The 71926-nt window shown below is 40.0% G+C and overlaps 1 protein-coding gene across 1 annotated transcript; it reads left to right on the plus strand.

The window, feature by feature from the left end:
• Positions 1-1646: 1646 nt before the first annotated feature.
• Positions 1647-41485, plus strand: ISM1 (isthmin 1). Its single transcript, XM_039320482.1, has 6 exons — positions 1647-3559; positions 22461-22700; positions 28237-28510; positions 29088-29231; positions 36548-36637; positions 40066-41485. The coding sequence occupies exons 1-6, from the start codon at positions 3437-3439 to the stop codon at positions 40347-40349; spliced, it is 1155 nt and encodes a 384-aa protein (XP_039176416.1). The 5' UTR covers positions 1647-3436; the 3' UTR covers positions 40350-41485.
• Positions 41486-71926: the final 30441 nt, after the last annotated feature.

Consider the following 71926-nt stretch of genomic DNA (forward strand, 5'->3'; position numbering starts at 1 on the left):
TAAGTACTTGCATATATTGGATATTCACCTCTTAAGTCTGGGTCATTGCTCCCTTAATGGGAAATGACTTTTAATTGCAATGCCATTTTTTTTTTCAGTTCTCCCTGACATTTTAACCTATTGCTTGCTGCCCTTAAAAGCAGCAGGAATATCTTGTAACATTCCAGGGAAAATGGAAAGATTTCATCTGATTCAGTTATAAAATGTACCCAGTTCTGCTTGACCGTAGTTCACTGTCAACAATGTTCACTATTGCTAGTTCACAAATATACATCTGTGGTGTTGCATTACATATTAGCCATGAAATAGATTTTTTAAATTACTCTTATCAAAGCTCTCAAAAGCATTCATATATGCTGTTGGCAAGGTTTATAGATTTTAAGTAGCATGGTACATTATGTTTTACTGCGGGCTAGGAATCTTGTTCATATTTGCTCAGAATTAAAATCTGCTGATTTAAATGGTATTTGTTTTCAGATAGGTGGGCTGCTCCCATTTCTCAGCTGTACAGCAGGGAAAAATGTATGGGACACTCTGCAGGAAGATTAAATCAGGGAATATTGTAAAAATTATTGGACTCATTCTTCCTTTTTACATAAATGAAAACAACAGGCAATCAGCACAACTCATCCCTGCCTATTGCACCTAAGATTGCTGTTTGGAAATGTGCATATTAGGAGGGCTCAGTACTCAGCATGCATACTTCAGGCCCCATAAATGTTATTCAGCACTGTGGCCCTTTTGCAATCTGTGGATTTCAACACCCAGAATTCTTGAGCCAGCATGGCGGGCTAGGGAATTCTGGGAGTTGAAGTCCACAGGTCATAAAGGGAGCCATAGCTGCCCACTCCTGACTGAGGGTCTTCAGTTAAAAGTGTGGGAGAAGCTCTAGAGCAGTGGTGGCAAACCTATGGCACACAGGTGCCAGAGGCAGCACTCAGAGCCCTCTCTGTGGGCACGCGCACCGTTGCCCCAGTCCTAGGCCTTCAGCTGGGTTTTATAAAACGTTTTCGCTTTAGGGCTCTGCCGCTGTGTAGAAAAAAAAAAAAGGTTCAGTCAATCAGTCAATTTCAACTTCTTGCAGGGAAAAAAAGATCTTGCAAAGTTGGAATTGATTGATTGAACTTTTTAGTTCCATCCAGTCTGCTGTTACCACCGCAGCCACACCCACCCAATGGGCCACACCCACCCGGCACCTGACGATGCATAAGTGGGTTTTGGGTTGCAGTTTGGGCACTCGGTCTCTAAAAGGTTCGTCATCACTGCTCTAGAGCAGGGGTAGGCAACCTTGTCCACGAGTCATAAAAGAGCCAAGGTTGCCTACTCCTGCTCTAGAGAATCAATCCAAGTACCAATTTTACTTGGTAAAGATAACTTGTAACCTGCCCATTCCCCAAAATCTTGTACTGTGGAATGAGCAGAAAACATAAAGAGCTAGATAGATGAAAGGCCTAGCTAGTTCATCCTTGTTTTCACCGCAGCCATTCAGGTGGTAATCAGAAATCTACAGATTATGGACCTCTGATTCTTTCACGGAACCTACATACATGATGTATCTCTGATTCGTATTTTAAACAAATCCGTAACGGACTTTCTGCTGATAACATCATCTATATACTGAATGGAAACAATATGGGATTTATTTAGAAAATAAGAGTCTGTCTTCAACGGTGCTGAGCAAAAATGGATGGAAAACTCAATTAAAGAATTAACCTGGGGAAGGAATTGTCTTTTCCTTTGGAGTGGGAAGAATTTCCTTCCCTTAAGGAGGGAAAAAAAATCTGTTGAGTGTCTAATGGCAAGTGTTGGCTCCATTCAGGAACGCCTACCCCGGGGCCACAAGTGACCGTATATGCGAGGGAACTCGGAGCGGTGGTTCCTGCTGATGTCCTCGCTTGTAACTCTCCAGATTGGCAGTGAGGGACAAATAAGAAGTTAGCCACATGGAATAAAACACGAAGGGAGGGGAGAAAAGAGCTGCTGTGATGAGATCAGAAGAAAGAAAAGTTTAAAAGGGAGGGGAGGGAGAGGGGGGACAACAGCTCAGCAGAGAAGGGAAAGAGCCTCATATAAAAGCATGAGACACACGCAACGAGAAAGCCAGGCTGGACGGAGAAGGGGAGCCCGCCCTTCGGTGCGGGCACCAGCATTGCTCTCTCTCTTCGCCACCCCAGCACCAGCGGGTCAGGGAACAGGCTGGGCTCCAGTTTCCCCCAGGCTCTCACCCGAAGATTTCGACCGTCCCGTCAGACTGGACTTCCCTCTCGGCGGCGGATCATCCCCGGAGACTAAGAGGCTGAGAGGAGCCGCGGCCGCTGCCTGGGAAATAGCCCCGGACTGGCCGCGGCCGTTAGTAGCAGCAGGGAAGGGAAGACCAGGAGACCCGAGGGGGTGAAAGTAGGTCCGGGAGCATTAAAAGGAGGCTCGGGACTCGCCCTCAAGCGGAGCGGAGACAAGGCGGGAAAAACTTTGCGCGGGGCTCCTAACATGACACGAGCTCAGCCTGCACTGACAGCCAGCCGCTCTCAGGGCTAATGGGCTGAGGAGAAAAGCGGCCCGCGACTGAAAGCGCAACCTGGAAAGTGCGAGCAAGAGCAGCGCAGCGCAAAGGCTTCCGAAGGCTGCGAGCGGGGGGGGGGCTCTCTGAAAGGACCCTGGTGGCGGGTCTGGCTCTCCTGAGAGACAGTGGGGCGAATTCATCCGGGAGGCGAGGCGGGGAAAGAGCAGAAATAAACCTTCCTGGCGCGGACTTCGCGGGAAGGGGACCGACTCCTCCAAGCGGGGTTCTCCCGCTCGCCGCCAGCAGGGGCGGACGCCGCCCGCCCCTTTCACGGTGCCTCTGCAGACAGGCCGAGCATCTATAACCCCCAGCGCCCCAATTTCTCCCTAAGTGCCGGCCCAGCGGGCCTCTGCTGCTCCCCCCCCCCACACACACACAACCCGAGGGCTGCCCGGCCACGTCTCTTGGCTCGCGGGGCGCGCTCGGAGGCGGGGGAGAGAGAGAGAGAAGTCCGCGGCAGCCCCCCCCCCTTCCCCAGCGTGCGGCCGCTTTTGCAGGCGGGCAAGACCCCATGCGAGCGCCGGGCTGCAAGCGCAGCAGCAGCGACCCCTGCAGCCCGACCCGTCGGACGAGCGTCCTCAGTGCTCCTTCGCCGCCGTCTCGGAGACCTCCTCCCATCCCGAAGTGGCTCCGCCGTGGTGGTGGCGGTGGCGCGGCGGCGGCGCTGCCTGCGACAACGCTTCCTCTCCTGCTGGCCCAGTCGATCCCGAGAGCGGCGCTCCTGGCGCAGGAACTCCTGCTCTCGACTCCTTAGCGGCTGGGCCGGCGGCGGCGGCGGCGGCTGCTCCTGCTCTCCTTCCTCCTCTTCTTCCTGCTGCTCAATTGCCGCCGCCGCCGCCGCCGCCGCGGAGCCCTAAAGCCGTCCTCTGCAGGAGGATGGTGCGTCTAGCGGCCGAGCTGCTGCTGCTGCTGGGGCTCCTCCTGCTTACCTTGCACATCACGGTGCTGCGAAGCAGCGATCCCGAAGCGCCGCCGGGCAACCACAGCCAGCGTCAGCAGGTGAGAGCGCGCAGCGAGGCTGTGCTGTAAAAGCCACGGGCTCTTGAGCTTCCCCCCCCCCCCGGTCCTTCATTTCCCTTGGAGCCATCCCGCCACCGGCAAAAAAAAAAAAAAAAAAAACCCTCAGGGCTTCCAGCTGGCGAAAGCATTCGTAAAGCGCGCCTTCGAGGGAAGCCGCCTTTGACCCACTTCGTACAATTCCTCCAGCGAGCTCGCCTGGAGCGGCTGGCTCACTTTAGGATACTTCTCAGCTTAAGCACCCACAATTCCCAACCATGGAGGGCTGTGTTGGGAAATCTGGAAGCTAGACCCAACTCTCTCTAAGAGTTTTTCCCATTACCTCTTAACGGCTCTGTTGAATTGGAATTTGCCAAGAATTGAAGGCAAGGTTCCCCCCTCCCCCCAATGTTTGTGCAGGTTGGAAAGAATTGAGGTTGAAGTCCTGTAGAATCTTGCCCATCTTCTTTTGTGCCATTAAACTGCAATTCTTAAGGATTGTACCTTACACCAGGCCTGTGTACAAAACCTTACTAATTTTCTGTCCTGTATATTTCTCTTTTCCTACATTAGTTTGTCAGGTATATTTCAATTTGTTCACCCTTGCATTGAATGCTCAAAGAGCTTTTGTTTCTTGGTCCTGTATCTGACCTCCACATGCTCATTTCAAAGTCTGGATATGGACCTTTCTTGGGGTGGAGAATTGGCACTTCTCACATGCTGTTGGCTCCTATGGAGTAGCCTTCAAATTTTCCTGATTTTAAAACCTATTTGCCTGAGATTTCTTTCACTCATTGAAGGCTGTATTCACAACTTTCCTAGTCTTCTTGAAGTAAATTCTTTCCCTGTCCTGCTGCCCCATAACTCGTCACTGAATGAATGAAAAGGACCCAGTATATTTTTTTAAAGCACTTTTTGATTAATGCTTTTTACTCATTGCAATGTAAACAAATTACATACTTTATGAATAAATGGCATTAGTAATCCAGTATAGACCAAAGGATCTAATGAAATAATGGCCAAATTCACATTTAACAATAAGCCAAAAAGAGTATTTATATTAGGACACGAACGAGCATGGAGATTATTTCCACCATTCTTTGTACCATCAAAATGAGGAAACCAGGCAGGCGTAACTTTGCATGATGCACAAATGTGAGGTCATGATTTATTATGGTTAGTTGAGCTACTATTTATGGATCAAGAATATACCCTGGTTTGAAGTTGTGATTGCGGATTGTTTGGGCAAATAAGAGACTATAAATTTAGATGTCCTATCATGCCATATTATACTTGTCTAATTGTTTACTTGCTTCCTTGTTTACATTAGTGTTCTCAAAGCTTCCAAGTTGTTGGGGTTAAAGGTCACAGAATTCCCAAGGAGACCTGTTTTGACCCCTTCTGTTTGGAATTCTGGGAACTGTGGTTCCAGTCAATCATTTATTTTTATTTTTTTTATGATTGTAAGCCACCGAGAGTATAGGTGGCCAATACATTTTATACATAATATATATTTATTCTATGCCTATACTACCCACCCCAAATATCCCCTGGTCTCTTCTACACCATAAAAACATTTGGGGAAATATTAAGTAAGAATACATTTTTGCTGCGAAAGTATTTCTTCTGAAAGGAATTAACTTCAGATTAAAAATCTGAAGGGAATTAACTTTAGATAATGTGCTTGGTTAGGAAAAGCTTCCTCTCAAAGACACAATCCCTGGACAAAATAACTTTCTATTTTCTTTCATAGACATTTACCCTTGTCATCTCTGCTAAGCACAGAGCAGGTGGATAGTTGATATCGGTCTTTGTTCTAGTTAGAACACATTCAAAAATCACACATTTAATTTGGTGACATTATAAATATATTTGAGAAGAGAAAAGGAGCTTTTCCAGATTTCAGATTGCAGTAGTTCTATGTTTTTGACTTATGGCCAAGAAATGAACCCAGAAGACAGTGTCCAAGTTCAGCTATAATATAAAATTGAGAAAAGCAAAAGTGGTAGAAAATATCCATTATGCAGTGAACATGAGTTCCTTCTTAGTTGTTCAGTATCTCTTGAGCTGTTCGGCAGTTTGGATTTAAAGTCCAATAGCTACTTCAGAGCATGCAGGAGTTCAGAGGGCAGCTACACAATCAAAGGAAAAGACATAACTCTTGAAAGAGTTGCAAATATGTCAGAATGTCAGGCACTCTGGAACATCTTTGTGCCTCTGATTGCAAAGTGCAGCATTGCAGGAACATCCATGGATGATAGATGGGCAACAAGCAGTGGCATCTGTGGGTGGGACAGGGTCGAGGATGTCAAAATGTCTACAGTTATGACTGTTAACTGTTGTAGAGCCCTCTCTCTCTGTGTGTGTGACGATGCATGTACAAAATGGATGAGGCTTTGGTCATATAGGTGGGATCACTATGATTTTTTAAAACCTATTCTTCCATGGATGCATAGAGCACTGAACACTTACGGATATAACAGGTATCTCCTCAACCTTCCCACATTCATTAGGACAAGGGTTCCCAACCCCCGGGCTGTGGACCAGTACCGGGCCACGGCATGCCAGCACCTGGTCCACACAAACAAGCAAAGGCCCATCCATGAGATGCAGGCAGCACACAAAACCACGCACCCTCCGGTCCGCGGAAAAACCTCTCTCCATAGAACCGGTTCCTGGTGCCCAAAAGGTTGGGGACCTCTGCATTAGGACATCCATTGAATACCCCTTATGCATACAGCTACATGTCTGCAAACCACTTCTTCCCTTGACATGCATTGTTTTCTCATGACGTACTGAACAATTCAACGATTGATAGAATTGATCATTTGTATATGCAAAGAATTCTTATACCAATCCAACTTAAGTTGCATCCTGCATCAAATTCTCTAGATAATTGGTATTATTGGTGGATAAAATGTGTAAGAGGCCTGTGATAGTGACTGAAATGTTGGGGGACTGAGCTTAAGAGGCCCAACACTTAGGAAATTCCTAAGCTACTGTTGCCCACCATAATTCAAGCCACAAAGGCAAGCTTGCTGACCTTCATGGAGGTTTTAATTTTTGTGATGTAAAAGGAATGTAGGGGTGCCTTTTCTGTGCATCAGTACAACAGAACATCTCTCCCCCTGAGTAAACTGTGTAGCCAGAAAATGTTATCTGCACATTTACGACAGATCTTTGGCTATTGAAACACATGGACAAATTTAAGGCTGCAAATTAATATGAATGAGAATAAGTTACTTTTTTCCTAGCTTGTTCCAGATAATCTTACAGTGTGTTTCCATAACAGAAACAAAGGTACAAGGAGTATGAACTGCCAGGGTTTATTGCCAGGGTTTTTCAAGCTGTGACTTTCCAGGTGTCTTGTTGAAAGCTTCCATAATTTCAAACCACTGACCATGATGGGTGAGTGTGTGAAATTAGTAAACCCAAAATTCTAAAGGAAACAAGATTGGAGAACACTTTTTCAACACTCTTTGTTGTATATAAAAGATGATGAGCAGAGGAAAGGGAATCTACCAATCAGGTGCTTCCATAAGAGGCAAAGAAACCTGTAAAAATCCACTCCCAACAAATTGTTTAAGCAGATTGAAGAAAGTAGTTGGAAAGTTTTTAATTATTAAATATATTTGTATCCACCAGAATCAAAAACATATTTCAGTAACTCATGTGGAAAAATACAATATAAAACAAACCCCATACAAAATTAAAAGTAAATCTTATTTTTGATTGATTTAAGAGAAATTCTTCATACACGCTTATATAATTACTGCAATTTTCTTTATGGAGACTAGGCTATTGAACAAAGTTTGTCATATTCTTAGCAGACCAGGCATTTGTTTCATATATTATATAAAGAAAGGGCATTTATGGAGAAAATCTGAGAAACACCTGTATTTGGAGTGACTTTATCAGATTTACCTCTTGCAAAATCTGGAGCCGCTCCATTATGTATGATCTTCTGATTCAGAAATAGAATTTTCTGTCCTCTTAATGGCCTAGAATATTTCCTTTTACCCCATGATTGTGTTTTAAGATGTGTTTACTTCAGGGATAGGAAAATTGAGCAACAACCATTTGAAGGACTTCTTGCCATTGTGTAGCATCGAGTATTCCTGATTTAAGAATTTTCTTCCTATGATGCACAGCATTTGTTTATTATATTTATGAATGTTTATAAAAGAGTGAACTAAAGATGATTGTGCATTGTTTTAATTTGGGATATTTCTGAATTTACCTTTCTTAATAGAGAGAAGCAGCTGAGCTAATGAAAAGTCCAAATGAAGTTACTTCCTGAAGGAATTGCTTTATAAGTATCAACCAGGGAAGTTTAGGAAAACTGACTATCTAGTTCTAAAGGCAGGTTCTGTTTAACACAAGGATGTATACACAAATTTCTGACTTCATGAAATCTCTCCACTTTCTCATAACAGTTTCTATTAAATTGACCTCCTGCCCTTAAACAGCTTTGAACATCTGATCCAGTGTATATATTTCATATATTCTGCCATGTGTAGCAATTCAGAGTTACAGGCTTTCTAACTTAATTGATTTCACAGCTCTGAATTTTGGAAAAGCCAAAACTTGAAAACATTAAGGACAAAAAATATATTGGATGTCACAATAAGCAGTTAAACAGATGGAAGTGTAAGGGCAAAGTTGTTTAGCCAAAAAAAAAAAAAAAAAATACAGTAACCTGTATCCAATCTATATTTTACAGTGCAAAATAAAATGATTTCTGAAAAAAAAAAAGTTAATTGAGTTGTTTAGATATTGCCCTAATGAATTTTACTCTTTCTTAAATTTTTCCTTCTACCTTCTTGTTCCATGCCGTAACAATGTGCTCATCTGGAATGTTTCTTTAAAAATGTCTGTAGAAAGAAACATTTTTGATCTTGCAGACAGTAAGTCAAATGAGTAATGGTTTTAGCTGGCTGGCAAATGTTCCACCTGAAATGGTATTCAATTTGATTTACATAGTATTGGGAAATGAATGTATCTTACAGTCCTTTTGAAGGGGTTACTCAACATGGAGGAAGTGTTTGGGAAAACGGCAGACCTTGCTCTCCCTTCCTTTTTTAAGTTGATGCATCTGAATGAAGCAGTTTGGGCTTTAATTAACCTTAAAATAAAATTAAAAGGTTGTCTAATTCTTAGTACATCTAATTAAAGGAGAAGCTCCAGTGATAGCTTCATAATTCTAATATCTTCCTGCAGGACCGAGCAACCTTCAAAGGTTATACAGTTATGACTGATGATACAATTAGTAATTAGTCAATTAAAGTGGAGACTATACATTTCAACTCTATGCTCCCCATTCTTTGTGATTATTTTATTCAAATAATGATAGGTTTTAAATTCAGAGTTCTAAAAAAGGCTCAAAAACCAGCACTCGTTTATTTAATTCAGGAGACAGTAATTATGTTACTATCTATTATTTTCTTTAGACCTTCCAAAACAGATATCGTAGTTTATGTTGCTATCTGTCTAATAAAATACGAATGCAGAATTCTGTGGGCAGGCTTAGAACACTGACCTAGCTCTTTTTGCATAGCATGAGTGCATGGCAAATAACTACATTTTGCACACACACACACACACACACACACACACAGCCAGAGTGAGAGAGAGTTCCTGTATTTTAACTTTATTAGAAGTAAGATGGAAAGGAGAGCCGTTTTGGTGTAGCAGTTAAGGCACTAGTCTAGAAACACAATAGGCTACGAGTTCTAGTTCAGCCTGAATCACAAAGCGCGCTGTCTGACCTTGGACTAGTCACTCTCCCTTAGCCCTCAGAGGGAGCCACTTCTGAAAAAGCTTGCCAAGAAAAATGCAGCCACTTATCTCGCCAGTTGCCAGGAGTCAAAACTGATTGAAAGATACAGAAAAAAAAATCAGAAACACAAAATTAGCATTCTTCAAGTATTCAAGATACTGTAAGTTTCTGCCTCTAAGATACTTCATGTTTTATTATAGAAGAGGAATTCATTCACTAAATTGTCATCACTTTTTATCACCCTGGTTATCTGAGAATACCTATGCCAGTGGTGGCAAACCTATGGCACGCATGCCAGAGGTGGCACTCAGAGCCCTCTCTGTGGGCTCATGTGCCATCACCCCAGCCCCACCTCCCCCCCTTGGCTCCCTCCTTATCAGCAGCACCCCCAGAGGAGAATCGCCCCCGAGCATGGCCCCCATGGAACAGCACAGCCAAGGACATGGCAGCCAGGCAGCGGAAACAAGACTCCACCCTCACGCCCCATCATGCACAGATGCTGCTGCGGGGTACAGGCGGAAAGCATGACCGCCATGGTGCTGGGCCGCCTGGGTGATCTGCAGTGGGACGTTGAGACAGTGGGTGGCCCTGCAGGTGGGCGGGGGGCGGAGTGGAGCGGGGGCAGTTTTTGGGCACTCGATCTCTAAAAGGTTCGGCATCACTGACCTATGCCAACATTCCTATTATTAATCATCTTGGCTAAACACTTGGGACTTGTAATCTGGAAAACCATAAGTTCCTGCAAGTGCTGTATATATCTCTTCTAATTTTTTCACAATCACTATTCAACTGCTTTTATTAACAGATTCACAGTAGTCTTGAGATTTCTGCTATCCTAAGTCAGTATCTTTTCTTCAGGCAATACTGTTTAAGTGTTGAATTTCTCCAATTCTTATGCATTTTGATGAACTTAGTGCTAGAATTAGTCAGCTGAAATATATTGTATTTAAAGGGTATTTTTGAACAAGTTGCATATCTTGGGTCTAAAACTAGATTCTGACCCTTAGTAATAAACTAGGTAGTAAATATCAATTCTGACCTAGTTCAGGTGCCATCTGAAATTCTCACAGTGCACCAATAGCCAACAGTCTTGAGTGTCTCATCCCATTAATATTAATTAAGAGTCACTGTGAGTGAGTGGCCATTCCATTTTAATAAACAAATAAATAAATAAATAAATATATTTTTTTTTAAAAAAAGGAATACCTGGCAGACTTAATTTGCACTGGCATAAATTTTAGTGAATATAATGTAGGCATGCATACACATACACACTTATTTTGGAATTCTGAAAAAAAATGCATTCTGCCATAAGTGGCAGATAAATATTCTCTTTGGAAGTTCTTAAAACAAAACCCTAAAGCCTATATTTTAACCATAGAGATAGTAGGTAGTATGGAGCCTTTCTATATATATTTTTTCTTTTTTAAAAGAAATGGTTTTTTAAAAAACATTTTTTAAAAAAACATTTCACAAGTATAGAGATACAGTAGGAAAGTTCCAAGTCCAGAATGAATTCTGGTAACATCAATATTTATTTAGATATCTAACCACTTTAGCTTTCCTGACAGTAAATACATTATAAAAAGGGGTCCTTGGTGCTCTCTGAGCTTGTTTTTTTTTTTTTGCAGACGTTTCATTACCCAAACTAAATAACCAATAACATGCTGCCATTTGTGTCACCCCAAACCGCCTGCTTGATATATTCACCTTATTCTACTCACACTAATAAAGGAGATTATGATAACAATTATATTTGTTTATACAGAATTGACTATGTTAACAAGTAATACATGTAAACTAAACCATGGCAAGGTGGTGGGGTTCTTGGCACTCTCTAAGTTTGGTTTTTCTTGCAAATGTTTCATTACCAAACTAGGCAATACCAGGCCTCATGCACATAAGCTGAAGTATTCAGTATCATTGGTGCATGTATGTCCTTGAACTTTTTTTCTTTCCACTTATTCTTCAGAAACACAGTGAAATATATGTATGTGTGTGTGTGTGTGTGTGTGTGTGTGTGTGTGTGTGTGTGTGTGTATGTATGTATGTAGCACTTATGTATGTACTGGCTAATATATCACTGAAACAAGGTGATTCCCAGCAGTTTACAATCACAAATAGTTTAGCAATAGTGGTGAATATCTGTAGCTCGGGTATAGGATGAGGGTGAAGGTTTGTTCTCCAAGTTTGTGAGTTGGTTTCCGAACGTTTCGTTACCAGCCTAGGTAACATCTTCATCTTCAGGTAACATGCAGGTAATTCTTGGCTTGCAAACACAATTGGGACCTGAACATCCACTGTGAAGTGATGCAATCGTTCAATGAGCCACACCTGATTTTATGCCACAGTCGTTAAGCGAATAGTACAATCATTAAGTGAATCCAGCTTCCCCCATTGACTTATCTTGTGTGAAGCCCCCTGGGAAGGTCACAAATCATGACCATAGGAACCCAAAACACTGCAAGCATTGTATGTGCGCACCGGTTGCAAAGCGCCCAGATTTTGATCATGCAACCATGAGGATGTTGTGATGGTTGTACATACCAGGGCCAGTCACAAGTTACTTTTTTTCAGTACCATTGTAACTTTGAATAGCCGCTAAATGGATTGTATGTTGAGGATTACCTGTAGTCTTAAAACGATCACAATTATAAAACCAAAACCAAATTCACAACAGAAACATTAAACCAGAAAATAAATAAAAATAAAGCAAGCTTTTAACACCTACCCATCTAAACAAGGTAAGCAAAGCTTGATCACCCTTACAAAATAATATCAGGATGGGCATGAGCTGGATCTTTGCAGGGATGTAGGAGCAAATAATTAATTAATTAATTTGGTTTCTGGGCAATTTGAGAGAATAAATGTCATGGCACTCACAGCCATTATGTCCCAATCAACGTATGAATCTTAGATAATGGTTTAAAAACTGTAATGGCTAATATATATAATTTTAAACTCAAATGAAACAAATCACATTATAAATCCACAGTGTTAAAATATTGGCTTACCAGTCCAATAAGATGTTTTTTCTTCTGGCAGCAACTTCCCAAGTTCATAGAATCAAAACATTATAAGGGGCTGTTGAGGCCCCCTAACCCTTTTCTCAGGGTAGGAATCCAAATTAAAGCCCTCCACCCAAAGAACAGAATAATGTTACAGAGATTTATATACAAAGATGCTAGAAACGAAGCAGATATATAAACCAGTCTTCTGTCTGATGGTTGGGAATTCTTGAAATTGTAATCCCAACACACCTGAAGGATACCAGACCTGAGAAAGTTTTTTACAAACAAGTAAGTTCTCGTTCACTATTTTTTTTAAATTATGAAGCCCAGATCCAAATGAGTGAACATTCCCAATTATGTTGTTGGTCTCTGTCATTAGTTTGGAATTCTGCTTTTGGATTATAAATGGAATGGGAGAGTATATCTAATTCCCTTCCCTTTCTTGGCTTGCCGCTCTTACGTTTAAAAAAATAAGCATATTTATATATGTATTATATAAATTATAAATGCGACTCATGGCTTGTTACTTGTTCATATTATCATGGCTCGTGGCTTGTGATATGTTCATATTGTTGCAGAGTTCATGCCACAGTACCAGACCTAATTTGGGGACTTAATTGCTTCTTCTTCCAAAGCTGCTATTTGTATCACCTAACCTAAGAAAGAGTACTGGAAAGCATGCATACTTTTTTGGTATCATTTTTGTTGGTTCAACTGAAGATAATTCCCAACAATGAATTTGTTTTCAGATGAGTACCGCTATCTTTGTGTGTGTTTGGGGAAGGAAAGGATTACAAGATTTTCCTGCCTCTTGCAAAGAATATCATTTATCTTATTTGGTAATATGTATACAAAAGGGTTATTTTAATGCCATAATGGAAGGCTAAAGTCTTATTAAAGCCTAAAGTCTTATTTAAAGTATGTTGTTAAATATAGAATAAATATAAATAGTTATAATGCGACATGGGTGGTACTGAAAAGTCCATAACGTGGGAAAGTTGAAGGAAAGAGAGAAAAAAATGGTATCCAGCAACAAGAAGACAAGAGGCTTCAGTGCTTGACACTATGGACATCTGAGGGCCTGAGCAATCTAGGCCAGGGGTCCCTAACCCCCGGTCTGTGGAGCAGTACCGGGCCATGGCATGCCAGCAATCGGTCCGCACAAACAAGCAAAGCCCCATCTGTGGGATGCAAGCAACAAACAAAATCACGCACCCTCCGGTCCGTGGAAAAATCTCTCTCCACGGAACCAGTCCCTGGTGCCCAAAAGGTTGGGGACCTCTGATCTAGGCAATGTTCTCTTACTCCTCTAGCCTCTTGCCTTTTCTTGCTCTATCAATGATGAATTGGGCCAAAATTAATGGTTCGTTTTTTAAAACAGAACTCAGCTCTTTTCTGATCCAAGCCAGTGAGTTGTACTTTACCGAAAGGTACTGACCTTTAATTAAAGCTGAAATCATGCCAGTTTTCATGACAGCGTTTGAACTTCCTTAAAACAATCTACTACATGCATTTAAAGAGGGTATGTTGATATGTGTTCTGGACTACTTTCAGGTATTTAGAGCAGGGTCTAAATATTAAGTATTTACGAGGTATTACTTAGGTATTATGCAACAACTGAAAAAGAAAAAGAAGTGGTGGCCAGAGATATATTATCTACTGTAATTCCATTTTACAGTTATCGTAGATGGATAGTTTCAGAAGTGGGTACTTCTGAAGTCTGGCACAGTAACCACTGGTGCAATACGGCACCCTTTTGAATTTTTACAAAGTCCCTCATAGTATTTATCGCACTTATGAAACTGCTACAGGCACTGTTGGGTTCAATGGCACCCATATTTGAGATGAAAGCTCTTCCTTTCATCTCACTCCTCTGGGAGCTAATCAAGCTGTAAACAGAGTCTAGTAAGGGACTGGAGGAAGGCACGGAAAGCTGAATTTATGTAAGAGAAACAACAGAAAACTGAATTCATGTTATTGAAACCACAGATCAGATGATAGGAATGCTACCTGTGTTGAAATGAGCTTATGCTTCCTTCGGAATAGGCAGGTTTGCAGCGTGGGCATCAGCCTGAACCTGAAATTGAGAATATATGCACGGAGAAGTCTAATGGCCAAATCCACATATTCCTAGGAATGCGTGATATCGCTGTAGCAACCTTTGCCGTAGCTATATCCCATTTTAGCTGTTATAACATTCTGTATGCAGGTCTGTCTTTCAAAACTGTTTGGAATCTTCAATTAGTTCAAAATGATACGGCCACACTATTCACCAGGGCAGGTAATTATGAACTATGTGATTCACTTGCATAGCAACTGGGCTGCTCCCAATGTTTTTGGGCCCAATGCAAACTGTTCATTATAAAATCCAGCAGTGTGTGTGTGTGTGTGTGTGTGTGTGTGTGTGTGTGTGTGTGTGTGTTTCTGCATGCCTGTGCACATGAAGTTTCCATCTTGTGCCTTGCTAAGGGGCCCGATGGTATATAAAGCAACTGAACATCTTCTGCCTTTGAACTCTCTTGCTATATTTTATTATAATATGGTGCTGGAAAAATATAAATAGAATATGCCCATCAGGTTGAAAAAAAAACCAAAGAATAGTGAAACTGTGTGCAACATATAACATTTATGGGATAAGTGCTTTAAGATCAGAAGTGTACTGATCAAGAAATGTTTGAAGCCGAGTACTTGGGATGGTAGAATTAAATCACCTGGAAGTTCACTTAAAGAATCCTGGTATAGGGAGTAAAAAGGTTTCTTGTATCTCTTCAAGAATTAAGCCATCAATGTCAGAAAATTTAAGTAACATGCTACAATTTGTTCCTATCAGGACTTCTTAAGATTGCAACAGCTGATTTTTTTAAAAAATAAATTTTTGTTTGTTGCTGTGATATTTAGTCAGCATGTTCCTAGCAATACTAATTATTTTGGAACAGCTGTCCCAAAACCCTTCTCTTGTGTTGCAGTGGCAGCTCTCATGAAAGCTGGCACATCTGAAGCACCTTTAAGTTGTTCTAAGGGTATCTCTGCATCATTTTGCATCATATGTACATCTCCTCCTTGCTGTATTCATTCTCCAACAGAACTAACCAGCGCTCTAGTGGGGCAATGGGAGGGCACAAAAAACTCTAACCCTTCCGTTTTTCCTTTACCACATTTGTTCTGTCCTTCAAATTAAGGGGAATAAAAGGGAAAAATAACTATCATTCCCCATTTTGTGATGGGAGAAGCAAAGCTGTCTTCTGAGAAATAAAGATTGTAACAACTTTTGGGTAACATGAGAAAAGAAGAAATTGCAGAACATTATGGGAATTCCTGCCAATGGGAAGCCTACTTTTAACTCCAGAGGATATGTTGCAAAAAATCGTGCTTTTTGTCTGGGAAGCAGAAACTTGAGTCAGGTGTTCTGGTTGAAGTACCAGGCAAGACTCAGTCTTAGTGGGGACATAGGGACACATGTGTGGAAATGATTCCAGATGTTTGCTGGTTCTTTGCAAAGTTGATTCAAGTCCAGCCATACTATTCATGGAAGGTTTAATTCAGGTTCCTCTAAGAGATATTTGGAAATCACATAGTTTTTCTTCATTTTTTCTCTTATTGCAGCCCTCATATACTCAGAATACTGTACCAATGCTACGTGAGACAACTTTCTCTCTGTAGAAAGTTGCTAACTTGAGACCAGCATATTTCAAAGTACATTTATAAGCTTCTAAATATTGCGTGGTGGGTATGTAGTGAAGTTATTACATATGATAGAAGAAACGTCACCATCATTTATTCGATTTAAAGTTGTTTTTTTCCAAAGCAAGCACTCTATATCCAAACTATTTCTGATGTATTTTACATTCATATTTTAACTCTTAGAATGTTACACTTGTCCTCCTACTTACATCATATCCATCCAGTGTTCCCCATGTTTTGCTTGACATCCTGAATAAATACTTTCTGGAAAACATGGAGATGTTTTCACTATTGATAGATATTTTGGTTGATTTTGGACTTAATTATTTAGTTTACTGTGATTAAAAAAAACATCAAGACTATTATGTCTTTTCTGACTCTGGGGATGTGGTTTTCATCCATCTAGTATTGTGCTTCCTATATGGTGCTACAGTCCCATTTTAAACATACCTGTAGCATCTGCAAACATTAAAATAGCTCAATAGTAAGGATGGATTAAATTTCTTGTAGTGAATTAAAAAGGAGACTCTGGAGGCTTTATGTGTAACCGATCTTAAGCTTTACTTGAACCAAGTATTTTTCAAAACATTCATTGCTCAGATTGGAAACAAAACAGTTTAATAGGGGGTAAGTTTTTTTGCTTTCTACTTTATCGGTCAGAAATATATCATGATTAAAATTATTTAAAGATAAAAATAGTAACATTGGAGAATGATTTTTTTAAATATAATTTGATGTTTTCAGTGAGTAAAATGTATGGAAATGCCTAAGTAAATGATTCTAAGATTTAAATATTCCAAGTCTGCCTGGTATTAAAAAACAGTTCAGAATATCAAACATGGAAATGCACACCGAGCTAAATTATAATTCAGTTATTTCTTTTGGGCATAATAAATTTAAAGATGGAAAAACAACTCCAACATATCATTATACACATATTGACTGCAGCTCGTATAGCATATGCTCAATGCTGGAAGAGTGAAAATATTCCCACAAATGATACGATTATGTACAAAATCTTGGAATGCGCAGAAATGAATAAACTTATGTTAGAATTAAAAGACAAGGAGGCGACAGAATTTTATGAAATTTGGAATAAATGTTATAATTGGCTAGAACAGAGAAAGAAAAGACATAATTATTGATGTACATAAAATGTAAATAAGATGTAAAGAATGCTTAAAATGTATAGTACTGTTCTGTTAAAAGAAAAGATTTATGTTTATGTATTTTAAGTTTGTTTGGGTGTATGGTGTATGGTGAAAAATAAAAAAAAATAAATTATAATTCAGATTTTAAAAAAACAGATAAAACGGTTAAATAATGCCATTGATAAACTTTGAACCATGGGTGGAATACGCCAAAGATTTTACAAACTGGTAGCCGCAGTGATTTTTTTTTTAAATTGAAAGTTCACCTCATGGGGAGTCTTTAAAGGTGCTTCACATTGTTTGTTGTTGGGTTGGGTTGTTGGGTGGTTTTTCTTTTTTTGTTTTTTTTTGCATTTTGTAAAGTTATAGCTTTATTTTATTGTACATGATGTCCTATAAAGATGATCTATGTCTGGGATACCTCCTTTGAAAAAGGACCGGGGTGCCATCCGTTTAAAGAGAATGCAGTCAAGCAGTAAATTTAAGGGGCCTTCTGCTCTTTTCATATTGACTATATCTGAGCCAGCAGTTGGTCTTTGATGTTGTAACAATAGAGCATCGGCAGAGAGGAGGGTTAGGGCTTGAACAATGTTGAAACGAGGCTGCATTCATTAATTTTCAAGCCAGAGACTCCTAATGTGTAGCAGAGCTTTATTCCTCTATGCTTTGTTGCTTACAGGAAGGAACCGTGTACTGTGGGTATTACAGTTCTTACAGACTTTCATCTGAAGCCTCTGTGTTAAATATTTTTAATTATAAACCAGGTGTTCTGGAAACCTGGACTATCACTTAGTCCATTATTAGCTTCAAAAAAGGCCAAGTCTACTGTTTCTCTTCTCAATGGTCCAATAGTCTGCTATACAAGGCATAAGAGCAATCCAGGTGCACTTGTAACAAAATTTCAAAGCTAGACCTATTTGTTTCACTAGCTGGCTTCTTTGGGAGTTTAAATTAATTGATATGTTATTAAAAATAATAATATAGGTTTACCCTCAGAAATTATGCTAAGGGGTCATAAGCATTCTTGATGGTTCTTATATATTTTATATATTCCAGAAAGCAGCATAGTTATCATTCTTACAAACGTTATTGAATATAGAGAATTACTATCTTAACGTATTTTGAATTTGTAGCATGAACTGTAGCATTTAGTTTGATGCAAAGGCTAGAAAGATTTTAAAAAAAGAGAGTTAAAAAGAATTAAGAGTTAAAAAGAGTTGAAAAGCTCTGAACAGCAAGAGGAGAGACCACTTTATGAAAATCCTGCAACCATATGAAATAGTGGTAATTTTTTTCTTGTTTCTTTCATTAGATTTATATCCAACTTTTGCACTAAACATGACAGTCAATGCAACCTACTGATAAATAAATAAATAAAATACAAAGAAAATTAAAACAAAACCTGAATGACATTGTACAATAACAAGCATAAAGTCTAACCAGCAGAAGGGCTACTAATTCTGTCTCTCTAATTGTCTTCTAATGTCATCTGGAGTTTTGCAACCCAACTATGTTATGCCTATGCAAATCAACAAAATGAATTGGCCTCAGTGTGTTTTTTTTATAAAGGGTTTGGAAGGGAGGGGAATGTATTTTCATATTGTATATAGTTATGATTATCACTATTACTTGTATGTACACTGAGAGCTTATGCACCGGAGACAAATTCCTTGTGTGTCCAAACACACTTGGCCAATAAAAGAATTCTATTCTATTCTATTCTATTCTATTCTATTCTATTCTATTCTATTCTATTCTATTCTATTCTATTCTATTCTATTCTATTCTATTCTATTCCATTCCATTCCATTCTATTCTATTCTAATTATCTACCTACCTACCTACCTATCTGCCTCTGCCTTTATCTCTAGCTATCTAAACAACCATTTCATTCCAACACCATGATGGGTTGTTGTTTTCTCTTAATGTGCCATTTTCATAAACATGAAAAGTGGAACATTTTCTCTGGCTTAGATCTTAATTAGAGTTCTTGGAAACAAACTTTATTTTACTTTAGTTTGCTTCCAGGCTCAACTACGTCAAACTTTAAATGAAGAATACCACCAATGAGACTTCCTTGTCAGGCAAAGTATCTTTTGCTCAAATAGGTTGTTTGTCCCAGGATCGTCTGGTTTCCTTTTTCTTTTTTGTAAATGTAGCTTTTTTCCTATTGCATACTTACGTTGTTTTTAACTTCTAAATGAATAGTGATTTCTTGTTTTTTGTGACCCATATAAACAAAATGTTTTTTTTTTTTTACAAAATATTATTTGGCAGATGATAATTCCAGAAATAAATTTGGAAGAAGATGTTGAAAATTTTAAGAGATAGGCAGGAAAAGTGAAAATGATTACAGAACATCTGTCTGCTGGAAACCTGAAACAGCTGTGTGAAATCTTTGAAATAGGCCACACAGATTTAAAGCAAATTGTTAACTTTCATGCCCATCATTAAAAGCCCAACTGAAATCAACATGGGGAAGGACCTTCTAGATCTTCAAAAAAACCCCCAACCCTGCCTTCCTCATTAATTAAATTATAACTCTCATTCTCCCTAATCAGAGTAGCCAACGTGGATTATAGTGCATATCTGGAGAGCACCGGATTGGAAAAGACTTTTCTAGACAGTCACGATATACTTGAGCAGGACAGCAAAACTCATAGAGAACAAAGTGCCACATTGCTACATGATCGATAATTACAGGGTACAAAGGAATAGCTGGCCTGCCGATCAACTGTTGGGTGGCTAGCAATGCTGGCAGCAATAAAGCAGGCCTGGAGATGTGACAAACATTCAGTAGCATGTCTTTAGGGAGGAGGTGGCTGTGAAAAATGATCTAGCAGCAGATCTTTCCTGGGAGCAGCAATATTTAGTCTGAGTTTTCAAAAAACATCTGTAGGCTGCATAAGGATGCTTGGTGGGTCACAAAGCAAGGACAGAAAACTTTGTGACCTGTAGTTTCTATAGCCAATGGCCAGGAGTTCTAGTCCAAAATATATAAGAAGTTTAGAGATACAGTATGGTTGAGATTAAATTTACTAGTACATGTGAGATCCAAGTTCAACCTTATTCAATCAAAAAAGACCTTTGCAGATCTTGAGCCAGCCATCTTTTTATTAGACAACCCACTTTATCATGTCTGTCTATAGATATCTAGGGGAAAGAACCTTGCCATTCTGAGACTTCTAGAAGTAAGCTAAGATGTAAACATACGAATACACACTTTTATTTGATAGTGAGCCAAAATTTATCACTATGACCATGTCTATCACACAACAGATATGTATGGATTTTTGTTCATCCCTGTTCATGTGCTGCTCTTCAGTCTAATTAGAAATATTTTTAAAACATAACACAAACTTGTTGCCCTTCTAGATTTAGGTCCATCTCTGTAATTCTACTGGTCTCCTGAGATTTCTGAGTATGTTTAAAGTCCCAGCTTTTACCCAAACACAGAATTTAGAAGAGGGCAATTGTCCCCAAAATGGTGCTACTCCCTGGAGCATGGAAAGTGTTTTCTTGCCTGCTTTTCAGCTCCAAATTGTGGAGAAGGGGAACAATGCAACATGTTTATTAGAAATGATGGGACATTGCCTATTGTGATTGTTATGTTTGTGCCTATGAAACATAACTTTTTTTAAAAAAAAGAAAGAATATTGACAACGAGTTTGAAGCTTCGGATTTTCTTGTTTCCTTTTCTGCACCCCATTATAGTTGTGTTCATCTCCAATGAGCAACCCATAGTTTCTTAGGCAAGCACTAAGACTTTCAAAGCTTCTTAATAACACCTGGCATTCTGTTCTCCTTTCTGCATCGGTCTCAATTTAACCATAATTTCAAGAATGTAGCTCTCATATTAGATGGCAACTGAAAACATCTGGGCCCAGCTGTTAAAAACTCCAACTTTTACATCAGCAAACTAGCAAGAGTCAAAATTCCCTTGCAGAATATCCATGACCCACTTTCTATTATTTCCTTGCCCTGCAAATGCAAAAGTCATATAGATGTATTGCCAATTTCTTTCTTGTACTGCTAGACATCAAGTGAGGAGACAGGATTGGAATATACTGAAGAACAGCACAGACTATGTAGTATGGAACAAGAGGTACGTATCTGCAGAGATTTCATCAAAATGATATGTGTGTTGTGATGCCTCAATAAGACTGCAAGTTTGGCACCTTACACATTTGTAAGCGACATAATAAATCAATTATAATAGGAAGGTTATTCCATCAACATCACAATGCATATTTTATTTCTCCTCTCTTGCTTCTTCCAGACCATGTATGTGATAGGGAAGCTTGTTGTACTGTTTGACATGTAGTTTGTAGTTTTATTTTTCCATCACTGCTAAAGTTTTAATGACCTCTGTGCTATAGAATAGGTGTGTCAAATTGCCAGCCCGTGGGCCGGATGCATCACGGCAAAACCGCGCCCACCCCGTTGCTGGCAATGGCTAAAAAAGTCACGATACGTCGCAACACGTCACGTGATGTTGCGAGTTTGACACCGCTGCTGTAGAGGATAGAGGACTGAAGTATATAAAACTGAAACATGTAGTACCTTTGAATATATACTGTAAATGTTATGGACTTGTTTTCTTGATTGTAGGCATGGCATTGCAAAGGCCATGAGCTTGGTTTTTTCTGCATGTGTCTTTTCATTTCACCAGCACAAAGGTTTTGATAGCTTTAATATAAGCCACTCTGGAAGATGGATCCACTGGTGCCCTTCTTCTTTGAATGGAGGATTCTTTGGTGTTCAGAAAGATCTTTTCCAACTTAACACCAGAATTTTGTATCCTAAAAGAGCTGAAATCCATATGAAGTGTCCTATTCAAGGTCACAAAGCATTCCACAAGGCATGAGATCTTCCATTGTACAACATCTCAGAAGTTTTTTTTTTTTTTTTGCAGAAATATACATAAAGTACCACTGCCAGAATCAGTAGGGTGGGTAGCAAGCCACAATGAGTTCCAGATAATGACTTAGATATCATGATGTCATACAAATGGTGCAGTGATCTTTCATACTGTGTCATTTGTGTTATAAACTATCACACAGAAATTGTCATTTCGCTTTTTGCCTTCATACAAATGGTGCAGTGATTTTTCATATTGTGTCATTTGCGTTATAAACTATCACACAGAAGTTGTCATTTCCCCTTTTGCCTTCTTCTACCACAACAGAGTCACTTCTGCTAAACCTCGCTGTATCAAGCCTAATATCTTTCTTGGATCTACAAAAATTGAATTACTTTCCTTTTTTTCTTTGTCGTCCTAGGAAATCCTTCATACAGAGAGCCTTTCATCTCTTGAAAGCAGCTTCACATTAGACCCAGAAGATCGACAGAATTATCCTGGTCATCAGGCAGCACATCGGTCATTGGCCAAGCAGCGATTCAGGCAGCAGAACAGACATACATCCTTGCAAAAAGATGGGCCCAGATCTTCCCTTTTCGACCTTCCAAATTTTCCCGACTTCTCAAAAGCAGATATCAATGGGCAAAACCCTAACATCCAGGTAAAGGTCTTCTGGTTTTATTCTTTAAATTTTATTTTAAAGTGATCATGGACTTAACGTGTACCTTTTTAAAAAAGCACTTTCAAATACAGGAACAAAGGGGGAAAAAGCAAGATAATAATTGGACATTTCATATTACAAAGGAAATAAATAATATTGCATGAATCCTATTAAATATTTGGGCTCTATGTGAAAAAATATGACAATAGCAGGTGCAAGAAAAGGGTGCTTTGTTAAATTCCTGTATTTTTGCTCTAGGGTTAAATTTTTGTGGTGTAGTTGAAATGATTATTGAATTAAATAATGCATCTTATTGAAATCTCATTATTAGCTGTGGTGTAATATCAGATGTTCCACAGACTTAGCTTGTAATGTGAAGAGCAGAAAAGGAAAGTGGAAATTAATGTCAGAGTGGTTAACTTTGCCTTGGATGATTTTTTTGTAACACTAGAGAAATCTCACCACCGCATCTATATGATAAAATGTATGCAGTTAAAGGCATAGTTTTAATTTTAATTTAAATAGATTAACTTCCCCTGAGGAGTTTTGGACCACAGCTAAATCAGAATAAACCTCAAATCTTATTTAAACCAACATTACTTTGGAAACCAACTTTGTATCTTTAGATAGGTTTATGGTAGCCAGCACGGGTTTGTTAAAAACAGATCATGCCAAACCAATCTTATTTCATTCTTTGATAAAGTAACTAAACTAATAGACCAGCGAAATCTGTGGAAGTAGTATACTTAGATTTTAGTAAGGCATTTGATGAAGTAGATCACAATCTACTCCTTGGTAAGTTAGAAAAAGGTGGAATAGACAACATCACCACCAGATGGATCTGTAGCTGGCTGGCGAACTGTACTCAACAAGTACTCCACAACGGCACTACATCCACATGGAAAGAAGTAAGCAGTGGGATACCACAAGGTTCCATTTTAGGCCCAGTACTCTTCAACATCTTCATCAATGATTTAGATGAGGGAATTGAAGGGGAACTCATCAAATTTGCAGATGACACCAAGCTGGCAGGAATAGCCAACCCCCTAGAAGACAAACTCAGGATCCAAAAAGATCTTGACAAACTTGAACAATGGGTCCTATCCAACAAAATGAGTTTCAATGTAAAGAAAAGCAAAGTTTTACATTTAGGCAGGAAAAGTCAAACGTACAAGTACAAATTGGGCGAGACCTGGCTTAAAAACAGTAACTGTGAGAGGGACCTTGGCATCCTAGTGGACGATCACTTGACTATGAGCCAGCAATGTGCAGCAGCAGCAGCCAAAAAAGCTAATACAATCCTGGGTTGTATAAACAGAAGCATAGAATCAAGATCACGTGAAGTATTAATACTGCTTTATAAAACCCTAGTAAGACAACACCTGGAATACTGCAGCCAATTTTGTCACCATATCTCAAAAAAGATGTTGAGTTTGGAAAAAAAAATCAGAGAAGAGCAACTAAGATGATTAAAGACCTGGAGACTAAAACATATGAAGAACACTGCAGGTCTTGGGTTTGGCTAGTCTAAAGAAAAAGAAATAGGGGAGACATGATAGCACTATTCCAGTATTTGAGGGGCTGCCACCAAGAAGAGGGGTTCTAATTATTCTCCAAAGCACTAGAGGGCAGGACAAGAAAAAATGGTTGGAAACTGACCAAAGAGAGAAGCAACCTGGGATTAAGGAGAAACTTCCTGACAGTGAGGACAATTAACCAGTGGAACAGTTTACTCCCAGAAATTGTGGGCACTCCATCACTGGAGATTTATAAGAGGCTAGACAGTCACTTGTCTGAGATGGTATAGGTTCTCCTGCTTGAGCAGGGGGCTGGACTAGAAGACCGCTAAGGTCCCTTCCTGCTCTATTCTATTCTAAATCATAACTGGATTGAAAAAAAAATGTGATAACCATTAATTGACAGCAAACAGAGATTTTTGTATCCTTTGCTGCTCTCTCATGGTCATCTGAATTTTTGTAGACCAGATTAGGGACCTTAAATTTAGAGTCACCATTAGATCTCAAGCAACTTCTTCTGGGATTATCTTAGAATATTTCCAATATTCTAAAATAGAATGTTTGCCTGTGATTAGAACTGAATCTATGTCTATCTATGTAATGTTCTATATGACAGTCCAGCACATTTATTCAAGTAGATACATGTAAAGTAGTCAATTTCTTCCTATTTTGTCTTCTCTTTACCTATTTTAGGGTTAATATAAATATTTATTTAAACCTGCCTTGCCCAATGGCCATTCCAGCTGGGAATTCGGGAAGCTGTCATTCTAAACATATTTGGAGATTGAGGAAGGGCAGCTTCAACATTTATGCTTTAAAATAGCAACCATCCACTGCGGAGAAAGACTTTCTAGGATTGCATTAACCTACTGCCAGTGGAAATGAGCACAGTGCTTATCTGTTTGCTGATTGTTTGCTTGCATCTGTTTCAGTAACAAAATATTGTATTCAGCTCCTCGGAATCATTTGAAAGAGTAACCCAAGCAGCTGTTACTTCTGTGCTACAGCTGCTTTTTAAATTTGATTGTCAAATCAGCAGCCAAATGCACAGCTGCACTCAAATAAAGGGATTCCCAAGAATTTCTTGAAAACGAGGTACTTTTAAAGATATTTCCTTGAGGAGCATTGATTTCCCCCCCCCCGAGCTCTTTTGTTAATGGGCATTGATTTGACACATGCCAACTCATGCAGTCAGGCTGGCATAGCAGGGCTATTCACCGGGCAACAGTTTCACTTTCTTCTCCTTCGAAAGAAAGTGAAGTCATGTGTAAGCAAAAGGACTTGGCTGCCAAGTTATTTTACGTGTGATGTATGTTTTTGCTTTTCAAGCCTATTTAAATTGTGAGTGAGTACTAGAAGGCCCTGAAATTAGGTTCGATATTTCATTTCTTGACTTGAATGTTCCCTTTCTTCCAGTTTTTCAGTAACTATTTCCCATGCTTTCATAGAGGGAGCCCTAATAACCATTTGCCATAAAACCAAATATGCCCTGGTACACCTCGAAGGCCAACCAAATCACAGTGCGAGGTAGGATTTCATGAATTAAAGTCCCCTTCTTCAATTATGCTTGAGGTGTTCCCTCTCTAGGCAGAGATACATCTCACTGTATGGTATAATTTCTCCATCAAATGTCTGTGCATGTTTAAATATACTGTAAATTTCTTTATTCCACGTGAAAACATGCATAGACGTGTACAGTAGTGCACTGAAATACAGCTGAACTGAAAAATGTATAGAGTATTATTGGAAATTAGGAAGGTACTATTAATATAAACAATGGTACATCAGTGTATTTGAGGAATTTTTTCCAATCTGATGCCTTCTGGATTGGTGGGTCTGCGGTTCCCAAATTTTGAACAGACTGAGGAAGAATCACTTCTAGTACTGATAATGTTGGAGTAAATTAGTGTTTCTCAACCTTGACAATTTTAAGGCACGTGGACTTCAACTTCCAGAATTCCACAGCCAGCATTGCTGGCTGTGGAATTCTGGGAGTTGAAGTCCACGTGCCTTAAAATTGTCAAGGTTGAGAAACACTGGAGAAAATGGATCAGTGGTTTGATTGTACTGAGAAAATTCTATGGATGATATAAGTATTTATTTATTTATTTATTTATTTATTTATTTGTGTGCTGTCCGATAAAATTCTGTGGATGATATAAGTAGATTTATTTATGTATTTAAACTTGTGGGCTGTCCATCTTGCCAGAGGCAACTCTAAGTAGCATGCAGACATTCAATTAAAATTCACTATAAAACATTAAAACAATAAATAAGGATCATAAGTTTAATATTCAAATAGAACTCACGAAGGATGGCAACTATACATGTCCTAGGATCTAATCTCAAGCTGGAGAGAAGTTCCCTGAAGATGGACTCCAGTGGACTTCTAATGAAGATGGCCAACTAAACGACCACGTCCAGGGAAAGATCCCTGAATCACACTGCCGTTGCCCCAACAAGATCATATCTGGTGTGTGTCCCAAATTGGAGCCAAGATGAGAGGTCCATGGCTTCCATGGTGGCCAGGAACTTTTGGGTCACTTTTGAAGCCAAACTCAGGGATGGCAGGTTGAAGTCTCCCAAAACCATAAGTCTGGGAAACTCCACTGCCAGCCCTGAGATGGTCTCCAGCAGATCAGGCAAATTGGTTGCCACACACAGGGAGGCTGATACAGTAGAAACAATCCCAACTGATCCCATAAGCCCAGCTTCAGAAATAATGTCTCACAAGCAGAAACTTGGAAATCAAGGCCTCTAAAGGCCAAGACTGATTTTCGGACGACCACGGCCGCCCCACCTTCTCTGCCCTGGGCTCTCAGCTGGTATAAAAACCTAACCAAGCTGGGCACGTCTGAGAGGGACCCTTCCCCCTTCCGGAGTCTGCCAGGTCTCAGTCATGTGTGCCAGGTTGGCTCGCTCCTCATCAATAAGGTTTTGGATAAGTGCAGCCTTATTATAGACCAACCTGGCATTTACTGGCAGTAGCCAAACTTCCAGGCCTCCAAGGATGTGCTATCTAAGGACTGGGAGTTTGCTTAGGTGGACAGAACACGACACCAATGCTACACATCAGAGGTGTCTTCCCCTGTTAACAGCCTGCCCCCTGGCTCCTGTAACGCCCCAGTTCCTATCAACAAAGTCATCACTGAGGCTGGAATCCCACTCAGAATGTTTTAGGGAGCTAATGTAATACAGTATTTCAAGATAATTTGTCAAATATTCCAAGGCAGCAGTTTAATTCATAATAATATGTGTAAATATACAATACTAAATAGTCCATTGATAAATAATACTGGGACCTTACAGCAGAAATTAAAAAAAAGTAAGCTAAATAATTGTAAAAACAATATATCTTATTCAGAGCTACCTTGTGGTCCAATAACATCTCAATTTTAATAAGTTTATAAACTACTGGCCTATGGAAAAGGAATGTTAATCATGCATGTATTTCCTATTTTCTTTGACTTTCTATTGATTCCAGTCTTCATTTGTACATCTCTCCTCTTGGCTGCCTTGTACATGTCCTTGTTCTGTGCCTTCCTCTCCCTAATCTGTTCACTCTGCCACGCTTCTACTTTGTAAAATGTGGGAATCTTTGAACACACCTACTTTTATTACAGGGGTTCCCAACCGGGGGTGCGAAAACTTGGGTTTTCAAAATGATAGTGTATATGCATAATTCGTTGCCGTTATTTCAAACTTTTGTAAGGGGTGCGAGAATATATCAGAAGTGTTCCATGAGTGCAGGGTATAGAAAAGGTTGGGAGCTGCTGCTTTATGATTTTAAAAAAGCTAAAATAACTGACAAATTGCAAAGAGGTATTGGTGGAAAATATAAAACTCTTTCTTGTTATGCAATCACAGACATAATTATTAATTTGTTCCAGGTCATAGGATCTGTAACCTTTTTTTTTTATCCAATGTATTCTTTACCAGATTGTGGCTGGTTTTTAGGCTTTGTATTAGTTTTTCTGATCTGAAGGGGCCTGAATGCCATTTCTTCTTGAATTCTCCAGGTGACTATAGAGGTTGTTGATGGAACAGAGTCTGAATCAGAGAAAGGTCTTAAAAGAGAAAGCAGCAAAACCAGTTGGCCTGTCCCATCACCAAACTGGAGAAACTGGTGGCAAAGATCCGCACCTTCCATCACTCGCATGAGTAGTGGAGACCAGGATTACAAATACGATAGCACGACTGAAGACAGCAACTTCCTAAATCCCTTGAGTGACGGCTGGGATAGGCATCCATCAAGTCATCGGATGTTTGAATCAAAGGAGCAGCCAGAATATGGTGAGTGAACAAAAAGCTCACTGGCAAATGTGTGTACAAAACAGGTGTCCATAACAAGGGTAGAATGTTTGTGCACTCTGATCGTGAACCGAAGGGGAAGGAACAATCAGGTAGAAATCAGACTCAACAGAAAGGCAAATACATGGGGTGATTCTATTCACTAGCGTCAAGGCTCCTGTACCAACAATAAACTCATTTAGAAGCAGTGGAACTTTACAGAGTCAAAATGGCACCACCCAGGCAGAAGAAGGATGTGTTAAGCAGGGTTGATGGAATTTCTCCAGAAAGAGAAAGACGGGACCATGCTCAAAAACAAAGCAAAACAAATTAAACTCATGGATTATTAGAAAGGGTTGAAAAACAATACAAGGTGGGTAGAAAGGGGCATGGCTGGCTGGAATACATTTAGTAGAAATCTGCGTTGCAACATTTTGCTGCAGGGCTGACTACAACATCTATAAACCTCCAGCCAGCATGCGGATGGCAGCACAGATTGTGTCTATTTTCAACAGCTTTCAGGCTTTCGTGGTAGTGGTGTTTTCTGTTTTCCTAATTTTTTTTGTCTCTTCCCTTTCAGATTACGTAGAGGGAGAAGGAGACTGGAGTCTGTGGTCAGTTTGTAGTACAACTTGTGGAAGTGGCAATCAGAAACGCACCAGGACCTGTGGATATGCTTGCACAGCCACTGAATCGAGGACATGTGACCGACCAAACTGCCCAGGTAGGAAATAGAAAACATAATTGCTCCTAGTCATGAGCCATGGACACTCTCCCCCCCCCCGTGTGTGTGTGTGTATGTGTGTGTAGACCTCTCTCCCCCCTTCCCTCCCCCCCGTGTGTGTGTGTGTTTGTGTGTGTGTAGATATGGACCAAATCATTTATAGTACAAGCAGGAGCTGGTCAGGTATCTGGAATTATTACCTTGCTTGCATCTTTGTAAATCACAGAATGACATAAATTGTTTCCCTGCCTCAAAGGGTTCCTCAATCATACTTTTTATTGAAGTATATTCTATTTTTCAATATGATCTACAGACAATTGGTAGGGAGAAGGGGCGTCGTCTTACCTGAACGCCTTTTCTCAGCATGAAGATGGAGAAAGTGCATTTCTTGCAAAAGGCACTAGATGGAGTAGTACTGGGATTAAGAATCTCATGCCTCTTCTAATTGTTCCTCCTCTCTCTTCCCCCCCCCCCATTATTGAGCTTTTGTTAATGGTAAGCTAATATGAAATCTTGAAGGTTGTGTAGTTAAATCAGATTTCAGAGAGCACTATGAAAAGTTATACTCTGCCGTGTTTTCAAGGAAGAGAGGCTGAGGTCACGATAGCACATGCCTCTTTTGTATTGTCTTAGGCTCCTAACTCTGAAATAAGCATTCTTGTAACCACTGATGAGTTCAGCCACTGGAGTGCTCCTTTTCTAATACTTTCCCCTCAAGCCTCTGTCATACAGCTTGAAATGCAATTAGAGAACCTCCTCTGTGACTCAGACCGTAACACTTGCTGTACTGAACAATAGCTTCCCAGAAAGTAGCACTCACTCATCTAACAGTCGTAATCTTTCAGCAGTTCACAAAGGAGAATGCTGCTTACTTATTAAGAGCAGGATGGGCCAACTTTTGAAGGTAGGGTGGGGATTCCAGCTGTGGTAGGTTTGCTGACTTGCTTCTCTTTCCACCAAGGGAGCAGGACTTCCCCCCACTCCATACTTACCTGCAAACCAAATACAAATTTTCAGATGGCCCCTTTAAGCACCATTCAAAATTTTGAAATGTCCAAGGTCAGGAGTAGGGAACCTTGGCTCTTTTATGACTTGTGGACTTCATGGCTGGCTCAGGAATTCTGGGAGCTGAAGTCCACAAGTCATAAAAGAGCCAAGGTTCCCCACCCCTGTCCTAGGTAAGCATAGTTGTGCCTATTTAATGATGTAATGCAAGCAGTAGAGTTAACAGTGAATTCTCCTCTCTTGTTGGGCAGAAAGTACGATATTTTTTTTTATTATTGAAAATTTTTAAAATTTTACAAAGAAAAAAGTTCCCTTCCCCCAACCCTCCCAACCCACCCCAACCCTCCCCCAACCTTCCCAGAGCTGAATACAGGCTTAATTAAAGTTTAAAAGAAAAAAATTTAAACACAAGTAAACCATATACAAATTTGGTTACAATAATTGAACAAATCATAAAATATTTTAACACCAATACTTAAAAAAACAGAAAGAGAAAAAGAAAAGAAACAAGAAGAAGAAAAAAAATCTTAAGCTTTAAATATAAATTTCAAAAGCTAAGTAATATTTTTTTATATCATACTTGTATTGAATAAAATTTATCCATCTTTTCCATACCAAGAGGTACTTCTCTTGCGATTGATCTTTCAAAAAAGCCGAAATCTTTGCCATTTCCGCTAAATAGGAAACTTTAAGAAACCATTCTTGCAGAGTAGGCAAAGATTCCTTCTTCCAGCATTGCCCTACTAACAACCTAGCCGCTGTAATTAGATTTAACATTAATAGTTTCTTTACTGTCACAGTCGGAAACAATACCCAACAAAAACAATTGTGGAGTAAATTTTATCCTTCTTTTAAAAATTCTTTGAATATTCCACCATATCTTAATCCAAAAAGCTTTAATATTTTTACATAACCACCAAATATGATAATAAGTAGCATCCAAGCAACCACATCTCCAACATTTAGGCTGCAAGTTTGAATACATACGAGACATTTTTTGTGGATCAAGGTGCCATCTGTAAAACATTTTATAAAAGTTTTCCCGTAAGTTTTGGGCTTGTGTAAATTTAACATTCCTCACCCAAATAATCTCCCAAGTATCTAATGGAACCGATTCATTAAAGTTTTGTGCCCATTTAACCATACAATCTTTAACTAATTCTGCTTCTGAATCCAGTTCCACTAATACCCCATAAATTATTTTGATATGGGTTCATCTTTGATCTTTTATTTGTTTTAACAAATTCTCATCCTCTCTAAGCAAACCCACCTTACAATCTATCTTCCACCTTTCCAATAATTGTCTATACTGGAACCATGAAAAAATAATATTTTCTTGTATTAAATCTTCCATGGGTTTTAATTGCCAATTTTTACCATCCCATCTAAGTAATTGTATATAAGAAATGCTATCCATCTTAACTCCTCTCCTTATCCCTTCTATCGCATGCCATGGAATAGCCCATAATGGAATTCTTGAGTCACTTCTATAATATTTCTTCCAAACCCAAAGTAAGGAAGTTCTTAAAATATGAGACTTAAAAACCCTATCAACCTTCTTATTAAAAATTAAATAGGCATGCCATCCAAAAAGTAAATCCCATCCCTCCAGGAGGAGTACATCTACATTTGTTAAATTAACCCAATCACTAATTAACGTTAACACTACAGCGTCATAATACAATTTCAAATTCGGTACCTTGAGTCTACCTCTCTCACGAATATCTTGTATAATTTTAAGTTTTACTTTGGTTTTTTTCCCTGCCCAAATAAATTTATTGATACCTTTCTGCCATTCATTTAAGTTAACCTCATTCTTTAAAATAGGTATCATTTGAAATAAAAAGAGAAACTTTGGCAAACATTCATTTTAATCGCTGCAATTCTCCCCAATAGGGACAATTGCAGCTTCTTCCAATTTCCCAAATCCTTTTGTATTTTAACCCACAGCCTTTCATAATTATTTTTATACAGTTTTGCATTAGAAGCAGATAAGATAACCCCCAAATATTTTACCTTATTAACAACCTCAAAATCTGTCAGCCTAACTAGAGTCTCCTTATCCAAATTGGTTGTATTTTTAAGCAATATTTTAGTCTCATTGTTATTAATTTTAAAACCCGAAACTTGTCCATACTGATGTATCAGTTGTAACAGTTCAATTACAGAGTAAGTTGGTTGAGATAAAGTAACAACCAAGTCATCTGCAAAAGCCCTTAATTTATATTCTTTTTTATTAACTTCTATTCCTTTTATTTTCTGTGATTCCCGAATTTTAATCGGCAAAATTTCCAAAGTTAAAACAAACAGCAGTGGTGACAATGGACAACCCTGTCTGGTCCCCTTCTCAATTGAAAACACCTCTGACAAACCTCCATTAACTATAAGTTGTGCCGTTTGTTTTTGATAAATAACACGAAGAGCTTGTAAAATTTTTTCTGGCAGAAAGTACGATATTCATACATTTCTGTATGTGAAAAAAGCAGGTTGCTGGAATTATTTATAATTTGGCTGTCCTAAAACGCTTCAAATAATAGGCTTGTATGAAGCAAACTCAGGAAGGAAAAATGAGAATGGTACATTGAAATTATAAGAAATCATTTTTCTGTTTCTTTAAATTTCTCAATGCAGTGTGAAGAGTCTAAACTGCAGAATATTGAGTAGGGACAGGATTTGACTACCTTAAAAGTTACATACTTCTCGGGAGTACTAGGACTTTAAACCCTGTTTCTTGGGGATGGGATCTGAGTGAACTCAGGGGTTCATGGCCTCCATGTTAAGCCTGATAAATGCATTGGACTCTGTCTTTACTTCAGAGCAGATTCAAAATAATCTGAAAATGCAAGACATTGAAATCTGTACTTGTAATTTGTAGCCAGATTATTTTCCGAGGTATGCACACATTGTTAGTATACTGGACTATCTGCAAAGGTGATGATGCACCCATTGCATTTTCTGAGGCATGTGGAAAACTACCCAGCTATCTTGTGGGCAGTTCTGCCATGCACCTTGCTCCCTTTTGAAATGGAAAGGAGCAAAGGCATTGCCATTGGAGACCGTAGCCTCCCTTCATGAATCCTGAGGGTTTTTAGGGAGAAGATAACTAGAGCAATGGTGGAAGAAAACAAAGGGTGAATGTAATCAAACAAGGTGGCATTCCCATGTCTGAGAGAATATCATGGATATAAGAGTTCTGAAGTGTGCACATTTCTTCATTGTTACCGCCTTTGCAGATTTATATCTGGTGCACCTTTGTGCAAGATTATATTCCTTCCTGGAGAAGGACAAGTGTGCAGATATTCCTCAGGCCCATGTGACATGTTAACAAAGTTCTTTGTGAATAAAATCATTCTCATTTACTTAGAGATGAGTACAATGTCACACTGGCAAGGGATAGTGAAGTAAACTATAAGTGATTTTTGAGCTTTGAAAGCAAAGATACAGATATGTACTCTGCTCCATGTAAGCTAGATTCATGTTCCACCTGGCTTATTCATGCAGCTAGGTGGGGCACGTGCTTAGATCTGAGAGGTAGTTAACACCTTTTTGAAGAAGGGGGATGCCATCTATCTTTCAGGAGGGAATGGTAAACCTCCTTCTAAAGGGACCATCTCTCTCAATCCAGACACTTTAGCCCAGTGGTGGCGAACCTATGGCACGGGTGCCAGAGGCGGCACTCAGAGCCCTCTCTGTGGGCACACGTGCCGTTGCCCCAGCCTCGCCTCCCCCCGCAACCCCCTCCTCTCCAGCAGCCCCCCTGAAGGAGAGTCGCCCCTGAGCGTGGCCCACACGGAGCAGCGCAGCCAAGGACATGGCAGCCAGGCAGCATAGACAAGACTCTGCCCTCACACCTCATCGTGCACAGTTGATGCTGCAGGGCGTGGGCAGAGGGCGTGACCACCATAGCGCTGCTGGGCTGCCTGGGCGATCTGCGGCGGGCCCTGGAGGTGCTGAGTGGCCCTGCGGGCAGGTGGGGCAGGGGATGGGGGGACGGAGCGGGGCGGAGCCAGTTTTTGGGCACTCTGTCTTTAAAAGGTTCGCCATCACTGCCTTAGGCAATTATTAGCCAATCTCCAACTTTCCCTTTTAAGAAAGGTTTTGGAGAAGACATTGGGGCTTTAGGTACGGAGGATCCCAGACCTCTTCTAGCTAGGTTCCAGACCTGAACATAGAAGATGACACTACTGATTTCCCTCTTACGTGATCTTTGTCAGGGCCATTACTATCTTTACAGCTTTCCATAGCTTGAGTACTTACAAAACTTCTTTCACAAGATTTGACCCAGCCGTGTGTGTGTGTTTGTGTGTGTGTGTGTAGGAAGTATGCATTGATGATTCTCCCCCTGCATAAGGAGAAGGGAAGATGCTGGTATGCTTCCTTGGAAACTGCCCACGTACTCTGGAACTCCTCATTTCTTCTGAATCTCCTGGCCTTCAGGGAGAACGTTAAGCCCTGCTTTTCTGGGTGCCAATTATGTGAGCATTGCCTTGAGGCTACAGGTAGTCCTCCACTTATGACCACAATTAAGCTCAAAATTTCTGTTCCTAAGTAAAGACAGTTGTTAAATGAATCTTGCCTCATTTTGCGACCTTTCTTGCCATAGTTGTTAAGTGACTCACTGCGGTTAAGTTATTAGCACAGTTTTTAAGTGAATCTGGCTTTCCCATTGACTTTGCTTGTCAGAAAGTCACATGATTCTGGGACACTGCAACTGACATAAATATGAACGAGTTACCAAGCATTCGAACTCTGATCATGTGATCATGGGGATGATGCAATGGTCATAAATGTGAAAAACGATCGTAACTCACTTTTTCCCGTGTCATAACTTCAAACGGTTACTAAACAAATGGTTATAACTCAAGGACTATCTGTAGTTTACTAGTGAGGGTTTTTTTTTCCAGACTATCACGGCATTTGCTATATTTTAATATTTTGGATTGATTGTAAATTACCCAGAGTTCAAGGAACTAGGTAGCATGTATATTGTGCATAAATAAGTACACAATGACAAAAACATACACTTGTAAAGCAGGAAGGTGACTCCTTCCTTTAATTTTTCTGGCTGGACCAGCCAAACATAAGTTCCTCTTTCCTAGCTGAGGAACAGTATTCTCTTATGAGGGGAAGTAACCCATTGCTTACGTAGATTGAGACCTAACCACAGACCTCTCTGATTCCCACCATGATGGAAGAATTGAGACACGGCAGGAGAAAGAGTCCCACTGCTGTGTCTTCCTTAGCATTGCCACAAAGCAGGCCTAAGCCCCACATGGGGTTTGCCTCGCTTCCTTGGATCCCTGAACAAGGAGAAGATAAAGGGGACCTGGGCTGCTGCTATGGTTGCTGACAAGTTGAAGAAAGGCAGCAAAAGGGGAGATAAAATTGCTCCCTTCCTGATATGCTCTTTGCTTCCTTCCATGCTATCTCTCTGCTATGTTGATTTATTTAATATGCTGCCCCTCTCACTATCCACTCTGGGTGGCTTACAATATGGTAAAAACAGAAACATAAAAACATTTTTTTAAAAAAAAAATGTTTAAATTAATAGGAATTAAACCTCTGCTATGCTTAAGCCCTATAGGACTAGGATTGTTGTTGTTGCGAAGACTGGCAGCGAGGGTAATCTGGATCCTCCATGCGTGTGGATCCCAAGGTGGCCTCCTCCACCACCATCACTATTTGTACATGCTTGGGAGGAGGCCTCTCATACAACAGTGGCTTCTTTAAAGCTGAAGATGAATATCCCCAATATATTCCCTGCCAAACATCTCAGTCACATTGTTTTAATAAGCCGTAACATCAAGAGCACATCCTGTTTTTAAATAATGATCTGCTAATAATGTAGTTGGAATGCATAGCCTTCATCTGCTAGCACTTCAAGCATGCAATAATGAAAAGCTTTACTGCTTTACTACTCTGTAGTTTTTGCCTTTATCCAAATTGTTGTAATCTTCAACGATGCCTGAAAATACAAACTTCAAAATACCAAAGAGAAAAAAAAAGTGTTTCAAAACCCTAAACTCATTTCAAGACAGTTCTGAATATCAGAGTACACAAACCCTGGGTTTATAACTGATTTATTGTGCTCTGGCAAGCAATCATTGTTCATGCATTTATTATACATGTCTGATTTTCAATGTGCTGGCTTTCTCTTGACTTTGTTTTACCCTTCCCAGGGGCTGTAAATAATGTTAAATGAGTAAATTTTGGAAAATAAATGCATGTGGTGCATTTGCTCTTGCTCTTCAAGTACAGTGGGACTATTGAAACAACTCTTGTGTTTTCCTTCTTTCAAATAATGTACATAGGACTTGAGGATACATTCAGAACAGCTGCCACAGAAGTGAGCTTGCTTGCAGGAAGTGAAGAATTCAATGCCACAAAGCTCTTTGAAGTTGGTAAGTAGATAATAGCAAAAAGGGTGGGGTTTCCTCCCCCCCTTAAACTTATCCTAGGTGACATAGGAAGGTTGACTCCCTCAGGAATCTATCGACAGTCATAATCTACACCACTGCATACTGGCTGAGGGGGACAGTTGTGTTTGAAAGCATCTGGGGAGTGCTACATTTAAGACAGCTACCTCAGATTGTATGTTAAGATTCAATTGCATATGCCAACAAGAAGTGGCTCTATATACAAAGAGTCCCTAGTACGAAGTACGCTCTGAAATCTCTCCCTGCCAACATTCTTTGGGTTTTGAATGGAACCTCCATCAACCTTTTCCAGGAGATCTGTGATTTCCAATGCGAAATTCTAACAAAAGTGACTATTTCCAGCTGTATTGTGAACATTCCAAGTTAAATTAACAACATCAAGACAAAAGGCAAGAACTGAGTAGTACAGCTACTATAATATAATAAGTTCAGGAAGTCTTCATGAGCAATAAATAGCTTTATAAGATCTATCCACAGTGGTTAGGACATCACTAAGTCAAAGGATTGCTTAGGAATGCAAACGAAAGCCAAGGATTTTCCTGAAACTTGCAAAATATTTGAACTTTAGAGACATATTCACCACTTCATCACTCATGACCATTCCACTATGGCACATCCTGATTTGGCCAGATTTCTTGCTATCTTACCAAATATTATAAGAGGAATGCAAGCCATTTCTGATTTCAGTTATAAGAAGCTATTTTAATATCATCAGTTAAAAGAAAATAATAAAACTATTAGTAGTATAATAATAATGATAGATCTTAATGCAACTTCTTTTTAAAAAGGAGTATATTATAGACAAAACAAATTCAACTTTTACTTTGCACATTAATAAGAAAGCACATGAAACTTTATGTGCTAGTGTCTCTGCATGACAGTATTCCTGCTTCAATTCCAGAACAACTCAGGAATATGTTGTTGTTTTTTAAATAACAACTTATCTTCTAGTGATACTACAGCAACAACAAAAACTTGAGAATATATGCATTCAAGGGGAAAGGATAGCAAATGTGCACATTGTCACTGACATTGATTCTAAGAAATTTGCTTTGAGGCTCAGGAATGTGTCCTTTGAAAATAAAATTGAAAGCATCTGGATTTATATATTAGTTTATTAATTACTTTTAAATATTTTAAATAGTCTTTTGGGGCCAAGTCCTTACAAAGCGTCTAATCAATCAATCAATAGAATTATTTGTGCAATAAAGAATACTTTTATTAAATAATTTAATTCAGCTTATGACTCTTTAAAAACACTGAAATAGTTAAAGATCAATCAATTAATTAAAAAAAACCAGTCATGACTCTTGGCTAAAAGCATTGTTTTATGCTGATTTAAAGCCTATACTAAAGGGATAAACATACAGCCCTTGTGAAGAAATTGAGCAAAATATTACTTTACTAAAAAGTGAAGCAACTCTTTGTTAAAATGTGACAATGCTACTCATAGTAAAAACCCGCCTTTTGACACTTGAAAGATACAGTATGACAATGAAGGAAAACTTGTGGTATTCCAGATGTTGTCACATAACCTTAGCATTTCCAGTCACATCCATTGGGGAAGGTGCTGGGAGTTGTAGTTTAGCAACATCTAGAGCAGTGGCTCTCAACCTTCCTAATGCCACGACCCTTTAATACAGTTCCTCATGTTGTGGTGACCCCCAACCATAAAATTATTTTTGTTGCTACTTCATAACTGTAATTTTGCTACTGTTATGAATCGTAATGTAAATATCTGATATGCAGGGTGTATTTTCATTGTTATGAATTGAACATAATTAAAGCATAGAGATTAATCACAAAAACAATATAGCAATGCTCACTGGAGAAGCTTACTCTTCCTTGCTCAAAAATGTTGGGAGGGAGGGAAGGGGAAGGAAGGAAGGAAGATTGAAGGGGAAAGGAAGGAGATGGAGAAGGAAGGAGATTGAAGGGGAAAAGAAGGAAGGAAGGAGAAAGAGATTAAAGGGGAAGGGATGGAGAAGGAAGGAAGGAAGGAAGGAAGGAAGGAAGGAAGGAAGGAAGGAAGGAAGATTGAAGGGGAAAGGAAGGAGATGGAGAAGTAAGGAGATTGAAGGGGGAAGGAAGGAGAGAGAGATTGAAGGGGAAGGGATGGAGATGGAAGGAAGGAAGGAAGATTGAAGGGGAAAGGAAGGAGATGGAGAAGAAAGGAGATTGAAGGGGGAAGGAAGGAGAGAGAGATTGAAGGGGAAGGGATGGAGATGGAAGGAAGGAAGGAAGATTGAAGGGGAAGGGAAGGAGATGGAAGGAAGGAGGAAAGGAAGGAAGGAAGGATCTTTGGAGAGTCATGTTTTCCCAGATGGTGATGAACTGCAACTCCGAGCATTCCCCACTCTTCCACAGTGCTTTTTAGGGCTGCTGGAGATGGTAGATGGACGATCCGTACGCCTCGGAGCTGCCGGCTGCCCTCTCGCCAACCTGGAACCCCCCCATCCTGATCCCGGCACCTCTTTCCCTCTCCCAGCCGCCCCCCTGGAACCTGCCCGCCCCTCCAGCCTTCTGAGTGCCATCACAGCGGCGGGGTCGCGGGAGCCCCTTTCCACGCTGCGCAGCCCTTCACCGCCATGATCCTTCCCCGACTTGTCGCACGCGAGATGGTCACGGCTGGAGCACCAGCTCCCGCTCAGAAGGCACCACTTCTCCCCTCCCGGCCCGGCTGGTGGCCTCCGACGCACATGCGGGCTTCGCTGCTGCCTTGCCCTCTTCCCCGCCGCCTGGCCGCTTCCAAGGCCCAGAGCCCGGCGAGCCGGGAAGGAGCTGCTCCTGCCCACCAGCCCCAGGTCTGCGCCAGGTGCCAGAGGGCCAAGGTGGCCTCCTACGGTGAGGGAGGAGGGCCGGGTGGCACGGGGGAAGCTCCGGCGCAGTGCGGAGGGCAGCCAGGGGTGGAGTGCAGCTGGGCAACCAGGAGGTGTGGGGAGTGTCTTGGCGCCGCAGCTCAGCCAGCAGCAGCAGAGCAGCCCAGCGGCAGCACCAGCAGCAGCCCAGACTTGGCTCGGCCGCCCACGCAGCTGAGCCGGCCTGGGGCGGCGTCAGGGGCGCGCGCAATGGCACTGCGGTGGCAGGAGGAGGAGCAGGAGACGGGCGCCCTGGAGGTGGAGGAGCTGGTGGAGGAAGAGGAGGGTGGTGGCGGCGGCAGCCGGATAGAGGAGCGGTATCTCGGTTCTTAAGACCATCGGAAATATGTTTTCCGATGGTCTTAAGCGACCCCTGTGAAAGCGTTGTTCGACCCCCAAAAGGGTCACGACCCACAGGTTGAGAATCGCTGATCTAGAGGGTCACAGATTCCAAACCAATCAGTAAATCATACCACTTATGATTTTAATAGAGTTTGATCCCCCCCCCGTTGTGCCCTCCTTTCTCTTCTTCAGATACGGATAGCTGTGAAAGGTGGATGAGTTGCAAAAGTGAATTCTTAAAGAAGTACATGCACAAAGTAGTCAATGATCTTCCCGCTTGTCCTTGCACCTACCCAACCGAAGTAGCTTATAGCACGGCAGAGATCTACGATCGTCTGAAAAGGAAGAACTTCCGCTGGAAAGATGCAAGTGGGCCAAAAGAAAAACTGGAGATCTATAAGCCTAGCGCCCGCTACTGCATCCGGTCCATGCTGTCCTTGCAAAGCACCACCTTGGCCGCACAGCACTGCTGCTAGGACGACAGCATGCAGCTGATTACCCGAGGGAAAGGGGCTGGCACCCCCAACCTGATCAGCATCGAGTTCTCTGCAGAACTTCATTACAAGGTGGATGTTTTGCCCTGGATCATTTGCAAAGGGGACTGGAGTAGGTACAATGAAGCCCGGCCACCTAACAATGGTCAGAAATGTACAGAAAATCCTTTGGAGGAGGACTATTACAAACAATTTCAGGAAGCAAGAGAGTACTGAAAACGGGTGTGGGAGGAGCTTTGAAAACTTCAAAAAAAAAAAAAAAAGATGGGTGGTGGCGACCAGGACACTCCAGTGAATGAACCTTTGAAAATGGGATTCACCTCCCCAACACTCACTGTACATAGTTGTACAAAATATACAATTTTTCTAAAGTATTTTATTTATGTTTGCATATAGATATGGCATAGTCCCCCTCACCTTTGTGCCCAGACATGAAAGTGTCTCAACAGACCTTTATACAGTGATACACATTCTGCTTCCATTAAGATGAGCTTATGCTCTTGTACTCCCATAAAGACTACATTACCTGTAGTTAGAGGTGAGTATCATTGGATTTCACATGAAAAGAAAATTGCTTCTCAATGCTACAGCCATTCGGGAAACATTTGCTACCGTATTAGAAATATCTACATATATTGAAATTGTAGGTACCTCTTAGTATTGAAATGTGGCCTAGGCGTGCATTTTGAGGATAACATTTTGGCTCACTTAAGAAAATAGTGACCAGATCCATTGCAGATGTGATGCAAGTTAACTTCAAATCAGAGTGTGCTTGAGATTAGCAGGACCAAATCTGAAAGGAATAGCTGTTATTGCTGCAGGTATTATTATTTTTATTGTTCCCATCTATTGGAAGCACCGGAAGGAAGACTTGTTTATAAAGCGGTGTAATTTTTCTAGTGAGTGTAAAGAGGCAGGATGAGGACGGAAAACATTGTGGATCCTTTGTATTCTCAGCCCCTACCAGCCTGCTGCCACACATCCTTATGAGCCTTTTCCTGTGTGGTTTTCTAATATCGGAAACAGCAGAGAGGTTGGGGTTGTGATGGAAATGAGGATCCAGTGTCAAATTACCCACTCTAACGTGACAATTCTGTCTCTGAATCTGGAGCCAAAGGAAAAAAAAAAAGCCCTCCCCACTCTGCTCAGTCCAGTTCGAACGACTGTAGTTTTTTTTCATTAATAAACCCCTACAGTATACCTCTGACACAGGGCTCCCTTCTTTTGCAAAAAGCATACGTGTGCCTTCCAGACAGGATTGCTATGTCAAAGCTAACAGCACACACAAAAGCTAATACAATCCTGGGTTGTATAAACAGAGGCATAGGATCAAGATCATGCAAAGTATTAGTACTGCTTTATAAAACGCTAGTGAGACCACACCTGGAATACTGCAACCAATTTTGGCCACCATACTACAAAAAAGATGATGAGACCTTGGAAAAAGTTCAGAGAAGAGCAACTAAGATGATCAAAGGCCTGGAGACTAAAACATATGAAGAACGGCTGCAGGAGCTGGGTTTGGTTAGTGTAAAGAAAAGAAGAAATAGGGGAGACATGATAGCAGTATTCCAGTATTTTAGGGGCTGCCACAAAGAAGAGGGGGTCACATTATTCGCCAAAGCACCAGAGGGTAGTACAAGAAACAATGGTTAGAAACTGACCAAAGAGAGAAGCAACCTGGAATTAAGGAGAAACTTCCTAGCAATGAGGACAATTAACCAGTGGAACAGCTTGCATTCAGAAATCGTGGGCACGCCATCACTGGAGGTTTTTAAGAAGAGACTGGACAGTCACTTGTCTGAGATGGTATAGATTCTCCTGCTTGAGCAGGAATCTGACTAGAAGACCTCCAAGGTCCCTTCCAGCTCTATTCTATTCTAGAAATCAATTTAGACATATTTAAGGGAAGAAGAAAAGGGCAAAAGGCATGGGCAATTATTTGAGAAGCAGGTAGATGCATTCATGAGCAAAGATTTTAAGGCAGCCCCAGAGCATGGAACAAAATTGTGGTTCACATCCAAAGGATCTCGAATAGCAGCACACAACAAATCTGACTAGCCCAGAGGTAGGCAACCTTGGCTCTTTTATGACTCATGGACTTCAACTCCCAGAATTCCTGAGCCAGCACGGCTCAGCTTGGAAACCTCTCTCTTTCCCCTCAGCATGGTTGGCTCAGGAATTCTGGGAGTTGAAGTCCACAAGTCATAAAAGAGCCAAGGTTGCCTACCCCTGGACTAGCCAATTGGGAAAAGATTGAATGTGTTTCGGCCTCCAAAAGTGTGTTTGCATATTTGATGAAAAGATGATTTGTCATTTTGTAGCTGATAGGGCTTATTTCCTTCTATCTTAACTGCTCACAGTTTCTGTGTTCATCCCCTGGTTTGGGCTCTGTACATGATACTCATCGTCTCCATTAAAGGTGCTTTAAATTCCTCTTTGCTAGCAGTGCAGGGATATTTTCTCTATGCCACTGCTATGCATTCCAGCAAAGTTGAGTTCAGTAGATTCAAATGTACCACTGGCAGTGGAATTTAAATTGCATTCTGATGCATTCATGGATATACAGAAAATAAGGCCCATTCCACTGCAGAACCTGCCATATATATACTGCTTGGGGTTTAGAGAGATCTATTGCAGGGAACAATTTAAAGCAAAATCCTTGTGAGGCTTTAATTATATGTATAAGCATATCTGAAAGGACATCTTTCTGGAAGAGAATTGATTTTAAACATCTTGCCCTCCCTCACTTTTCTATTATATTGCAAATACATGCAGTGTGTTATTTAAAAAAGAAAGTCGTATATTTTAAAAAGATTAATCAGTTCTGCGTGGGGATTGTCAATTCCTTAATATTACATTTGTAGCATACGTATGTATTCACCTTTAGTTAATAAGAATTAAGTTAAATTTCAAAGGTTAGAAACTCCCTGATAGCCCAAGATTATTCCATAAGGTAATTACATAATAATTTAAAGCAAGCTTACAAATGAAGCAATTCTGAAACATCCATTAGTTTGTGTTCTCATTAAAGTGAGTGCTAAAACGTTTCTTTAAAAATGCTCCACTGAAGAAAGCCAGCAGAACTGGTGAGAACCAGCCCACTGACTGCGCCTTGATAGAATATTTTATCTATGCAAGAATAGCTTCATTTTTAATGTTACTCTTAATGTGTGTGTGTGTGTTAAAAGCAAACAGCAAAAGAAGGAAAAATCAAAAAGTATTCTGAAATTTACTATTCTACCTAATGTAACAAGATTCATTAAGGACAAAAGGAGGATATTATTTTAATATATATCTTTCACCTCATTTATCTGAAATCCAAGGGCATTTAACCTGCCAAGACAAAAATCGTTTGGCAATCTGTAGCAATATGTTTTCAAAATCATTGCAGCTTTTTCCACACCAGTTCTGGAACATTTTTAAAAGAAAACTATTTTTCCATCTGTGGTCCTTGGTGATTATATTTCAAAATAATATCATAGTTATTGATTTTGCTTGGAAAAAATATTTTAGTCTGCTATATTTTTTTTTAGTATTTCATTGACTAATGTAACGGAATGTAGTCTGCTTGCACTCTTAACTCTAACTTGCAGGATTAAATTCACTGCCAAGGCTCTGGGGGTTTTTAGGTAATGAAGTGTGAGTCTGTGCATAAATGTAATGTGATCTTTTGCTATGTAAGTGCATCAGAAACCCCATAATATCAAGTAGTATCCAATTTGTGGAGACTTATCTGGGATAATAGCCTTCACTTCTCTCTCTGGAAACTGCAGTTAGTGATGTGCCACCAAGTCAGGTCTTAATTCTGCCTGTTTAACAAATGCCTTTCAACTTGCCCTATTCCAACTAAAAATATGGAGATATTCTTGCAATCCTATTGATTTATCCACCTCCCCTTTATTCACTGTCTTCCTCTCTGACTTCTCTCAACCTTGCTAATTTTTTTCTAGCCCATCAACAAAATTATGCTAACCCCTGCTTACTATTCACGTCTTAAAGGCAACAATCAATGTTAACTTCATCTTGGATTCAGCGATACTTTTAGGAATTATCTTCAAATCTACAATTCAAAAGCATCTTTCTTTTAGCCCTTCTCAAAATCCACCGTCCATAACTATATATTAACACTAAAAAAAATACCATTCTGATATTTGTTGTTTTAAAAGTATCCTGGTCTTTCATGATCTTGTTTATAATTGCCATTGTATTCCTCCCTTGGATTATCTCTTCTTTATTTCTCCAGTACATTGTCTAATTTTATTCTTGAGCATCCCCCCCCCCAAAAAAAGTAGATATACCCACCATCCTCTGCTTTCCTGTAAATTGTGAGTTTATTCTATATGCTGGATTTTGTTTTCATATTTATCATTAACTCAAAATGTTCATGTGCCATTTTTATGCTCAGAATAAACTCTATGTCTCTTTGTTTTTAATTGTCTATACCGTGATTGAGTTTATATGCTTTTACTATTTTGAATCAGTTGTGGATTTTTCCTTTATAAACACACTGCAACAAAATGCACGCTCCTGCTTTGTGCATTTTCCCACTTGTTATAAATATCTGCCTTTCAGTGTGTCAATCTCAACATCATAGGAAGCAGAGAGGTCAAAATGCACGCAGGAATTTGAATGACCCATTACCAAAACAGGCAATGATATAGTGAGAAGAAAAGGGAGGAAGAAGTGAAGTTTGAAGAAAACAAGGAGAGTTCCAGCATTACTGAGCATGTAAACTATACACTAGGTTGGGTAGCTGGACAGTTCTAAAGCTATATACAGCCCTTGGACCGATTCCAAGAGTTCTCCACAAGCAATCTGCTTCAAACACTGGCAAGCACAAACAGAGAGAAGGAGGCCTGAAAAGAAATGTCAGAAAGAGGGAAGCAGGAAAGGAAACAGAGAGACAAATTACCTGCTTTCATGCCTGCCAACCCTCCCCCCCCCCCAACAGGTCAGACCAATGGATTAGGCTGTTATAAGCACCTTGAATCAATGGGTTAGATCCAGATGTAGGTATATGCAAAAGTTCTAAAACAAACAAAAAAAACCCAGAATGTTCTAGATCAGCGTTCCCCAACCTTTCTGGGTTGGCGGCCTGGAGTGGGTGAGGAGAGAAGGGAAGAGGGGATGGTTTTGTGTGAGGACAGGCCCATGCGCGTGCACAGCTTCATTTGTGTGAACAGGCAGGCACGCAGGCCACTTGGGTGAATGGGGCTGCGTGTGTGTGTATGCTGGCCCACCACTCATGCAGCTCAGTTATGAACAGGCTGCAGCCCACATATTGGGGACCCCTGTTGTAGATTAAAGGGATCCTGCTGTACGGAATGAGTCAGGGAAATCTAACTAAAATTTTCAGGGCCTGCCGATTATTGTGCTGGGTAAGGTTTAGGGCAATTCTCTTAACCCAGTTGAAAAAATCAGGTTCCAGCCTAATGAGATTTGAGTTATGGCTAAGGTGACCAACCGTCCTCCTTTAGGGAGGACAGTCCTCCTTTCGTGAGTTCTGTCCTCCCTCGAAAAGTGTCCTCCTACATGTCCTCCTTTTCGATATTTGAAGTCAAAAATAACAAAAAAAGCTTCTTTCAAGATGTAAAAAACAAGAAAAAAGTGAAGGAAATGATTGGTCCATTAGTGGGTGGAAGTGGCAAGAAGGTGACAAGCAACAGGGAGAAAGCAGAACTATTTAACTCATTTTTTGCATCTGTCTTTACACAAAGGGAAAAAACAGACCAACCTATCAAAAATAGTGCCATAAAAAACAAAACAGAAACACAAGTTAAGGTAGGCAAGAAAATGGTTAGGGAGCACCTGTCCAGCCTAGATGAGTTCAAATCGCCAGGACCAGATGGATTACACCCCAGAGTTCTCAAGGAACTGGCAGATGTGATCTCAGAGCCACTGAACTATATTTTTCAAAGATCCTGGAACACAGGGGAACTACCAGAGGACTGGAAAAGAGCTGATGTAGTTCCCATCCTCAAAAAAGGAAAAAAATGGATCCAGGAAATTACAGACCTATCAGCCTGACCTCAATACCTGGGAAGATCCTGGAAAAGATAATCAAACAATGAATCAACGAACACCTAGAGGCAAACAAAGTCATTACTAAAAGCCAACATGGGTTTGTCAAAAATAGATCATGCCAGACAAATCTTATTGCATTCTTTGACCAAGTGACAAAATTAGTGGATCAGAGGAATGCTGTGGACATAATTTACTTGGACTTCAGTAAGGCATTTGATAAAGTAGATCACAACCTACTACTTGACAAGATAGAAAAATGTGGGGTAGACAGAACCACCACCAGATGGATCCGTAGCTGGCTGACCGGCCGTACTCAGCGAGTGGTCCTCAATGGAACTGCATCTATATGGAGGGAAGTGTGTAGTGGGGTGCCCCAGGGCTCTGTTCTGGGCCCAGTACTCTTCAACATCTTCATCAACGATTTGGATGAAGGGATAGATGGGGAACTCATCAAATTTGCAGACGATACCAAGCTGGCAGGAATAGCCAACACTCCAGAGACAGGCTTCAGATACAGAAGGATCTGGACAGACTTGAACACTGGGCACTAACTAACAAAATGAAATTCAATGGTGAAAAAAGCAAGGTTCTACATTTAGGCAAGAAAAACCAAATGCACAAGTACAGCATAGGTGGCACCATGCTCAATAGTAGTAACTGTGAGAGGGACCTCGGAGTCCTAGTAGACAATCACTTAAATATGAGCCAGCAGTGTGCTGCAGCTGCCAAAAAGGCCAACACAGTGCTAGGCTGCATTAACAGAGGGATAGAATCAAGATCACGTGAAGTATTAATACCACTCTCAATGCCTTGGTAAGGCCACACTTGGAATACTGCATCCAGTTTTGGTCACCACGATGTAAAAAAGATGTTGAGACTCTAGAAAGAGTACAGAGAAGAGCAACAAAGATGATTAGGGGACTGGAGGCTAAAACATATAAGGAACGGTTGCTAGAATTGGGTATGTCTAGTTTAACGAAGAGAAGGACAAGGGGGGACATGATAGCAGTATTCCAATATCTCAGGGGCTGCCATAAAGAAGAGGGAATTAAGCTATTTTCCAAAGCACCTGAAGGCAGGACAAGAAGCAACGGGTGAAACTAATCAAGGAGAGAAGCAACCTAGAACTAAGGAGAAACTTCCTGACAGTGAGAACAATTAATCAGTGGAACAGCTTGCCTCCAGAAGCAGTAAATGCTCCAACACTGGAAGTTTTTAAGAAGAGACTGGACAGCCATTTGTCCGAAATGGTGTAGGGTTTCCTGCCCGAGCAGGGGGTTGGACTAGATGACCTCCAAGGTCCCTTCCAACTTTACTACTATTATTATATCCAAGACTAATCTGCAGGGCTTTTTTTTTTTTCTCATAGAATGCTCAGAACAGCGTTCCGGCACCTTTTTTTGATGGTTTTTTTTTTCAACTTTTGCATGAGCTGTGCTTCTCCCCCTATTGGCTTTCAAAAGCCAATAGGAATTGCTGCTGAGTGCACCAAAACACCCGGACAGCAAACTTTGCACATGTAAGTTGTCTGCAGCGAAGGCGAATTGGCAGGAACTTTGCACCCCTCCCTGCTACCCAACTACACCATCTCCTAGTTAGTCCCGAAGATACCTGGAGGAGACTAACTTCCATTTAGGGATGGAAAAATCAAAGAAGAGGAAATGCCATTTCAACGATAAATTGAATAAGGAATTTCCATTCATCACATCAAAGAAGGATAACATTGTTTTCTGCAATATTTGCAGAGGAGAATTTTGTATTGCAGTTGGGGGCAGAGCAGCTATTACGAAACTCTTGACCACCAAGAAACATAAGCAATCATCAGATGCATTTGATTCCAGTTGTAAAGTAACAAGTTTTTTTTTAAACTTCAAAGTATTCTGAAGATAAAAAACAGTTAGCTGCAATGGAGAGAACATTTGCATTCCATACCATACCATAATTCACAATCAAAGTTTTTCGTAGTATTGATTGTACAACTAAATTATTGAAAAAGTTTCACGATGCTAAATTTTCATGTGCTAGGACAAAATGCGAGGCTATTATTAAATCAGTATTTAAAAATTACTGTGACAAAATACTTACAGAAGACTTGGAAACTGCAGCATTTGTAACGGTTTTATCTGATGCATCCAATCATAATGAAACTAAATTGTATCCAATACTAGTAAGATATTTTAATGTTACCAAGGGCATTCAAGTAAAAATTTTAAATTTAGAATCCATTGAGGGCGAAACTGCTGAAATTTTGTCAAACCATCTATACAGAGTAATAAATGAAAACAATTTGAAATCCGAAGTGGTTTCACTAACAGCTGATAATACAAACACAAATTATGGTGGGTGAAGATGCAAAGGGGTGAATAATGTGTATGTAAAATTACAAGATTTACTCCAGAAGAAAATACTAGGAATAGGTTGTAATGCACATATTTTGTCAAATGCAATCAACACGGCGTCATGTGCCATGCCAATTGATGTAGAAGTAATAATAACTACAATTTATTTGTATTTTAGCCGTTTTACTGTTCGTGTGGCTACTTTAAAACAATTTTGTGAAAAAGCAAATGTTCAATACAAAAAACTTTTAGGATATTCAAAAGTTGGATGGCTTACTCTAACACCTGCTATAGAGCATGTTCTACAATTATTTGAGCCTCTCCGTTCATATTTTTTAAGTTTAGACAAATGTCCTAAAATCCTGGAATCGTTTTTCAATAATGAAATATCTAAGATATTAATGTATTTTGTACATAATCAAGCATCTATTTTTCACAAAACGATTCAAAAGATTGAAGGTGAACACATTTCAGCTACAGAAGTTAGTCTTATTTTGAATGACTTTATCCTTCAATATAAAACTCAATTTGAAGAAAACTTTCTTCCTTTAGTTATAAAAAGAAAATTTTCAGACTTGGAGGAATCAAATCTGGGCATAACAGAAAAGTTTATCAAAGAAGTCCAGAATTTTTACCAAACATGTTTTCAATATATCGAAGAATGGTCTGAAACAAACATCACACGAAATAACAGTTTTCAGTGGTGTTTTTTTTACTTCCTCACAAGTATATTGGACAGATATTGAATCTTGTGTTGAGTTTTTATCTAAAGAAATGCCAGATATTAAAATAGACAACAATTGTCTCTTTGAAAAAATTAGAAGACTGAATGTATTTTTAAATTCTGAAAAATTAATACAATGGGAAAATAAACACGTTGAAATTGATAAAAGATGGGTGGAAATATTCAGCCATTTCAAAAATGAACATATTCCATGTGAAAATTTATTTATTCTTGTTCAATTTATATTGTGCTGCCCTGGAACTAATGCAGCAGTTGAAAGGGTTTTTTCAATTGCTAATGATTTTTGGAAAAATGAGAAATCGAGATTGAATGTTGATACTCTAGCTGCAGCACTTGCCATAAAATTCAATATGAAGGATATTTCTTGTTCAGATATTTCCAATATATTGTTACCAGATGATACATTGACAAAAATATTCATTCAATGGAAAAGTACTCATTTAAATAATGATAGGCATGTAAGCATAATTACAATATAAAATGTTATTGTTACAAATGTTTTTATTATGCATTTATTATATTATAGTGTATTCTGTATTATTGTTGCAGTGAATAAAATGTTTCTTTTATTTACGATATTTTTTTCTTCAATTTATTTGTGTCCTCCTTTTCATTGTAAAAAAGTTGGTCACCTTAGTTATGGCCAAAAACAAAACCAAAAAACCAATTAAGATACCTACAAAATCAAACTGAAGACATAAATCGCTGCAGAACAGGATTTCTGTTGCTCTGTTGCCGAATATTGAAGGTAAAAGTAGGATAAGGAAGGCCTGATTAAATGACCCCCTAACTAGCCAAAGATAAAAGCAGAAGGTATTTTTCAGCATGGAGGAAAAATGATATACTACCTCACTGTCCCCATCTCCAAAAGAGGAGGAGGAGTAAGAAGAAGATTTATTTAAGTGAATTTGTATCTGGTTATAATTTTTTTTTTCCAGTGGAAAGTTGCTGAGGCAGTTTCCATTCTACTATTCCCACACAGTACAAGGAAAATTAAGGGGCTGAAGGTATTTTTCAGCACGGAGAAAAAATGATATACTACCTCACTGCCCCCATCTCCAAAAGAGGAGGAGGAGTAAGAAGAAGATTCATTTAAGTGAATTTGTATCTGGTTATAATTTTTTTTCCACTGGAAAGTTGCTGAGGCAGTTTGCATTTTACTATTCCCACACAGTACAAGGAAAATTAAGGGGCTGACATAGTAATTACTTGCTCATGTCTGTGCCTACACATTTGTAAATAAAGACAGGAAACCTTTTTGGTCATTCACTCTTCTGTTCTCTCACAAACATCAGTACTGTTAGCAGCACTTGGAAAATCCACAAGGTAGCCACAACTACAACTTTTTTTTTATTCTCCAAGGAATAGCAGTGCCACACTTTTGACAAAAGTGCTTGAATGTCAGGCTAACATGGAAGTGAGAAGACCACCTGCATGAAGAAATCTTCCTTTGAATCTGAAAGTTGTTTTAAAAATCCATATAGCATCACATTAGAAGTCAGACCAGGTTTACAACTTTGTAGCCCAGGGGAGTCAAACTCAATTTCATTGAGGGCCGCATCAGCATTGCGGTTGCCCTGGGGGTGTGTGTGGCCAGGGTGTGTGTGGCCTACTGGGTGGGTGTGGATGGAGTGGGTGTGGCCTATTGGATGGGCATGGCCAGCTCTACATCGTTCGCATCAAGGGCAGGAGTGGGACAGATAATAATAATAATAATAATAATAATAATAATAATAATAATAATAATAATAAAGTTGGAAGGGACCTTGGAGGTCATCTAGTCCAACCCTCTGCTCAGGCAGGAAACCCTATACCATTTTGGACAAATGGCTGTCTAGTTTCTTCTTAAAAACTTCCAGTGTTGGCGCATTCACCGTTTCTGGATCTGAGGGTCTCTGGCAGACGGGGTGAGACCAGGGTAAGTGCCAAGGCATGGTACATTTCTTCATTCCTCACAAAGGGAGACACCTTCCCAGCATGCACCCAGGGGGCGGGGCCAATGCGGCAGGGGCTGGTTTCTCGCTGTTTCTGGATGGCCTTCTGGAGCTAAGACTGAATGCGTTTCAGCATAGATGGCTACCACAAAATTGTACATTGGCTCCCGGGGGGCCTGGGCCAGGGCCAAGGCAGCGGGGACCGTTCCCTCACTGTTTCCAGGATGGCTTCGCGGGCCACCTGAAACCACTTCGCGGGCCGCATCTGGCCCCCAGGCCATGTGTTTGACATGTCTGTTGTAGCCCATCACAGAAGAGCAAAAGAAAGGTGTTAACAGGTTAACAATGCTATTGACATTGGTTTTGCATCTTCAAAAGAGAAATAATGGTTTGCTTTTGAAATCCCCAAACCATTGGGAAGAGTCTTTAAAGTCTGTACATCCTTCTCGGCACATATTTATGATTAAGCTGAATGGGACTTAACCAAATAAAGGTCTGTATTCCTAGTCAAATGATCCTCTGTATTCCAAACAGTCTCAGTTTGATGTGTCATCTTGAAAGTTCTTTCCTAGAATAACACAAATACTCTGTGCTATAGCTCAACTGTAATTTAGGGCAAAGCAAAGCTCTTGGTGATGCCAAAAAACCTTCCTTAAGGGGATTAAATTTTTAAATTTTCTTTGATCATGCTTGAAATTAATATGCTTGAGCTGGAAAATGCTGTAAAAATGTCTAGGAGGCTAAACAGATCACAGCTTTCTAGGGTAGACAGCCTTTTAGCAAAACGTACAGAGACATGATTCCCATCGCTTTGTATAGTTCACAACTATTTTCATGAGGCAAGACACTTGTTTTTGTTCCTTTGTTTCCCTGAACTGAACTTCTTGTCCCTGGAAATAATTTACAAGCACTAGAACTAAAAGGGGGAAACAATGGAAAATGATTGCTTCTTTCTTTTTTTTAACCTGCCAGTTCTTTTGCAAACAATTTGGGCTCAGGCATCCATTCCTAAGTATAGGAGGCATTGACAGAGGAGAAGGATTATATTCCCTTACCATCCTGATCAAAGCCGTGTTTCCTGGGTCAAAGTATTAATAAATGCCATCTGTTGCTATATATAAATTGTATTGGTCCTATGCCTTATTTCCATTTATGAATAATGTTGTTGCCAAACCTATGCAAACACAGTAACAATCACCTCCGGAAGTTTGTGTCCTACACTTCAGGAAGTTTTTTATAACAACTAAAAAAAGGAGGGAGAGGAGGGGAGGGGAGGATGAATGGAAAACTGAACAGGAGAATTGGCAAAACTCGAATTGCACTGGACAAGTTTAACTGAACTCATGGAAATGCTAGCCAGACTAGAACAAAACCCAAAAGCCTATTGCTGCCTTAAAAACTGAAATCATTTCTCTTGCATTTGCTTTCTTGGTAAAAATCTACTTCTCAACAGCTCAGGGCTTCAACAGCCCAACACTGTTTGCACTTTCCTGCTATGGTCCATGAGGTCTATTCTTGGTGGAGGGTTTGAATCCCACAAAAAAAGTTCTATCTATGTTTCTATGACAAATCCCAATAAGGATAAAACCAATCTCCTGCTGATCAATATTCTTCTTTGGAGATATGTGGCTTTAACTGATAGAATTTTTGCAGAAGACCCCTTCTGATCTGGCTACCTTTCTGACTGGTGCATCCACTGAAGGACAGTAAGACATCTCTACAGTTTTGTTTCTTCCTGTTCCTTGGGCTAGAAGTGAAAACTGGAAAACTTTTGGTCAATTTCATTCAATTAAAAATAAATCCATCATTTTGCTGGCCCATCAGTGTGTGAGAGATGTCTAATGGTTCACCAGTTTCTCTGCTGGTTGACTTAACCTTGGTATTGACGAACCTAAAGCTTTAGACCAGTGGTTCTCAACCTTTTTAATGCCACGACGCCCAACCGGTCGTAAGTCAAGGACTACTCAACCGGTCGTAAGTCGAGGACTACTCAACTGGTGCAGCACCGTTTGCAGAATGGGACTTTTGGCGGGCTCAGCAGGGCAGAGACAGCCTGGACAATTCCTATTGGCTTTTGAAAGCCAATAGAATTAGACTCTATTCAAGAGAGTCTATTCTATTGGCTTTCAAAAGCCAGTAGAATAAAAGGGAGTAGCACAGCTAAGGAAAAGGGGGAAAAAATGGCGGACTGCGTTGTTTGGCGATCCCCATGAAATGGTCGTTCGACCCCAAATGGGGTCCCGACCCACAGGTTGAGAACCACTGCTTTAGACCATTACTTAATGAGAGTTACAGAAGGAGTCCACGTAATGCCTAACAGTTGCCTTACAATACACAGTGGAATTTATGTTTTACTTTGACTTGTTTTCCGTAAATTCTTATAATGGCCACAGACAACTGCAATCAGAGAGAAGGGGACCTGCCAGCAGCCCTCACTGGTGATTCCTGGGAGTGCAGAAGTTCCCCAGATTGAATTAAGGCATAGACAAAAAAGTACACAGCCAGGTTTGTGCCAATGCAAGTCAGAAAACCTTTGAAGCAGAGCAGGAAAGCATGATTGTAAATTGTTGATGATGTTATCTATTGAAGGCCACCTGCATTTATGGGGTTAAATGGAAGAGCATTGCATTGTTTAGCCTTGTGGCTATACAATGCTCCTTTCTGACCCTAGTGGTGTTCATTCATTTTGTCATATTTGTAGCTAAACTGTACATACAGTTTAGTCCCAACCAAGCAGGTTGCCCTGGCTAGGATTGATGGGAGAATGGTTCTAAGTCATCTGGAGGGTCACAGGTACATCATCCTTTTTCTAAACAAACAGACTAAAGAATTTATTACATGACTTTTCACTTATTTTCTGGATCTCCTGAAATTTCATTCAATTTCCTTCATGAACAAATAAGATAATTCTCATTTATCCACGAACTTAATAATTCCTTTCAAAGATTTGCACACGCTACACCTACCATTTCCCTAACCCTGCACTCCCAAAATCTGCAAAATAAAATTCAACTAAACGGAACTTCTTGTTTGAAAAAAAAAATGTTCTCAGTATTATGCAAAAGACTTCAGTCCCCATAATTCAGCTTTTGCCTTCAATGATAACTTTGAAAGTGTTAAGATCATTGTTGCTGTTAGAGAACAAACAGCATGACAACCATTCTAGTATTTATACCCAGTAAGTGCTATAAAATCTCATTGTCTGCTCTGATAACATTTGAGGCCCTTTAAGTTAAAGAAACGTCTGAGTATTTATGACAATAATCTGGCCCTGGATTTATTTGCTTGAAGAAAGCCTATTTCACAAGAGACATCAAAGGCTTTTGGAGTGGCTGGAAAGTCACTTCTGATGAAATCATTCCTGGACTCAGTGCTACATTCTTAAAAATTTGGCATTTTGAGGATCAGTATCTTCTGATGATTTTTTGGCATGTTTACACTAATGTGTAGAATCCCATCTGGAACAAAAGAGTGGAATGTACACACAAGAACGTGAGGAGAATAAAGCTGGCACAGCTACCGGATGGAACTTCCTTTAAAGGAAAGAAAATAACTACTCCATTCATACTCTTGGCTGAAATGCTAGTAATAACATTTCCCCCCCCCCCAAAAAAGTTGCACAATTGCAAAACTTTCCAGACAACATAACATCAGAAGCAAAAGCCCTGTGTGCTAATATCCTGCCATGCTTCTTTCTCAAAAGGCACTGCTTGGTGCTACTTTTCAACGCACAGATTCCAATGATGTCCATAAGAAATGGCCCATATATGAAGCTAATACTGAACTGCTGAAAAGAATCAGGGAGGGATTGGGCTCCTGGATCTGAAAGGCTACTGAAGGTGATCTTAGAGAGGCTGCCAGCTACAGCTCCCAAGAAGCCAGCAATAGTGAAGGATGCTGGGAATTTAGAATCTAGGGAGCCATTTATTCCATATAGGATAGAATACTTTATTGCCAAAGTGTGATTAAACACACAAGGAATTTCTCTGGTGCAAAAACTCTCAGTGTGCATGCATAATAATGATACCAATAAGAGCAGTAGTAAAGAAGATGGGAAGGCTACTAGTAATACTAAGCCATACAACATGGGTAATTGTACATAGATGTTAGATAGGACTGTGAGGAGTAGGTGTTCAGCAGAGTGATGGCACAAAGGAAAAATTGTTTTGGCATGAATTGCCCTATAGTGGCATTCCGAAGAGAGGAGTTGAAGCAATTTATGTCCAGGATGGGAGATATTTTGGTCTGTAGATATTTTCTCAGTCTTCCTTCTGACCTGTGCAATATGCAGGTCTTCTATGGAAGGAAGGCTGGTTGCAATTGTTTTTTTCTGCAGGAAAAATATCATGCTACAGGAAGCAGAAGGGGGTGGGAAAAATTTGCTAGGGATCCTACTCCCTGCTATTTCCCCCCAAACTTCTTCTTTCTAACTTGGAATCTTGAAAACTTTAGAATAATCATAGCATGTTTAGTAGCAACTTTTCAGAAAGACACAAATCCTCGGTTCATTATTTCTATTTTTCCCACTTTCTCTCTTTGCTCTTTATACATGAGATTTATTTTCTGTTCAATACATTCTGCCTGAACAACAAAATGGAGACTCAAAAGAGCACTTTTATAATGGTGTATGGTCAGAGTGCTGACACCTCATCCTTTTTTACATACTCATAATTTACTTTCTTGCTTCTTGCAGTCTCTGATTCCAGTCAATCCCATTGTCATAATTATACATGGCTTTACTTGTAATTATCTGCTCTGCCCTTCTTTCCATCACTCCCAATGGAGTGTACCAGACATCATTGCTAATTTAGAGGTATTAAAAGTACTTTTTCTTCATTACATTAAGTTGAAAGGGTGTCTCCGAACACCATACAGGTGTCTATCCATGCAGAAAAGGGACATTTCTATACTTGCAATGCAGTAGGCTTTTCTGATAGAAGCATACAAAAAAGGCAGGGAGAGAGATCTAGTCATAAAAAATCCTCTGGGGAAAATCCATCTTGATTTCCCAACTGCAAATGCATTCCTTTCAGAAGTCAAAGGAGGCTTGGAGAAAATGTGGCAAAACGGGTTCTACAGATTCAAAAATAGTTGAGTTAGTAAGAATTCCAACACCATTAGATTGGAATAGCCATAACACAGAAATGTCCAGGAACTACAATTACAAGGGGGAAGATCCCAAGATTAATCTTGGAGGAAATGGGGTGCAGCACCGTCTAACTAACTAAACAACATCAGGGGAAAAATTTGGTGAATGTGCCAAGAAATAGATTCAGGAGTCTCAGTACAGGGCTAAAACTCTAGTACAGATTGACCCTAGTGCTTGCAATATTTCTCTTCTTTGTCTCTAGACATATGCCAAGTGCTGCTGTGTCCCTTCCCCTCAAGCAAAGCTATCTTCTTAGGCTACTCATCAATTAATCATTAAAGAGCACAGCACCATTTCAGTGCCAGAGACCCTATTGTGGGTTTCTTCTAATCTAGGTTCTGGCCACCCCAAAGGTACATCACGCATCAGAAAGGGCTTGGTGCAGAATCATCAGTAGAGCTCAAGACACTGGAAAACTAAGTTGAAACCAACGCAACCCAAGGGACACTTGTCTGATCAGATAAAATACATCAGTCCTATTGTTTCTAAACTGTTGGGAGCTCTGTGTTCACTCTGCACATCCTCCTCCTTCCCCACCCCGTGTAGCAGGGAACACTGCATTCAACACAGATCTAAATAGTAAAACCTGAAGTATTCCAGTCTTTCCGTGTAAAAACATTCAACGGCCCCACAGCCATTACATGAATGAACAAGCGAAGACCATTCGCAGAAATATCCAGCCAAAAGAAACTTCAAGGGCCGCACAGAGGCTACTGCTTCATATAGTATAGGTCATGTTTCCCAAGTGCAAATATTACTTTTGGCACAGACAAGCCTTTACTTCATGAGTTATATGGCATTTTCTTGCTGCTCTATTTGAGTGCATGCAAAGTAGAGGGGGCATAAATAGCTTTGGATTTTTCTCTAAGCCAACAGAAAAACCTAGGATACCTCCTACACTAGAAAATTCCATCTTCTTAGAAACTTCTGAACATTACAGATGTTGAGTCTATAGAAGAAGAAAAAATCTCACACCAACCGAAGATCACTCAAGAAATAACATCCAGTTGGATTCTTATCGTTTTTAAAAGGCTATAAACCTTATCAACCCAGACTAAACTGTTTAATGTTTTTTTTCTTCTAAATTTATACCAGAGTTCTGTATAATTATCTTCTCCTAATTTAATTTCATCTCAGCACTCCCTAATCCATTTCCTTCAAATGTATTGGGATTATAGACCCTAGATTTATAGGGTGAGTTACAATCCCAATACATTTGGAGTAACCCAGATTGTGGAAGACTGCCCTAATTTGAAATCGACATCACATTAAGTGATATATCAAATCTTGGTCTTTGAGCTACACTGTATTTAATATACAGTCTGAAAGAAAGAGCTAGTGAGGGCCAATCCTTAGATCAGTTTTATAATCTGAGAGAAAACTATGGTAGCGGTGGCGATGTATTCACCCACTATTGATGTATTCAATGGTGGTGATGTATTTTACCCTTGTCACATACCAAAGCTGACTGGACCAATTATTGAAATTTAACTAGAAATCCGCAGTGGTTATCCTTTCCAGGGCATCCTACAAGTTTAGAGGAGGATCAGATGTTGTGATGTAATCCTTTTGACACAGTTCCTGAGAAGCTTGCTACTAGGGGTGTGCAGTGACCCAGATTCCAAGAGGAAGAGATGATTCACAACGTGTGTGGGCACACATACTGGAACTTCCTTAAATCAAAAGCATGCCAGGAAAAGACACAGCTGCTTTAAGGAGTTGCCAAAGGTGTGACACACATGACCACCTACACAGTGATTCACCACTAACCCTTGGAATTCGGATCGTTGCACATTTCTTGCTCCATTTCCCATCTTCAGGATCTGCTAGCTATTCCACTTTACCTTATGACAGAGTCAGGCCTGCAGCTAGTCTACTGGTCACATTCTCATTCTTGATTGACAAAAGGATTGGCATCATGAACTAAGTAACGTAATTTGCTTAGATAAACTGACATTTAACCAACAGATCTAACTGGATTTGCTTACTAGAGGTAAATATTTCTACTTGATATTAGCCTGCAGGTCAGATATGTCCCTAAGACTGCCATTTGACCACTTCTTAGAGGATAATAGTAGGCTTCTGTGGAAACAAAATTCCATAAATACAGAGTTCTCCACTGAATGAATTTGGTTTCCCAAAAATCACACACTTATCATCATGTCACATTTCAAGCAAGGAACAGTCAAATGATGGGGGACAGAGTAGGGTAGCAACAGAGTGTCTAGCAAGATTAGAACAATCTGAATTAAATTCCACATTCAGCATGAAACTCTCTGGGAGAAATTTGGAGGATAAAATGGGCAGGAAGTATGGAACATGAAATAAAAATGCACTTGGGAGAACATTAATGTACCCTGAAAATACTGGCTTTAACCAGCAGCTGATCTCTGACAGCTTCAATAGCTTTTGAAGAGTTGGCCATTGCACTTTCTGTATGACTTTGGCGCAAGCATATATTGTTTTTCCCCAAAAGAGTCTTACTAATTTTTTTTTAAAACTCACTATACTTGAGCATTTTCAAGGCAGCATAGAGAATACAAGCAACGGGGCCCGACACAGTAAAACAGGAATGGCATGTAGACGTGGGCAGGTTTAAAATTTATTCCCATTAAGAGGTAGAAGGCAGGTGAAGTTATTATATATTATGTCATTTAATCATGTACTCTCCTTCCAAATATATTTTAAGAGAGCTAGAACTCTGGGTGAGGGCCATTTCATGGGGTTTGCTGGAGATTAACATCTCAATGAACAAAACAAATACAGTCTCTAGCTCCATTTACTACCGATGAATGAATCAAGACATTCACTGTTTCCATGCCATGCGTTTAAAAATATGGGGCTGGTGAAATACTTCTGACCAATATTCTTCTTTTTAGGACAAGTCTCCACACATTTAAAAGGAGATGTCTACTGTTCCCTTCCGCCTACAGAAGCAGGGTGAGAAATGCTTTGCAGAGGTGGAAATGATTTCTTAAATACTGGAAGTGGGCAAGCTCCAGCTTGGGACAAGAAAGAAGAGGCCTGAAACTTCTGTTGGAGCCCAATGTTTGTTGGGGCTGAGAGATCTGGAGGGACACAGGTTTGCTACTCTGTTTGTAGTGGTTTGAAATGGCCAACTCCTAAAGAGAGAGGTCACATGAAAAGAACATTAGATTAGGCTCAATGTCGACCACAATTCATAGTGCAAATGGAGAAGGAGGAACGCAATGGCTCACGTGGTTAGGATGCTGGGTTGGAGGTTAGTAAGCCAGCATTCAAGACCCAAATGCTGCTGTGTGGCAGGGTGAGCTCCTGTTTTTATCCAGCACTTTGATGGGCACTTGAAAGGAGACTCCTCCCCCCCTGCATCCCCTAGGCAACAGTAATGCCACCAGCTAATCCTGTCAACTCAGAAGCGCCTTAACCAGCACCTCCAGCATGGGATGTGAATGGAGAAGGAAGGAAATTAGCAAGTTTGATTCCTAGAAAGGTGGGCCATCAAACTGAGCATTAATAGTCAAGTTTCCTATGGGATACATATTACACTAATTAGTTTCTCAGTATAACACCAGGTGTTTTAGTCTTTCAGAAAACATCTACTTACTACTGAAAAGCATCTAGCTACTATTTCTTCAGTTGATAAAGCAAATAGGTTTTAGTAAACAGGACGCCTTGATTTCATTCAAAAACACAAAAGCAAAATGGGAAGGATGTTTTGTTAGCCTAGTTGTTAGCATCCACAGACTTGTTCTTTTGTATAGCAACATGACAACTATTTGAAACTGCCCTAGGAGAAATAAACCCATCCTACAAGTATTGTTCTCCCGTACACTACCCATCACATTCTACCCATTTCCTTGAGTTAAGAGAGAGCTGCTACTTATGTCTTAGAGCTTCCAGCTGTTAATCATTTGGGAATGTTTACATTTCCAATAAGAGTGATTTTTGTACTAAGAGGCTGGCTTTAAGCCACCATGAACCATTGCCAAATGATCTAAACTGGTCTTTAAAGTCAGTAAACAGAGGTATTAGCATGGGGATTAGTATACAGTACAAAAACAGGCACAGATTAAGATAGGTCAGACTCCAGAAAGATATTGGTCAATGGATTGAAGATGAATGGATTCATTCAATTGTTTTGTCCCACCAGCTGACTTTTGCAGGGAAAGGAGGGGCATCACTTTGTAGTGAAGAAATCCGACATCCTGATCTCAGCATGTGCTGAAAGACTTGGTAAGCATGGCTGCCTGCAAAAGGAGTTTAAGAAGACTGAAAGGGGACAGGAAGGCTGCCTGCATTTAGGCATCTTGCTTTTGTATAAACACATGAAGCCATAGAGCAGGATTTTTAAAATCTAGCCTGAAGGATCTGTCAAGCATGACCCTGTTTCCAGCTGGAGATGATTAAGATCATGAGGTGATGGCAGTCATCTGTCCTCCACACATGACTGCCATCGCTTCAACAAAGATCTTTCCTTGACTGTTCTCTGATCCTGTAAGCTCCAGCCCACGTGGCACAATGAAGGGAGACACCTGGTGTTTAAATCCAAGCTTGCTACAATTCACCAGCATTCAGTCCCCTATCTGAACACAGTTGTACATATTCAGCCAGATTCTGGCCCTAGCTGACCGCCATGGATCACATACAGAAAGGCCTCTGAAAAAACGTTCTAGAACCTTATTAAGAACATCTTCCAATAGGCTTTCACCGGCTGTCCATTCATTCCCAGACTCAGCTGAAAATACTGGCAATTACTTTTGAAGCCCTAAAACAGGGGTGGGGAAAAGCTGTAGCCTCTCGATACAATTAGACTACAATTTTCCTATCGGGAGATGAACAGCATAAAAGTGTAATAAAATAAAATAAAATGTAATCAATTAGCAGGGTTCCCTTAGCAATGGCTCATCGATGGATTTAGGGGGCAAAAAACCCTCTAGGATGATGGGTTCTCTTCCTCTTTGCTTCTAATCAGGCTTTCCCTTCATTTTAGTTCATTTTCTGCCTAAATCAAGCCAGATTTGGGAGGGGGTCTTTTGTTTACTTGATTGGAACAAATGTATTGGTAAAAACCATTGTTCTATTCACAAATAGGGAATAGCAGCAGATAGTTTCCTAAATAAATTTAGGATCAGCTGGACAGTTATCATAATACAGCTAAGTAGCATTTAAACTGAGTAAAAACTATTATGTAAGGGGGAAAAAAATCCTCCAAGCCAAATTAGGTACAGTTCACTAATGATGGGAGGAACGCATCCTTCCAAGAAAGAATCTAATAACTTTCCCCATCAGCTAGGTTAAAATCAGAACATATCTAGAAAACTGGTAGGTTCATTTTGTTTTGGAACAAATATTATAACATTGTATAAACTCTTTTAATGACCCTATAATCCCTTTATTTGGGATAGAGTCGGGGCGACTGGATGGAGATGAGCATTTATTGGCCAGATGCCCTTCCTAATGCCACACAGAGTTTGCAGCAGATATTTTTTCTTTGCGCCCTAAGAGAAAAATATCTGCTGCTACCTAATATTGAACTCTCAAACCTTCCAAGTGGGAGGCAAGCTTCTTCACACTAGGCAACCACGCCACTCTAAATATAACATTCATTCAATTCCCTAGATTTTTACATTTTCTTTTACACTTATAGGGTGTAAATATTTCTCTCCCTTGAGGTTTACAAGTGGGGGCATTGAGCATCAACAAGTGGGGTTTTTTTTTTCCTTATACCAATTAGAAAAACAATTGCTGCATTTTCAAATCCTTCCACCTTCTTTTGTGGAGAATCTACTTAATGCATAATATATAGAAAAATCCATCCTCATTCCTCGTTAAAAGAAATCCCAACAGGCAAAGAGAAGGATAATTTGCAAAATTATCTACAAAGGCAAACATATTCTTTATGCAGAATTTCAAAGTTCTCCCTTTGCCTAAAATTTGCTTGCATACAGATAGCTGCCACATCTTTCTGGTATTCCCCCCCCCCCGTCAAATGTCTCCCCATTCCTTCATTTAAAACAAAGGGGTATCTTCTAGCAATAAATGGCTCCAACCTCAATGCCGAACTTACATTCTGGAATGGTTCCTGAATGCTAGAGGTGCAAGGTTTAGCTCCATCAGCAGGAACTACTTTCACCTCCCGCCCAGATGTTCCTTTGCACAAAACAAGCCATTGGGCATCACCTTTATCCCTTGTGCCTTTAGCAATGGTTCAGATGAGCCAAAGTAAGATCAGCCAAAAGCATTCAGCTTAGTGTAATTTGGAACACGCAAACACACACTACTGACATTATCAAAACTATTAACTTTATTAACTACATTCTACCACTGTTTCTTAATTTCACCTGCTTCCACTTTTGGTCTCTCAACTAAATACTTACCCATAATCAGACTTTATCTCGGGACCATGGAGTTTCAGGAGAGATATGAAAAATGTTTCAATGGCCAAAAATACAATGTTTACCAGATTGCTACTAATTACCTACAGTGAGGGGAAAAAGTATCTGATCCCCTGCTGATTTTGTACATTTGCCCACTAACAAAGAAATGATTGGTCTATAATTTTAATGGTAGGTTTATTTTAACAGCAAGAGACAGAATAACAACAAAAATCCAGAAAAATGCATTTCAAAAAAGTTCCAAATGTGTGCAAACCTGGTGGCCAACTACAAGAAACATCTGACCTCTGTGGCTGCCAACAAGGGTTTTGCCACCAAGTACTAAGTCATGTTTTGCGAAGAGGTCAAATATGTATTTCACTCATTAAAATGCAATTTATCACTTTTTTGAAATGCGTTTTTCTGGCTTTTTTGTTGTTATTCTGTCTCTCACAAAATCAGCAGGGGATCAAATACTTTTTTCCCTCACTGTATTTGTTGATAATCTCCAAGTACTTAAGTGACTGATAAAAACTTATTAGAGGCTGTGGCTGATTTTGCTTGGCCAATTATTATTTAAAGTGAATCAAATCAAACCAATGATTCTAAAAGTTTCCTTGTAACTATACCGTAATTACTTTAAAAGACATCAGGGCCCTCTTCAAACAAAAAACAATATGAACATAAGAATCCAAGCCAAACAGCTGGCTTCATCACCCTGCCCACCTAGGATTGCTGATTCCAGTTGAAATGAATCCAGTTCTCCCCCCACTAAACTACACTCATGATCCTGACAACACTCCTACTGGGACTGCCAGCAGCTATGTTTTCATTCATATGAAGATTGCAGGGGGCAGTCTTTGATCCGGTCACATGGCACATTTTAAAGTTTGGTTTTAATATTTTGAGGAAAATAGCTTTGTTTGCACCAATGAGCTTTGGACAGCACTAGTATATATACTCCAAAAAAAAAGTGGGGGAGGCCATGACCATCCGCCCTTACAAGTTCTTTTTAATCATTCAGTAATAATTCACTTTGCCTGTGAAATAAGGTGTGTGCCTTTGTGGGAAGTCAGCCCCCCCCCCCCCAGAGAAGGAAATATTAAAGAGGCAGAAAAGCATGCCCAGTTTTCTTAATAGCCCCAAGTCTCCCTCTCCCAAGCAGAAACCAGCTCTGTAGAAATGCAGAGGTAAATAATCCAGGAAGGTTGGAGCCCCCCCAGCTAGAAGATTAAGAAGACAAAGACACCTAAAATCTACATACCCCACCCAAACTCTAAGACAGGACATAATAGGATTAACCCACAGATCCCAAAGGGACACAGGTCAAAAAACCCCACTCCCTACATGTGCTTGCTCTCTTTTCTTCCAGAGCCATCTTTTTGTCTGGCTCTCCTCTTCAATAAACTGCAACCTTCTTTCTAAAGCAGTCGCCATGCTGTTTATTCCCGGCTTGGACTGAATCATGATGAAGACTTTTTCTTCAACACCTTTTATAAAAATAATTCATTCCCCCCCCCCATTTCTTACATTTGCCAGTAAATTGCATGGATTTTCTAACTGATAGGATGCAGGCAATAATAGTATGCTGGCTTGAAAAATATTTATTTTAGGATCCTGCCTTCATTTTTTTAGACAAAAGATGGTGAGCATATTTAATATTCCTCCTGTTTTTCTCATAACAACCTGATGAGGTCAGTTGGGCTGAAAGTGACTGGCCCAAGGTCATCTATCTGACTTTCATGGCTAAGATGGGACTAGAACTTGCAGTCTCCCAGTTTCTAGCCTTAACCACTAGACCAAACTGGTTTTCTACTTGTCTAGAATGTCAAAAGTATATTTGGGGTAAAACTGGGCATTAAGCTTGTTGAGCTTGTGGCATACTGGTCAAAATGAAATTGAAATTGCCTGGTAATATGTCCTTAACATAGCAAGGATGGTCACCTAAATTCCTGTTTTACTATTGAGTGTTACATCGAGCAAAGCTACAATGGTTAGTGAAGTTCAATATTAATTACTGTTGATAACCATGGCATATTGAAGACTCTGCATGTAAGAAATACCTAGTAAAAACATGAAGTAATGAATGAAAGAAAAATAAATACATTGTTTGTGAAATTAAAATAAACAGAAGACGCAACAGAGAGAGTATTGATGCTTTTGAAGTCTGACATTGGAGAAAACTGCTGAGACTTCTATGGAAAAAAGCGGATCATGAAATAATTTAACCCAGTTTTCCCTCAAAGCACTAATGATCAGGCTCAAATAATCCTGCTTTAGACATAGTATACAAAGACCTAGCTTTCTGGAGAAGGCTTTAATGCCCAGAAAGGTAGAAAGAAAGAGAAGAGGATGATCAGCAACAAGATGGAATAACTCAAATACAGTGGTGATGGGTGGTGCATCGTTAGAAAATCTGAAGAACCTAATCATCATGGAGAAAATCTATATCGTCAGTAAGAATAAACTTTTTTTCTCTGACTCTAATAAAGGAACTACTTTTCCCTCCCAGATCAACCAAATGTGGATTCATTAGTTGTGATAGGAATTGACGGACTGGCTTATTGTCAGCCTAACGTCATAGGCTGAGAGAGTGACTAGCCCAAATTCACTAAGTTGGCTTTCATGCCTAATGCAGGACTAGAAAACAGTCTCCTCATTTCTAGCTTAGTGCCTTAATCATTAGACAAAACTGGCTGTCAGTGATGACATCAGCTTAATGGTATATAATCAAATTGGGAAGAAAATTAGTTAAAAAGCAAAAGGAGGGCTTTCAGGACTCTAGCCAGCCCCATGACTATGTGATCCTCTAGGCTCCCCACACGAGGCCACAGAGCCATGTTTTGACCAGGGGAGTCGGAGTCTGCCTCACCTCTGGGGTAAGAATATTTCACAGGGCAGAGGCAATGGCAGAGAAGGCTCTCTTCCTAGATTACACCAGTCAAAGTTCCTTAACTGATGGGTTCTGCAACATACCTTTCTTATTTGACCCAGTGGGATAGGACAATGGAATGTTACAATGAAAGCTTGAAAAAAGTCATGAATATAATGGTGATGGGAGATTCTCAGCGTGGTACAGGCCACTATTTGGTAACATCAAAGATTAACTTGGGGGGGGGGAACGAATAGGACAGGACATGATAGGGAATAAGAACAAAACAGCATAAGAACTGCATGAAGATATAGTACAAATCCTATATGTAAAAGTGGAAAATTACTGAAACAGATTCTCTCAACAGAATAAGTAGAAAGTGCACATAAGGAAAGATGATGTTGAAGCTGTCTAGAACCAACTAAAATAACAGAGTTGGAAGGAACTTGGAGGTTTCTAGTTCAAATCTCTGCTCAAGCAGGATTATTTATTATTTATTTTATTTTTAAAATTTATAAACCGCTCCACTCCCAGAGGACTCTGGGCGGCTAACAATAAAACATAACAAAACAAACAGTACAAGAACAGTCATCCAACGGTCAGATTTTATAAACCCCAATACCCTATACAATTTCAGATAAATGGTTGTCCAATCTCTTCTTAAAAACCTCCAGTGACAGAGCACCCACAACCTCTGAAGCAAAAACATGAGATAAAGGGGCACATACATTTGTTGGTACTAAAGAAAAAGGATGTTTGATTATGAAATGATGAAGTGAAGAGGCACCATTGTAAGTGAAAAAAGGATATATGAATATAATTGCTGGAAAAAACAATAGGACAAGACAAAAACTGTAGTGTAAGTCACATAAAGAAAAAAAAAAGTAGTTGCAAAGAATGTGTTGGGGGAAAAAAAGAGCAGCAAAGATTAAAAGAAGCAAAGAAAATGCAGAATGTCAATGACTGCAGAATGGTTTAACCAGAATAAAAACATTGTTTTGGAAGTAGGTGAAAAGATCTATAAAAGTAGCTACCCTGCAGAGTTAATGAAAGAATAGAAATGATGAGCTTTATTTTATTAACTTGCACATTGCTGAAGTCAGACACTTAACTATCGTAGGTGCCAAGAAAAGCATTAAGTAAAAACAGTGTACTTAAAAAAAATCCTAGTAAATTAAAAATAACCAGCCATAAAAATATTAACAATAATCTTATAGGTAGTCCTTGACAACGACCAAAATTGAACCTGCAATTTTTGGTCAGAAATCACTGTGGTCACTAAGTCAGTCATCGTGTGACCTGACTCAATTTTGCAAATGTGTTTATGATGGCCTTTAAGCAAACGATATGGTCATTAAGCAAAGCACAGTCTCATTAGGCAAATTCAGCATATCCAACAGTCATTGTTTGCTGTTTTCTGCCAGAAAACAGCAAAAAGTCATAAAACATGGTCTTGTGACCATGGGACACTACAACCAGTTATAAATGTGAGCTGGTTGCCAAGCCCCCCCCCCCAAAATGTGATCACATGATCACGAGGGAGTGCAGGTCATAACATTGAATCTATCCTAACTTTGGTGACTGAAAAATTGGTCATTAAGCTCCGTCTATAGATTTATAGATCGCTAAAGTTGTTCTGAAATGGTTTGCCATTGTCTCATTCCTAAGATTGAGTGGGTGGGCCTCCAGGTGAGAGCTGTGGGTCGGAGTGGGATTGTTGTGAGTGGACATGTACAATGGAATACAGGTGGCTGGGGGTACTTTGGACAGGTGCACACTATAGAGGGTAGTAGGCAGGGGGTGCTATGGACAGGCATGTACTAGAGTACCAGTGAGGAGGGGTATTGCAGAGTACAAGATCCCGAGGATTTCATAATCTGTAGTAGGATTCCTCAAGAGCAGTGGTTCTCAACCTGTGGGTCGGGACCCCATTTGGGGTCGAATGACCATTTCACGGGGGTCGCCAAACCACGCTGTCCGCCATTTTTTCCCTTTTCCCTAGCTGTCCTACTCCCTCTTATTGGTGGCCACACCCACTTGGGGGTCACCACAACATGGGGAACTGTATTATGGGATCACAGCATTAGAAAGGTTGAGAACCACTGCTCAAGAGAAAAAATGGTAGAGGCTTAATGAAGGAATTTACAACCTTCCCTGCTTTCTTCCTGCTGATTTTGCTTGTGGGAAACCAACAAGGGAGGTTGCAAAAGGCAATCACGCATCTGCAGAATGCTGCAACTGTCATTAAGTACAAGCCATTTGCCAAGTGCCCAACTCACAATCATGTGACCACAGGGGTGTTGTGATGGCCAGAATTTCGAGGACCAGTCATTAAGTACCACACATTCAGTGCCATTGTAATATTGAACAATCGTTGAATGAGTGGACGTGGCTTGAGGATTACCTGTAATAATTTGGGGTGAAACCTAAGAGAGGAAATGCTGGAAGGACTATTCTAGCGACATGTAGGGAATCATATTGATATGTCCAAGAACAGAGCTGAAACAAATATTATAAATATACTAGCATCCAAAAAAATTGATGAAAAAGACAATATAAATGCTGAGAGAAAGCTGAAAAATTGTAAGGCTGAGAATGTAGATGGTACAATTGGGGAAATGTTAAAATTTGATTGTAGTTTGCTCATCTAACTTGTTTGTGAAGACTTCGCTGCCTGTAAAAATTGGAAAAATGCTGTGATTGTTTATATAGAGGGAAAAACAAGAATGAACAAACTTCAGGGGGGATTAATCTATTAAATTTGCTTGAAAAAGAGTTTGCACAAGTCTGATGGAAAGAATATTTATTTATTTATTTATGAGACTTATATACCGCTTTAAGTGCAAGCACTCTCTAAGTGGTGTACACCAGTAAGCAATGTATATATGTATTTACATTGCCCCCAACAATCTGGGTCCTCATTTTACCTACCTCGGAAGGATGGAAGGCTGAGTATGAAAAATGATAATGAATAAAACTTAAGGCATGCCTTACTGCTTTCTGCCAGGCATGAAAAGTGACGTTTTTGCTCTCCCTAGGTTCCCTGAGAAATGTATTGAGAAAGTTGACTGCATATTAGTTGATTTGGAAAGAGCATATGATAAAAAGCATACATGAATTCTATAATGCTTCGAGTAAATTTGCAGCTAAAGACTAGCAGTATTCCAATATCTCAGGGGCTGCCACAAAGAAGAGGGAGTCAAGATATTCTCCAAAGCGCCTGAGGGCAGGACAAGAAGCAACGGATGGAAACTAATCAAGGAGAGAAGCAACCTAGAACTAAGGAGAAACTTCCTGACAGTTAGAACAGTTAACCAGTGGAACAACCTGCCTCCAGAAGTGATGAATGCTCCAACACTGGAAGTTTTTAAGAAGAGAATGGACGGCCATTTGTCTGAAATGGTATAGGATTTCCTGCCTGAGCAGGGGGTTGGACTAGATGACCTCCAAGGTCCCTTCCAACTTTTTATTACTATTATTATCGCATTATTATTATATTATTATTATTATTGTTGTTATTAATCATCGCACGGTCAGCTAGGTTCAGACTGGATTTGGCATTTTGTCTACTTATCGAGTCCTTACCCAGGACCTGGGATAGGCAGATGTGGATATTTGATGGTATTACAGATATTGTCGCAGGATGGAAGCAGTTCCTAGTAAGGCCGCCTTTTGCAATTGACTAATAGCTAATTTGTCAATGCCAATGGTGTTCAAGTGGTGCTCTAGTTGTTTTGGGACTGCACCCAAGGTACCTATTACTATTGGTACTACCCTTGCTTGCTTTTGTCACAATCTTTCTATTTGTAGGTCTTTGTATTTGTTATCTTCTCCAGTTCTTTCTCGTCTATTCTGCTGTCTCCAGGCACTGCCACCTCCATTATCCAGACTTTTTTGTCTTTCTTATCGACAATTGTTAAGTCTGGGGTGTTATGTTGCAAGTGCTTGTCTGTTTGAATTCTGAAGTCCCAGAGCAGTTTAATTTTATCATTTTCTATGACTTTCTCTATTTTATGATCCCACCAGTTTTTGCTTACAGGCAAATGATATTTTTTGCAGATCTTCCAATGAACCATTGTTGCTACTTTGTCATGCCGCTGCTTGTAGTCAGTCTGTGCAATCTTCTTGCAACAGCTTACCAGGTGGTCCACTGTTTCTTCAGCTTCTTTGCATAGGCGGCACTTACTGTCTGTTGCTGTAATAATAATAATAATAATAATAATAATAATAATAATAATAATAATAATAATAATAATAATCCCCCAGTGAGGCACTACCTTTATGTGGTTGTGGGGCTTGTGTACTCTGAGGAAGATGAGAGCTATGCCAGAGGTTCAACTATACTGGACAGGTCTCATCAGAGGAGTCAGACAAAGAGTGTCTCTCCCATAAAAAATATGGTGAGACGTAAATTTCAGAATGCCATACCAGCTTGGATGTCGCCCGGGTTAACAAGGTCCGCGCTAGATATTGGAGTTCCTGGATATCTGGTGAAAAATGGGTTACAGGACTCAGGACTGTTGGCTGAGCAACCAGGGCCCGCAGCTGCAGAACTACTGGAAGAAAAGGTGTTTACCCATCGCAGATACACAGTGATTGAAAACAAAGAAATAATGATCTGTTACTACAGATCAAGTCCAACACGAAGAGGATATCTAAAACGAATGCACCAGTTCTGGAAAGAACATCCAGAATCAGAAATAACAGAACAGAGACTAGCAGATCAACGCCGATTTATAACACGAAAAAAAGTATTCACAGAAACAGAATTGGACGAACTACTGTGCGATGATCCATAATAATAATAATTATTATTATTATTATTATGGATCATCGCACAGTCAGCCAGATGTTCATACTGGGTTTGGCATTTTGTCTACCTATCGAGTCCTTACCCAGGACCTGGGATAGGCAGATGTGGATGTTTGATGGTATTACAGATATCGTCGCAGGATGGAAGCAGTTCCTAGTAAGGCTGCCTTTTGCAATTGACTAATAGCAGTATGGCATTCTGTAATTTACGTCTCACCATATTTTTTATGGGAGAGACAGTCTTTGTCTGACTCCTCTGATGAGACCTGTCCAGTATGGTTGAACCTCTGGCATAGCTCTCATCTTCCTCAGAGTACACAAGCCCCACAACCACGTCAAGGTAGTGCCTCACTGGAGGAATTATTATTATTATTATTATTAAATAAAGTATACTTGAAGATTAATGGAATGGTTAGGAAATGTTAACATTAAAGAAGTAGAATGATGTATGATGTTTCCTTGGTTTTTTTAGGTACCGCAAATGCCGGCGTATAAGGCGACTTCCGTGAGCGCTGAAATCGGCGCCAAAGACGGGGATCGTCTTATACGCTGAGTCTTATACGCCGGAAATACTGGTAGTTTCCGGCGTATAAGACGACGTTCTAGGAATGCGGCCCGGCTATAAAGACGAGGGTCGTCTTATACGCCGGGTCGCCTTGTATGCCGGCATTTACGGTACTTATGTATATATGTGTAAGAAATGGAGATCTTGGAGAGCTGTGTCGATGAAAGGCATAAATGTGGATGTACCTTAATGTGCAATCAAAGTTGTTTCATTGGTGAAGAACTTGTATAGTTTGCAGTGAATTGTACCATGAAATGAGGACACTGAAAAAAAAGATACTTGTAGCAGTCTCAAGTTGACATAGAAAATAGAGTAAACAATTGTTAGACGTAGATAAGATAAAAATTAGAACAAGTAGATGAATTTATGTATCTTGGAAGACTGCTTGCTAAACATTTGAATAAATTAAACACTCTTCCAGAAACTATTATTTATTTTATTGGAAACCCGCATAGTACAGTGATTAAGAGGCTGGATCAAGACCGGGGGGGGGGGGGGAATTCAATTTAAGGATTAATCCAAATTATCATTTTGGATAATTGACACTCTTCTTTAAAAAAGGAAGATCATTTACTTCCTGGTTAGGAAATAAATCTTCCAGTGGTTCATATAATGCCATGCCAAGATTTACTTCTAGAAAACTGCCTGAATTAGTGCAACCTGGAGGAAGAATGGAATTCTCTGCAGTGTTCCGTGTCTGGAGAGGGAATGTTTTTCACATGCTTAATGGACAGTTTTGCCATCCCACAAGCAGGAAGTA

Source organism: Crotalus tigris, unplaced genomic scaffold (assembly GCF_016545835.1).
Source record: "Crotalus tigris isolate CLP2741 ecotype Arizona unplaced genomic scaffold, ASM1654583v1 scf7180000023639.2272817, whole genome shotgun sequence".
NCBI classification, from domain to species: Eukaryota; Metazoa; Chordata; class Lepidosauria; order Squamata; family Viperidae; genus Crotalus; species Crotalus tigris.

Excerpts from the sequence above, each read along its gene's own strand:
- ISM1 (XM_039320482.1), top strand. The coding sequence starts at position 3,437 with ATGGTGCGTCTAGCGGCCGAGCTGCTGCTGCTGCTGGGGCTCCTCCTG. Across the intron at positions 22,701-28,236 it reads GGCAAAACCCTAACATCCAG|GTGACTATAGAGGTTGTTGA; the intron begins GTAAAGGTCTTC and ends TGAATTCTCCAG. Across the intron at positions 36,638-40,065 it reads CACAAAGCTCTTTGAAGTTG|ATACGGATAGCTGTGAAAGG; the intron begins GTAAGTAGATAA and ends TCTCTTCTTCAG.